The following is a 72089-nucleotide window of genomic DNA, read 5'->3' as shown; positions in this document are numbered from 1 at the left end:
ATGAGTACACCAAAGCAAAGGGTTTTGCTACAAAAAAACACTTATTGGATAAGTTCAGGTTGTAGCTCCCAGTAAAAAAGGGTTTTACCCTTAATTTCCCCAACCGACAGATACTGAACCCTGGTCCAACCTTTGGTTAAGTATCTGCTAAATTACTCAAATCTGAGAGACTTGAGTGCAAACTCTTCTTCGTCCACTGTTTGAGCTGCAGCCTCTCACAACATCACTTACAACTGTTATGAATCCATTTAATCTCAGAATTGGAACTCATGATAACCCTTTAGCTACGGAGTGAAAGATTCCATTCCTGGGCTCATTGATATATACTTACATGGTTGTTTAATTATTCAAATTGTACAAAAAAGAGATTCAATAATTAATCTTGGTGCTTTTCCGGAAGGTAAGAAACTAGCAGACTTGGGTTTCTCTAAGTGAAAGATCATTTATCCAACTGGACTTTCTCCATTTTCCATCTCAGCTTCAAACAAGTCAACTCCTCATTTAGTAAAACTGGGACAGTGAGGTCTCTTAAACTAAAGCAAAACAATGAGCCAGTGAAGTCTCAACCAGCCAGTAAACTACACTGGATAGTAAAAAACAACAACATGGGCTTATTGAACACATTTTATAAACACAATGTCATATGTCACCTTAACTCTTGTACAAAATGGTTGTTCAATGAGCCTTGAATAGCCACAACTAAATAACAAGCATAATCATTGTGAAAATGCCTCGTGATAAGAACATTACAGATAACATTGAAAATAACTACCGGGGGGTACCGTTCTATAGAGAGAAATTCAATGTTGAAACTATATGACCAATAGAAGAAATGTATTTCACAAACAAAAAGTGTTACACGCAGCCCATGAGTCATTTCATGTGACCACTAAACGGTTGATTAGAAAACAAAGACACTAGAAAATTATAACAACCTCTGGCCCATAGAAAACCACCTCAAACAAAAGTACTTTAGGGACATATAAAATACATTTTATTATCCATTTTGCTTAATTTCTACATTGTAGTTGCATTTCTAGACACTCATTATGAAAGAACGCAGCTACTGTTTTTATCCGGACACAGACGCAAGTAATGTTTGTTTTATCTTCTTTTTTCTGTCTCTCGTTGTGCGCCCGGATCTCAATATATAATTATTGTATGGTAAAAGAAAAAAGGGGAACCTAATATCTTTTTTTTCTCTCTCTCTTTGTTATACTCAACATAAAAATGATTGTTGCCTGGACCTGCTGAGGGCTTGGTAGGCCGGGCCAGACAGGGGCAGTGGGTCCGTCACGGGCCCCAGGCTGAGAGCACCGTTCAGGGCTGGGCCCCGGCGGCTGGGACCTGCGTGGGCAGAGCACCGGGGGAAGAGATCACAGGAGAGCCCGCCACGTTAGCCAGGGGCTGCGACGAGGACATGGAAGTGATGCCTGGAGAAGAGGAGGAAAACAGGGTCAGAGGAAGAGTCTGGGGTCTTCCCTAAGAAGAAAATATTCACATAAGAACTGATACTATTTTCTATAATTAACAGTCCTCCTTGGCCAGCTGTAGAATCATCTCTTCAGAACAGCAACATACTGTTATGACCCCTGCAGACACCTCATATCATCAGACCCTGTGTTTGTTACCTGTCATCATACTGGAGGAGCTGACTGGGGTAGAACCAGTCGACAGCCCTGATATAGAGCCCATCCTCGCCTGGTCTTTCACAATGGGGTCTGACAGACAATGACAGAGAAGCCCATGAATGATAAGCAAAACAAGCTAAGGCCACAGAGATGCAGCAGATATTTCAGACACAAATGCAGCTATGCATCACAACCGTGACCTCAGAGTTCAATACATTCCTGTGAACAATGGGAAGAAGTGTATATATAGTACGATGGAATGACTTGCAGCTCACAGAAGTAGGAGGAATCGATGACCTCCACTCTGACCATGCATGTTAAGTATGTATGCTATTTAAGAGGTGGAGCTCACAGAAGTAGGGGTGTTCCATGGCCTCCCGGGCGGTGAGGCGGGCGTGGTGGTCGTAACGCAGCAGCTTGTCCAAGAAGTCCAGTGCCTCAGTGCTGACCAGGTGCTGGTTCTCACTGTGGACAAACCTCTCCCACCGCTTACGGGAATGCCTGGGAAACAGACTAAACGGTCATGGACACAGCCTCTCCTCACGGTCAGACAGAATGCGCAGAATCTCTGAACTAGATTGACTATCGCAGCCGGAATGCGCAGAATCGCTGATCTACAAATCACACTGAATCCAAAATAACTAGTCATTGTGATTCTACGCCTTGTCTCATTGCTCAAACTGACAGACAGACGCAACACTAACAACTTCTGCGATTTGAGACCAACCTACCTGCCCAGGATGTCATTGAACCTTGGGTCTAGCTCGATGTTGTATTTGTCAATGTAGTCATACAGGTCTTCTGTGCCCAGGACTTTTGCGATTCGTACAAGCTGCAAAACAAACGGGACATGACATGCATTAAACAATGGAGGGCAGCCCCGGCTGTCTGAACATCAGTAGAACCACTACTACTAGTTGTCTATCAGAGGGGATAAATCAGCAGACATGCCATTGGACAATAAAGTAATGTTATAATCCAATCAAATTTTGTCATATGCGCCGAATACAACAGGTGTACCTGTGAAATACTTACAAGCCCTTAACAACAATGCAGAGTTAAGAAAATATTTAGTAAATAAACTAAAGTATCTATAAACAAATACAATTGATTGATGTATAGTTTGGTTGATTTGATAGGATGGCTGAGCTCTCACCTGGTCGTAGTTGTCGTGTCCGTGGAAGAAAGGCTCCTTCCTGAAGATCATACTGGCCAGCATGCAGCCCAAGCTCCACATGTCTAAACTGTAGTCGTACATCTATACAGGGACAGTCAACAGAGAATGGTATCAAAACATCAGACCACAGAATAAGTCAAGGAAAAGGCGACAGTAGAATTAAATTAGATGTAGGTTACTGAGGTGAATTTTTAATAAAAACCAAAAAATGATCCCTTTTACATTTTGAGTGGGGGGTTTTTCGGGACGGTGTTCTGGGCAGATGTGAAATGACATCTGCTCTGACTGCATGATTTATTTCCTGGATAAAATGTGGCATAAACCTACATTGTACAGAACAAATGCATCTAATTCAATCTTCTGAGGACGAAAGTAAACCAAGAACCATAGCTATACGACAGTCGATTGTTCCCCAGATCATGCAGTAGGAATACAGTATATCGTCTTTAGAAGAAAGCTGACAAAACAGAGCCGTGTTCAATGGGGCACGACGCCTGACTGACCTGGTAGTCGACCAGCAGCTCTGGACCCTTGAAGTATCGGGAAGCCACTCGTACGTTGTACTCCTGAGCAGGGTGGTAGAACTCTGCCAAACCCCAGTCTATAAGGCGAAGCTAGGAGACAGAAGATCAAATCCAGTTAGTTTGAAAACATTATTAGAATCCAACGGCCAGGACTAATATTCATATAGATGGATTAAATCAACACTCGGGACTTTGTCAAAATATTTGTGTTTGTGGAGTGCATGAATTATCATTTGTATATATACAGAATCAGATAGAAATCTCATAAATTAATTGATAATTTATGTTTAATAGTCACATTGGGGGACCGAACCTTAGTAAATAAATATGATTAATGGTTTATATCATATTAGAAAAATAAACCAAAGACTATCTCTGAAATTTGTCTTACCTCAGGAGGCAACATGAATTATCCTACCAAGTGAATGAAAAGGTCCCATTAGACCCCTCAGAGGGGTTGTGCTGAGTAGTTCTCTATTGGGGAAAGATTCATGTTGAGCTTTCTACTGTGGTGGTTAAACACTCACAAGCTAGTCAACAATTGGCTAAATTTCTTGTATGCCACAATTGGACCAATCACAGATGAGTGCTTTGTGAACCAACTAAACCCAACAGCAGCAAACTGTCAGGCAATACTCCGCCCATAAGTTGGTCTCTGTGACCACACGTACATTAGCCAATCAGAGTAGAGAAGGGAGGGAGGGGAAAAGGGAGAGATAGGCCAGTACCTTTCTGTGTTCGTGGTCGATCATGACGTTGTGTGGCTTGACGTCTCTGTGCATGATTCCCATACTGTGACAGTAGTCCAGAGCCTGAGGGTGTGAACAGAGGAGAAACAGCTGACAACTGGGTCACGTTCACTACGGCACACCGTGGGAAAATGTTTTGCAACGGAAAACAAAAAAAGCAAGCATTTCTCATTGGCCAAGTTCAAATAGTACCTCCCAGTTTGTGAGCATTTTGTGCGTACTGAACATAGCCACGGTGCTCACAGGTGGATAACAGGTCTCTCTAACGTATTCCAGCCAATTAAGTGGGGAGAAAGACCTTGCGAGTCATCTTTATGGCTGCATTAAGTCCTAGTGACCAAAACATAATGGAAAACACTTTGTCTAACACACCTATTGGGTATTATCATCAGTGGTGTAATGATTGATTTGCTTTCCCACCGGCAGCATGTGACCCTACACACACTTTACATCACTAAAATATACTTCTACATACAATAATCCTACTGAAAAGCAGATGTAACGTGAACATTATAGGCCAGTGATTCTCATCAACCCTGCTCCTGGAGATCTGCAGCTTTCTGTCCCATGATTGGCAGTAGGAATCAACAAGGCTGCTACCACTGTCTGAGACAGAGCTGTTGTAGAGCAGCAAACCTAAGTGAACCCTGTCCATAGTACTGCCATTTTTAGAGCCTTGTTTTTTTTCAGGTGTCTTCACAAGAAAGATGCTGAGGACAAACAAAAGTCAAGTATATTCCCATTGTCCTCAGAGATCAAGTCAATGGGTAAATGCTTAAAAATGCTATTGAAATAATTATAAAACCCGCAGGTTTTTAATCCATCCATACAGGCTACAGTGTAAACTGAATAATAATAAACTCATGAAGTCTCAGGCATAGTGGTTTTCCTGTAGCTAGTTGAAAAGCAGCTGGGGCTGGAGGTGGGTTGTGCTGAGCTGGGGCTGGAGGTGGGTTGTGCTGAGCTGGGGCTGGAGGTGGGTTGTGATGAGCTGGGGCTGGAGGTGGGTTGTGATGAGCTGGGGCTGGAGATGGGTTGTGCTGAGCTGGGGCTGGAGGTGGGTTGTGATGAGCTGGGGCTGGAGGTGGGTTGTGCTGAGCTGGGGCTGGAGGTGGGTTGTGCTGAGCTGGGGCTGGAGGTGGGTTGTGATGAGCTGGGGCTGGAGGTGGGTTGTGATGAGCTGGGGCTGGAGGTGGGTTGTGCTGAGCTGGGGCTGGAGGTGGGTTGTGCTGAGCTGGGGCTGGAGGTGGGTTGTGCTGAGCTGGGGCTGGAGGTGGGTTGTGCTGAGCTGGGGCTGGAGGTGGGTTGTGCTGAGCTGGGGTTGTGGCCAGCACAGAGAGAGGCGCGACGTGTCAGGCCTGTCCACTCAGATAAATCCTCGTCTTTAACACGTCTCCTCAATATGAGGCGCCTCTCTCTCACCTGTCCTGATCACCACGGTGAAGAGTGAGAGGCCCTCAGCAACAGCAGGAGTGGGGCGGGATTAGGCTTTAGCCAAAATTAAGCTTTTAAAATAGACACCAGAGTGACCGCTATAAAATAAAAATTCTTAGCTCCGTTTACATCGTTCTCTTGCATTCTGTAAATGGCTAAACATCGTCTGTCACATCACGATGACGTCACAATCGACAATTGCCGTCAATCATCTTCGGTATCCGATACTATCCTAATAAATCACACAACTCTATAGTGCTGCAACTTAAAGCTGAAGTCCTGAACAACATAACGCTATTTTAATCAGGGGGGATTGGAGAAGCTCGTCTAAATCACCCAGACGGTGTCCCTAATTGCACCATGTTCCATTATAGTTCACTCTATAGAAAACAGGGTGCCATTTGGGAGGCACAACCAGTTATAGGTTACAATAATGGTGTCTTACCTTCAAGATCTCATACATGTAGAACCGTATGTCGTAGTCGGATAGCGTTTGATACAATTGCTGCAAAAAGAGAAGAAAAACTGAAGACATTTCAGCAGAATGCTACCATGAGGGAAGTAATAGAGGCATGTGGTCAAAGCTTCGGCTTCCATTTTGACTGGATAAAAACTGTGATTCTTCTTACCTTGAAGTCTGTGTTGTTGACGTGTTCAAAGACCAGAGCTGGAGTCCGAGACTGCAATAAAAAAAATACAATAAAAAAAAAATACAATTTCTTTTGAAAAACAGACCAAATATGATCAGTATAAACTACCATTAAATAGCAGATTCATACCAGATTCAGCTGGATTTTCAGCGAGAGTGGTAGCCAAAATGTCATATGATATGTACCGAGCAGCATGATGGCATGTATTATTGGTAGGTTGATGAAACTGACCACTGGATCCTTGACGATGTCTAGAAGTGAGATGATGTTGGGGCCGCCTCGAAGGTTTTCTAGAATCTTGATTTCTCGCTTGATTTTCTTCTTTTTTACTGGCTGTTGAGCACGAGAGAAGAACAGACCGAGAGATTTTGGGCAAAGAGAATGTTTGACAGAGCTTCTGTCAATTAACAATTAAAATAGGCCGCCTATTGGGGAACCCTGCTATATGGCCCATACATAATCATCAGTCATTGGCCAAATAACAGGTAAAAGACTAGCTGCCAATTTCTTAGTGAAGCCCATCCACAGCTTCAATAACTTTGGGTCTGAGTTGCAGAGCCTGTGATCTAGAGGTAGTATGTATGCATGTCTCTACCCAGCAGAGACACGCTCCACCCCTGACTCCAGCCTTCCCACTGTTACTCCCACAAGCCCGTCTCCCCCTCTGTCTTTAACTTCTCTAGGGTAGGGGGCAGCATTGGGAATTTTGGATGAAAAGCGTGCCCATATTAAACTATGAATATGCATATACTTAGAATATACATATAATTAGTAGATTTGGATAGAAAACACTCTGAAGTTTCTAATGATTTGAAGTTTGAATGATGTCTGTGAGTATAACAGAACTCATATGCCAGGCAAAAACCTAAGAAAAAATCCAACCAGGAAGTGGGAAATCTGAGGTTTGTAGTTTTTGAAGATACAGTGGAATATTGGTCCTGTTGCACTTCCTAAGGCTTCCACTAGATGTCAATCATCTTTAGAAGCTTGTTTGAGGCTTCTACTGTAAAGGAGAGGCTTATAAGGGCTCTTTGAGTCAGTGATCTGGCAGAGTGCCACAGGCTCGTGACACTCGTTCACGTGAGAGGTAGCTCTCGTTCCACTGCTTTTCTGAAGACATAGGAATTCTCCGGTTGGAATATTATTGAAGATCTATGTTAAAAACATCCTAAACATTGATTCTATACATCGTTTGACATGTTTCTACGGACTGTAACGGAACTTTTCGTCTGAACTTTTGCCTGGACCTGCCTGCGCGTCGTGAGTTTAGATTGTGTACTGAACGTGCAAACCAAAAGGAGTTATTTGGACATAAATGGACTTTATGGAACAAATCCAAAATGTTTTGTGGAACTGAGATTCCTGGGAGTGTATTCTGATGAAGATCATCAAAGGTAAGTGAATATTTATAATGATATTTCTAACTAATGTTGTCTCCAACATTGAGGATATCAATTTGGCTTGATTTTTTTCATCTGAGCGCCATACTCAGATTATTGCATGGTTTGCTTTTTCCGAACAGTTTTTTTTAAATCTGACATAGCGGTTGCATTAAGGAGAAGTATATCTTTAATTCTGTGAATAACACTTGTTTCGCTTATCAATGTTTATTATGACTATTTCTGTGAATTGATGTGGCTCTCTGCAAAATCACCGGATGTTTTGGAACCACTGAACATAATGCGCCAATGTAAACTCAGATACATGTATTGTGTACCATGAAGTCCTATGAGTGTCATCTGATGCAGATCATCAAAGGTTAGTGATTCATTTTATCTATATTTCTGATTTTTGTGACTCCTCTCTTTGGCTGGAAAAATGGCTGTGTTTTTCTGTGACTTGGCTCTGACCTAACATAATCGTTTGGTTTGCTTTCGTCGTAAAGCCTTTTTGAAATCGGACACTGTGGCTGGATTTACAACAAGTGTATCTTTAAAATGGTGTAAAATACGTGTATGTTTGAGGAATTTTAATTATGGGATTTCTGTTGTTTCTAATTTGGCGCCCTGCAGTTTCACTGGCTGTTGACAGGTGGGAAGCTACCGTCCCACGTACCCTAGAGAGGTTAATAAAGGGTCAAAAAAACATTCACAACATATATTTGAAAGAAACACACTGAGTCTCAATAGGGTGAAGTCCTGCGCCAGTACCTTGAGTATTTTGACGACTACTTTCTCGTTGTTTGTGATGTTGATAGCTTCAAACACTTCGCTGTATTTGCCCCGGCCGAGCTTTCGCACCAGCTGGTAGTCATCTTGATTCCTGAGGGACAGACAGACAAATATAACAACGAGTAATATTCACAACAATGTTAACACAGATGAGCGCTGATTCCCCCAACTGATAGTTAACACTGATACCTGATGATAAAGCTGGCACATTCCACATTTTAGATTAGACCTGCAATGCACCAGGGCCATGTTCAGTAGGCAAACGTTGTGGAATGTTACAGATAGAAATGTCACGAATAAAACCCATATGACACCTTGTTCTACATTTCAGAGATTGTTTGTTCTACTTTATATATTTCTATCTGAACATTCCAATTTCACACAGTTCAGCCCCGCTCTGCTGAGTCTCTGTTGTAGTGATTCCTCACAAATGATGGTCAATTATGCTTTTATATACACATGACAAATATATGTCAACAACCCTTACTCCAAAGGACCATTCTATGCATTATATTTTGTGGAACCCCCCCCCCCCAAAAAAAAAAAAATCAAGGTATTTTATTTGGTTCTGCTGCTGTGTCCAACACCGAATAGGGTAAGGGTGTGGTGCTACCTCCACCGACCAATCAGATGGCTTGACGACTAGCTCAGCTCACCCCCACTCCACAACGTGTGACTCGTAGTCCCAGTACTCCCGGGGTCTCTGTGTGTTCACATCGGGGTAAACCCGGGATCGGCTGGTGACCGGGCCAGACATCTTCAGGTGGTAGCAAAGGATCTCTCCTCAGGACCTGCGGGTCGTGCGGGGGAGAAAAGAAAACCATAGAAATTCATTAAAACAGACAGTGAGAGAGAAGCACACACACACTTTAACATGGATGGACCAGTGTGGCGAAGCCGCCAAACACCCACGATGCACTTCACTGGCTGCATCGACATGGCTAAAGGCATAATGACTCCTATGACCTACTTTGAGTCCAGACTCCAGATAATATCAACTATAGGTTGAGCGATATGAAACCAGGGTGTGTTTCTCATCACAGCCTATCTTCGAGCCTCAGCCTCTCATTCCAAATGGTCACCATGTGGGCTGTTACTCTGGAAACATTTTTATTTTGCAGGAAATTTGACTGGGCCTACTCTGAGCCAATTGGATTTCAGCTCCTGAATCAATAAACCGGGAAAAACATGGCCTCCAGCCAATATATAGGTGAAATAAAAAACATACAAGTTTTGTTAACGCAACATTTAACCTAGCAACAGAATGAATGCATTGTGTTCCCCAGGCAACTAGACACAATAGCTGTTTACGAGGTGTTGACACTATGGTAACTGGGAGGCTACCAATGTCATTTTAAAAAGGTGGGAGGAGGGGAGTAGCACGGTCTTGAGCTTAGCTTCCCAGTCAAAACAATTTGTGAAGTTTATTTTCATTTTGGTCTATGGCAGATTTTTTCCTGCTGTTCATACACACAAAAAAAATTGAAGAAGTTGTTCGGCAGCCGAAGTCTACACCCCTTCGTCTGTGATTGTACTACTCCCAGGAGTGGGATCTATGGACAGAATTCTTCAATTAAGTGTTTGTTGCCATTCAATGAGAGACGACTAGAATTCATGCAATTTTTTTCACTTCAGAAATACTGCACCGAACATCTTAGATGTAAAATTGCACGACTAAGCTCTCATTGGCAAAATATATATATATATATTTTTTTTTACAGATTTCTTGATTAATTCTGCCCATTTTGAGGAAGTGTTACTGGGTATGTTGTTGCTACGGTGGCTCAAAAGGGATAAACTGAGCTTTTTTCAAAATTTGCAAGCTAAGGTCTTTAATAAGGAGTAGGCTATGCGAGCACATACATTTGTTTCGTCTAGCTGAGTTCTGCTAGAAGCAAACCGAACTGATGTATGCTGCAGGGTCTCCGTTAGGAAAGTGTGGTGCCGGACAACGTGACCATGAAGATTTTAATTTACCGGCCATTTGAGACATTTACTGGACCCATATGTATTGGGTGCAGAATCCACGAGGTCGTCCACCCACGGTATGCTCCAAAATCACATTTACATTATGGTAATGCATCTTAACAGAAATGAATGACGCATCCAATAAAAATGCAATTCATGGGAAAACACCATTCTAAAAACAGAACACCTGGGAAAATTCCATTCTAAAACATTGTACCTTATAGCAGTTCCATATGTGACAGATGAAAATCTCTGTTAGAAATTTAGAAAGAGGGGGAATCTAAAGATGAATGGGTTGCTAACATGACTAGGATTGTGACTTTGGCTTCGGGATAACAAAAGAAAGTTGATATGAAAACCAATAGAACAGGAGAGAAATGGCATAGCGGTGGGTCCAATAGGAATATTATATAGTTACTCCTGTCTAAAATATGTGAGGGGAGGGGTGTGTTGAAGATATAGACGAGACTCTCTCCAGAATGTCTGAGCTGTCTCCCGCCAATTCTTGAACATTCATCGTTTCATTGTGTGAATTATTTGCCCTTTGATTCTTAAAAAAATAATAATAATAATCCTAATTTCATGTCACCAATACTACATGTAACGTTAATCCCTGTCATTTGGTTACATTCATTTCTGTTAATTCATGTATTAGTCATTTACCGTTCTCCATCTCGGAGGGGAAACGGTTGTTTGCAGAGTTCACAACCACTTGTGAGAAAGAAGTCTTGGTTTATTTCATAGACACAATTTAGGAGATTTGTCTATTTCTTCCATTGCCTTTTGTGTGGAGTGCTTCATGTGAGCATGTGTCTGGTTTCTCTGTCCTGATGTCGAGGGAGTGCGCATAGAAGTACCTGGACTGCTGCGCGGTAATGTAGAATTTTGTATGTTTTTTTAAATCATGCATTGCGAATGATAATATATTAAAGATCATCAACTAGATTCAGCCGCAGCCTGATTTCTTCTTGAGCAGATTGGTCGGGGCGCTGGAACATAATTACTGCAAATTGACCACAAGAAACCCAAACAGATATATTTGACAAAAACATTATTTCAAACCTTGCTTACATTTGTCCATTATGCCTGGAAATACTTAGGGAAAGATTTTCCAAATAAAAATCACTAAACAACGTTTTTTTTTTTGCTCAGAAAACTGGGGGGGGTCAAATAAAACTACCCGCAGACCAAATTCGACATGGAAATATTTTTAAATGGCTCACTAACAATCTCCCGCTTGATAGTCACCAATCCTCGGTTTGAAAGAGCAATGGAAGCTATAGGCCTACTGCTGCATTTGCCTGCATATAGGCTATGAGTTCCATGCGGTCATTTCTTTAGCCACCAATGGATCACAGTGTATCAATGTGTCCATATGGCAGAAGCTGGTGATCTCGCATTAGTTGACTTTTCGATTTTTCATTTTAATTCAGCTTTTTATGATTAACCACGTGACAATGATTTTGAGAAACAACATCGGTATTGAAATGAAACTGTTCCACGGAAACGCGCATATGAAAATCACTGGCACACAGAACGTTAGAAATGGTCAGATAACGTGAAACGCAAGTGGTCGGATTTTGCCTATAGGCTACATTGAAGCAAGGCAAGGCCTCATAATATGAAATAAAACATTCAGGTTTCAAACAATTAAGCATGTTTTCAAAATGCATACGGCATTCAGCTCACATTGTAAAGTGTTGTGTGACGTGCTGACAGCCTGTTGCCTGCACCTGAATGGTGAATGGGAGGTGCGCTTCAATTACCAGTTGAGAAATAAAAATAGTAGCTCTTTTTAAGCGGGCACCAAGTTTCTAACCCTCAATTGCATTTAGAAATGTTGTGCAATGAAAGCACATGTATTACTCCAGCAGCAACCAGCTGAGGAGCTGCAGGAGAAATCCCACTCAAAATAGGCTCTGTATGCTGTGCGCGTGATAGTCGTGTTGGACAAATAAGATACATGATGACCAATGTTCCCTCAACGACAACAAAATAAATCACCACTGGGCAAATTTCAGGTCTGCTGAGCACAAACTTGAATGCTATGAAAATTCTGTGCAACTTCAGGAGAGCTTTAAGTTACAGTTTAAACAGTGGCCAAGTGGGCTACAGTAGCTATTTGATCATAATGTAGGCCTACCAGAGTGGCCTACCATCAAAAACAATGGAGAAAAACACATCCCATAACCAGGGATGCAAACTGGTGAGGGCCCAAATTGGTGACTTTTTTTGTTGCACTGAAACATGCCAAACAAAATCCCTGCTAGGGGGAAATTCAGATTTTAACAAATTAAACAACAGAGAACATGATCTACATGACCAGTCTCTGTGTGTAAAATAAGAAGTGGTTAATGTGAACCTAACTCACAGCTAAAAAATGTAAAGAAAGCAATCCAATGTTATTTGTTGCCTAGAATTAACTGCAAATGACACTCGAGTCTTGAGAAAAAACAATACACTAATATTGCAGTTAGTCATGACAGCCTTTATAATAGAATGCTTGTGACCACACACATCTAAATATCGCACTTGAGAAAACATCTTAAAAAGTAGAAATAGAATGAAACAAACAGGCATTGTATTTTTGCCCTATTATAGTGGCCACTATAGTAGACATCGATCAAGTGCACAAGGCTACAAGTGTGCAAAAATAACATTCACCGAGTAAAATATGTAATAATTCCCCCTCACTCACACACAAGTGTTACTGTCAAGTTCAACACAACAAAAGCCATATATTTGTGCTACACTGCACATTATTACATTGTGGACATCTGTTCTACAATGTGCCAGCAGAACATGAGACCCTTTGTTGGCATAATTGATCTCTTTCAGGCAGAGAGTACACCTGGCACACCCCTTTTTATCCACTGTATTGAAAGAGGGAAAGTGTGTGGTGTTCCTTTCACCTCTATAGTGGCATCCAGCTTAAGCCAGGCCCGGCTCCAGCTGCACTTGATCCCACGTGTTTAACAAGGAACACCTCATTTTCACCTAATTCTCTCATTCTGAAAATTAACACATAATGTAGAGTGAAAAAAGTTCACAGATCGTCGTTCTTTCGTTAGCTAGTTAACATTTCACACAGATCGCCAGGGTCCAGTAAGCAACTAACACGTTATAACTTGAGGAACAGCAAGGAGTCGTATACCAATTAATACTATAGCGAAGGTATAGTGTTAGGTTACTAACGTCGGCTCATCTGATGTTGTCTGACTTTATTAGCCAGCTAGTTTTCACACCATAAACTCAATTATTTGATCAGTTAAGTTGGCTAATGTTGCTCAACATTTCTCTGGCTAGCTAATAGAGAATAAGATCCAGATAGTAATTTACTTAACAATGTAGTAAGTTACACTAACAATACTTGTTCCACCATCCTTTCTCCCTCACCTCAAACTTTCCAAATTACAATTTTTCGGTTACAGCTCATGAAGTACGCTTCATCACCTTCTCACCCCCGTCTCCGTGGTCAGGCTTCTCACCTGCCTCTTGGTTATCGTTCAGGGGACGCGCTGCTGTAACTGGAATACTGCCTTTCCACTCCCTGCCGTCTTTCCAGAGCACACGCTGATGCTGTAACTAGCAAATTGGTTGTCTCTTCTCTATTCAGTTGCTTGCTGCATTCTGATGTTATATGAACGATTGGCTGAGCCTTGGATACAGACAGTATTGCTCCAAACGTGCATCACTTGTTCGCTCACAGCCAGTAGTGATCTAAAGTGACCTCACCGCCTACACTTTTCTCATCGGATCTACACAAATCACGCAGGTCACCTATTTTGGATACAAAATAGCAAATTTCGACGAAAGGTGACTAGTTTGCATCCCTGCATAACATTTTAACATGGAAATAGAAGTTCTATCATTCAGCCTACAGTAGCAGCCAATGTGTGGTGCCTACATTCCATGAGACCTTTGAAGAGAAAAAAAACATGCAGGGCTTGACATTACCCTGTTTACCCACTTGTCCTTCAGACAATGAGGTGACTGAAAATGTTGTGTTTGATACAAGAAACCAGTTTACAAAATAAAATGTATTATTTTTCCCATACCAACATTCTCAAAATACAACACTGCCCCTTTAATACCTCTTCTTGGCTCAGGGGTGGTATTTTTACGTCCGGATGAAAAGCGTGACCAAAGTAAACTGCCTGCTATTCATGCCCAGAAGATAGGATATGCATATAATTGGTAGATTTGGATAGAAAACACTCTAAAAAAAATTAAAATTATGTCTGTGAGTATAACAGAACTTATTTGGCAGGCGAAACCCCGAGGACAAACCATCCAGGAATTTTTGTTGTTGTTGTGATTGTTTTCAATTGGTTTTCTATGTGAAATTGAATTGAAGTTAAATATTTCTAATAAGTTTTTTTGAATTTCGCGCTCTGCAATTTCACCTGGTGTTGTCGAAACGTTCCGCCAGCGGAACCCCTAGCCACAACAGATTTAAGGCATAAAACAACTCTTTAACTGACTCACTTTTCAAAGATGTCTTGAAATGTATTTTGTGCTCTAGTATGAAGCAACTGCTCCCCCCATCGTTGACTAGAAATTAGTTATAACTGGGCCAATAACTCATTCAGTAATGAATAATATGAACAAATGTGCACAGGTGGCCTCACTTTGATCTCAAAACAAGCCCACCTACTCGCGGCCGCTTATACTGTAGCCTAAACACAGTTCCAAGTGAAAGGCACAGATCCATATACGGCGATTACTATTAGCATATACAGTTTAAGTCGGGAATTTTAATATGCTTAAGTTGAAGTCATTAAATCTTGTTTTTCAACCACTCCACAAATTTCTTGTTAAATCTGTGAGTAACACTTGTATCTTAAGGAGAATTAAGGAGAATTTATTTACATTACATTTAAGTCATTTGGCAGACGCTCTTATCCAGAGCGACTTACAAATTGGTGAATTCACCTTATGACATCCAGTGGAACAGCCACTTTATCCTATCCTAGGTATTCCTTAAAGAGGTGGGGTTTCAGGTGTCTAATACTTGTATGTTTGAGAAATTTGAATTATGAGATTTCTGTTGATTGAATTTGGCACCCTACAATTTCATTGGCTGTTGGCTAGGGGTTCCACTAGTCATAGACAGGTTGACAAACTATAGTTTTGGCAAGTCAGTTAGGACATCTACTTTGTGTATGACAAGGAATTTTTCCAACTATTGTTTACAGACAAATTATTTCACTTATAATTCACTGTATCACAATTCCAGTGGGTCAGAAGTTTACATACACTAAGTTGACTGTGCCTTTAAACAGCTTGGAAAATTACAGAAAATTATGTCATGGCTTTAGAAGCTTCTGATAGGCTAATTGACATCATTTGAGTCAATTGGAGGTGTACCTGTGGATTTGAGGTCGACCGATTATGATTTTTCAACGCCGATACCGATTATTGGAGGACAAAAAAAGCAGATACCGATTAATCTGACGATTAAAAAAAATGTATTTCTAATAATGACAATTACAACAATACTGAATAAACACTTATTTTAACTTAATATAATAATAAAATAAATTTAGCCTCAAATAAATAATGAAAAATGTTCAATTTGGTTTAAATAATGCAAAAACAAAGGGTTGGAGAAGTAAAAGTGCAATATATGCCATGTAAAAAAGATAATGTTTAAGTTCCTTGCTCAGAACATGAGAACATATGAAAGCTGGTGGTTCCTTTTAACATGAGTCTTCAATATTCCCAGGACAGAAGTTTTAGGTTGTAGTTATTATAGGAATTATAGGACTATTTCTCTCTATACCATTTGTATTTCATATACCTTTGACGATTGGATGTTCTTATAGGCACTTTAGTAATGCCAGTCTAACAGTATAGCTTCCGTCCCTCTCCTCGCTCCTACCTGGGCTCGAACAAGGAACACAACGACAACAGCCACCCTCGAAGCAGCGTTACCCATGCAGAGCAAGGGGAACAACTACTCCAAGTCTTAGAGCGAGTGACGTTTGAAACGCTATTAGCGTGCACCCCGCTAACTAGCTAGCCATTTCACATTGGTTAAACCAGCCTAATCTCGGGAGTTGATGGGCTTGAAGTCATAAACAGCGCTGTGCTTGCGAAGAGCTGCTGGCAAAACGCACAAAAGTGCTGTTGGAATGAGTGCTTACGAGTCTGCTGCTGCCTACCACCGCTCAGTCAGACTGCTCTATCAAATCATAGACTTAGTTATAACATAATAACACACAGAAATACGAGCCTTAGGTCATTAATATGGTCGAATCTGGAAACTATCATCTCGAAAACAAGACGTTTATTCTTTCAGTGAAATACGGAACCGTTCCGTATTTTATCTCACGGGTGGCATCCATAAGTCTAAATATTCCTGTAACATTGCACAACCTTCAATGTTGTCATAATTACGTAAAATTCTGGCGGCCCAAACTGTTGCATATACCCTGACTCTGCGTGCAATGAACGCAAGAGAAGTGGCACAATTTCACCTGGTTAATATTGCCTGCTAACCTGGATTTCTTTTAGCTAAATATGCAGGTTTAGAAATATATACTTCTGTGTATTGACCTTAAGAAAGGCATTGATGTTTATGGTTAGGTACACATTGGAGCAACGATACACACCGCATCGATTATATGCAACGCAGGACACGCTAGATAAACTAGTAATATCACCAACCATGTGTAGTTAACTAGTGATTATGATTGATTGATTGTTTTTTACAAGATAAGTTTAATGTAGTAGGCTTCTACTGTATTCGCGTAACAGGCAGGCTCCTCGTGGAGTGCAATGTAATCGGTGGTTAGAGCGTTGGACTAGTTAACTGTAAGGTTGCAAGATTGAATCCCCGAGCTGACAAGGCAAAAATATGTCGTTCTGCCCCTGAACGAGGCAGTTAACCCACCGTTTCTAGGCCGTCATTGAAAATAAGAATGTGTTCTTAACTGACTTGCCTAGTTAAATAAAGATTAAATAAAGGTGTAAAAAAAAAGAAGGCCAAATCGGTGTCCAAAAATACCGATTTCCGATAGTTATGAAAACTTGAAATCAGCCCTAATTAAATCGGACATTCTGATTAATCGGTCGACCTCTAATAAAAACTGAAGTCATATTCAAAAGACAACATTTAAAGTAATTAGACACCGGAATATCCGCTATAAAAAATTAAATAGGCTTTAGCTATACGGCCTAGAACATCCGACATTGAGAGAAAAAATAAAAATAAATGACTGGACATTTTGTGCCACTTTAGTGAAAATCTTAGCTCCGCTTACATTCTTCTCTTGCATTCTGTAAATTGTTTCTATAATATTTTTTTTTGCGGGCTATAGCAAAGGAATAGGCCACTTGGCATGGCCTCGCTGTGGGCTGCCCAGTCATCGCTTTACTGCATGGTGCCAGTCATGTTGAAATTGGCTAAACATCGTTTGTCACATCACGATGATGTAACCATCAAGAATGGCCATCAATAATCTTCGATATCCGAAACTATCCTAGTAAACATCGCCCAACCCTAACGGGCATTCAACCTGTCGTTACTGCAACAAAGGGAAACACTAACACAACCCCATATTGCCGCACAATATGACAATGGCACACAATCTCACAATGGCTTCAAATCCAAAACTTGAAACAAGTAGACACATTCCACTCAAACCAAAACACCAAAGCCGCCTCAAAATAGAAAAATTTAACAGAGACTTGTGCATTGTAACTGCTCGGCCTCCGACCGCAAGGCACTATGGAGGTAGTGTGTGCAGCCCAGTACATCACTGGGGCCAAGCTTCCTGCCATCCAAGACCTCCATACCAGGAGGTGTCAGGGAAAGGCCCTAAAAATGGTCAAAAACTACAGCCAACCTAGTCTGCTACCGCATGGCAAACGGTAACGGAGCACCAAATCTAGGTCCAAGAGACTTCTAAACAGCTTCTACCCCCAAGCCATAAGACAATTGAACATCTCATCTACCCTAACCAGAAACCATGGATAAATGGCAGCATTCGTGAAAAACTGAAAGTGCGATCCACCGCATTTAACCATGGAAAGAGGTCTGGCGATATGGCTGAACATAAACAGTGTAGTTATTCCCGCTGCAAGGCAATCAAACAAGCAAAATGCCAGTACAGGGACAAACTGGAGTCGCAATTCAATGGCTCAGACACGAGACGTATGTGGCAGGGTCTAAAGGAAATCATGGACTACAAAAAAAGCCACGTCACGCTTCCAGACAAACTAAACAACTTCTTTGCCCGCTTTGAAGATAATACAGTGCCACCGTCGCAGCTCGCTAACAAAGTCTGACCACCCCCCCTCCTTCTCAGTGGCTGACGTGAGTAAAACATTTAAACATGTTAACCATCACAACGCTGCTGGCCCAGACAGCATCCCAAGCCTCAGAGCATGTGGAAGACTGCCTCAACAGGTCCACAGACGATGCAATCGCCATCACACTGCCCTATCTCATTTGGACAAAAAGAATAGCTTAGTAAGAATGCTGTTCATTGACTACAGCTCAGCATTCAACACCATAGTACCCTCCAAGCTCATCATTAACCTGGAGGCCCCTGGGTCTAAACCTCTCCCCAACTGGGTCCTGGACTTTTTGACGGGCCGCCCCCAGGAGGTGAAGGTAGGAAAAAACATCTCCACTTAGCTGACACTCAACACTAGGGCCCACAAGGGTGTGTGCTCAGCCCTCTCCTAGACTCTCTGTTCACCCATGTCTGCGTGGCCATGCACACCTCCAACTCAAATCACCAAATTTGCAGACGACAACAGTAGTAGGCTTGATCACCAACAACGACGAGACAGCCTACAGGGAGGAGGTGAGGGCACTCGGAGCGTTGCGTCAGGAAAACTAACCTCTCACTCAATGTCAATGAAACAAATGAGATGATCGTGGACTTCAGGAAACAGCAGAGGGCGCACCTCCCTATCCACATCGAAGGGTCAGCAGTGGAGAAGGTGGACAGTTAAGTTCCTGGGCGTACACATCACAGACAAACTGAAACTGTCCACCCACACAGACAGTGTGGTGAAGGCGCAACAGCCCTTCTTCAACCTCAGGGGGCTGAAGAAATTTGGCTTGTCACCCAAAACCATGACAAACTTTTACAGATGCACAATCGAGAGCATCCTGTCGGGCTGTATCACCGCCTGGTACGGCAACTGCACCACCCATAACCACAAGGCTCTCCAGAGGGTGGTGCGGTCTGTGCAACACATCACCGGAGGCAAACTACCTGCCCTCCAGGACACCTACAGCACTCGATGTCACAGGAAGGCCAAAAAGATAATCAAGGACAAGAACCACCCGAGCCACTGCCTGTTCACACCGCTATCATCCAGAAGGCGAGGTCAGTACAGGTGCATCAAAGCTGGGACCGAGAGTTTGACAAACAGCTTCTATCTCAAGGCCATCACACTGCTAAATAGCAATCACTAACTCAGAGGCTTTGAGACACATTGAGACACAATCACTGGACCCTTTAATAAATGGATCACTAGCCACTTTAAACAATGGCACTTTAATAGTGTTTACATTCTTTCATTACTCATATCACATGTATATACTGTATTTTATACCATCTTCTGCACCTTGCCAATGCAGCTCGGCCATCGCTCATCCATATATTTATGTACATATTCTCATTGACCCCTTTAGATTTGTGTGTATTAGGTAGTTGTTGGGGAATTGTTAGATTACTTGTTCAATTTGTGTGTATTGGGTAGTTGTTGGGAATGGTTCGATTATTTCTTAGATATTACTGCACTGTTGGAACTAGAAGCACAAGCATTTCACTACACTTGCATTAGCATCTGCTAACCATGTGTATGTGGCCAATAAAATTTAATTTGATCAAATGGCTACCCAGACTATTTGCATCGCCCCCTCCCTCTTCTACACTGCTACTGTCTAAGCATAGTCACTTTAGTAACTCTACCTACATGTACATATTACCTCAATTACCTCGACTAACCGGTGCCCCTGCACATTGACTTTATACCGGTACCCCCTGTATATTGCCTTACTATTGTTATTTTACTGCTGCTCTTTAATTATGTTACTTTTATTTCTTTGTTGTATTTTCTTGCATTGTTGGTTAAGGGCTTATAAGTAAAGTATTTCACTGTAAGGTCTACTACACCTGTTGTATTCAGCATTTCACTGTAAGGTCTACTACACCCTTTGTATTTGGCGCATGTGACATAAAATTTGATTTGTACGAGGTGAACCAGAAACAACAGCTACTGTGTTTTGCAGCATAAGCCCCCCTTCCAACAATCACCCATGTCTCCACACTACCTTCAAGTCAGCAGTAACACTAAGTACCATGGTTAAACTAACTTCAGGTCACATGTCTCTATCAAAATGAGAGTCAGTCACAAGACACGTGCCAGCCCCTCAATGGCAGATCTTTGTTGACCTCGTAGATTAAAAAGGGAAAATATAAAGCTAGGGAGTCAAATCTAAAATACCCTAGAAATTCTAAGGAAAAACCAATGCAAAGGGATCTGGATCTCAGTATTTTAGACTGTACTACTGTATGAGACCTAGGCAAGATCAAAACATAGGCTACATTCAATTTTCTTTCAAAGTTTGAAACCGACTGTCTCAATTAAATATCAAATTATTGAATAGGCATAGTCCGAGATAGCATGGCAAAAAAACTGGGTTTCATCAATAGAAAGACAGAGGGGCATTAGCCTAATGATCATGGCAGACATGATCCATGAGAGTACACCTAGCCTACATAGCAGCTGACAAATATTGCCATTTTACATTTACATTTAAGTCATTTAGCAGACGCTCTTATCCAGAGCGACTTACAAATTGGTGAATTCACCTTCTGACATCCAGTGGAACAGCCACTTTACAATAGTCCAGGTAACATGGTTTCACCTTGAATGGTAGTTAGAGGAGCTACTCAGGGCGAGAAAGGTATATTGGCAGGAGAGGTTTGGTATCAAAATCAAATGCCAGTTGAAGGTTGAACAGTAAGGGCCGTCTGGATTCATAGAAGCTGGTTTTGGTGGGGGCAATACAGAAAATGTAGGCTAATCCTAGCTACCATTACAGCTACCATTGCAAAACAAGAAGTGAAGCCCAAAAAATGTGATTGAGTCTGGGACATAGCCCAATTCATTAGCATGAGTAATAACTAACATATTAGCTACATTCGTGGACCATGGTTCCATTTCCTTAATTTTAATCAGAAGTTACTCTGTCTGTATGAACACAGAAAGAGAGCAATTGAAAAAGATGGGGCGTTTAAGAGCGTTGGTCAAGTAACGAAAATGTGCTGGTTCGAATCCCAGAACCGACTAGGTGAAAACTCTGTCGATGTGCCCTTGAGCAAGGCACTTAACCCGAATTGCTCCTGTAATTCGCTCTGTGTAAGAGAGTCTTCTAAACGACAAAAAATACATGTTAAAATGTGATATCTAACTTTAGCTAGTTACCGTGCTGTAATTCCCCTGTAATACAATTAGCTATAAGATGTAGCCAGAGCTTGCGCCAAGCTTGTGGTCATTCAATAAATTAATGAGTTATTACTCATATGATTTAATGGCTTCTAGAAGCAAACATTTGTATTATTGTAATTGAACAGTAGTAAGTAGTAAGACAAGAGACTTTGCATAAATTAGCTAGCTACAGTAGCTATCGAACAAAATGTCCTCTTTACTTTAGCTTCAGACTGACTCAACATTTATCAGAATGTCAGCTGTGAATATGTAAACCCAACTAGCTAGCTAGATATGGTCATTCACCTGTACAAGGCACTAAATGATTACAACAATACACAATAAAGTTAATCAATAGATCCCTAAATATATATTTATATTCAATATTCTTTGGTACTAGTAGCTAGCTACCTACTTGATAGCAGCATCAACTAGTTAGCCGGTTAGCTAGACATTCACCAATGCTTTGTTAGTTCCTGGTAGTAGCGATAGCTTAAAAATGGTAACATCTTTAAAAGGCACATTTAAGGCCATCATTGCCCATCACAGTGGTATTCTTGTTGCCGTTATCAAAAAGCACCTTTCATTGATTGATAACCGCACGGTCACAAGGCCGCACAGGCCTGAGGTTTTCCTGGCTCAAGTCTGGGTCTGGGATTAGTCGATGAGCCTAGCACAGCAAGCGAACTGGTGCTTCCCTACAGTAAAATGTCAAAATTTAGTGATTTTAAAGCTAATGTATGTTATATTCTAGCTACGTGAGTAGGATATTCCATAGTCATTTCTATCCTGATGCCTTAGTTTACGCCTTGCCACAACGATAAGAAATAGCTTGCTAACTGGCTAAAGTTAGCCGCTCACTAGCAAGCCGTGGCCGGGGAAAAACTCACTTCACAGTAAGTTAGCTAGCAAGCTATCACATCCATTCCACGAGACGATAATGACTCTAACCATTCATGTGTATTCTATTTGAAATGGGACAATTACACGCTGGTAAAATCGATTAAAATATACAGTATATTACCTCTCAGAGCTTCGGGATGACAATATGGCGACACTGGACTCCAGCAACCAATTTTCGATAAATGAGGGCAGTTACTCAAGACCTCCACTCCTCGGGGTGGCGCATGTCAGCACTCATTTGATGGGTACTACATAGACAAGAAGGCTCGTAGCAGCGAAGCAGATCAGAGCCAGGGGCAATGCAACAACATGAAAAGATGTTAGTAAACCCCACACTGAAATTTAACTATATTACCACAAGACTGTGTTAGCTCGCCAAGCTAAAGCATTCACTCACAGAGCTAATGCAAATCTTCAGATATCAGGCAAGGACATACTGTATTACATCATTCAAGCATGGTTCACTGAACCACCTGCAACTTCACCCTCTGACCCCCTCTTCTTCGCTTAGAACAATCCAAGTCAAGGTACCAACCAGCGGGGAATCGAACCTGCATCCTCTGCACCACAAGACCAAACCAAACACCACCATTACATATAGTTGTTTATAAGATTAAATCCTGAAATTAAGTTTTTGCCTATGTAGGCCTACATTCAACTGTTAGACGTGTTCAGTCTGTGCATTGGTCAGGACAATGGAGGACTCTATCTGATGAGACAGTTGACAGACTGTAGTAGTCTGGAACGTGGTTGCATTGCACAATGTTCTTGTTACACTGACCTTGATATATATAAAAAGTTTAATCCAGTGCTGTTGTACAACACAATTTCCCCCAAAACAACGTGATCTCTGTCTGTACCATAAAGGCAACATGAGTACTTTTAAGATAATCTAAAGGCCTATTGATATAAAATCTTGACTTGTCTGCATATATCATACGTTATAGGTGCTCCCTTCATAAACGGTGTTGAACGTGTCACTCAGCACAACCCAAAAGATAGGTAGGCCTACGTATCTATACTGTCCATTACAGTTGGTGAGTCCATAAATGATACAGTCCATAGATATTCCTCTGCACAATAAAGACGATACATCATGATTCAGGTGTATTCTAGGCCTATGTGGGACACTATACATTAAAAAGACATTCAATACCCTCCCCACTTGAATAAATCCTGTCTGTTATGTGCTAGTCATAGGGTCTGATTCTTCATGGTGATGGAGAGCTCTAGAAATGGCAGCTGATAGGCAATTTACAATGTGGGCACCAAACGATCATATTCAATAGTATCTGAGAGGACACTGGAGACCTGAGAGTGTTTGCTCTTATGTCATCACATCGTATTCAAAACAGATTATTACAGTGAAAGTCGAGATGTATCAGGTCGAGATGTATCAAGTCGAGATGAATCACTATGTCTTGTCTTGAAAAATAAAACTGTGATTTTTTAATTAGTATCAAAAATAACTCAAGGATCTGTATGTTGTTTAATAAACAGTAAATAAAAAATAGTTATGTTAATGAGTTCGTTATAATGTGTTAACAGTCTCATGGACTTTCCCCAAGAAGGTTCACTGCCCCCGTTGTTGATATACATATTTTTTGCTGTACGAGGTTCCCTACTGTACAGTGAAGTGAGGACACAGTCTTTCAGTCCTTGGGTTGGAACCCTAGTAGTCCAGTGCACCCAATGGGCTTCCTCCCTATGCACATGTAAATCAGACAATACCAGCTTTCAAAGGCTTTTCAGGCCAATGTTTGCCTTGAAACGATCTCTCCAAACGGCCTGATCAGCCGCTCCATAATGAAAGAGAGAGAGAAACGTCTAATTATCTTTTAACATTTAAAGAGAGAAATCCTTTTAGTGAGAGCAGACAGAGGACCCCTTTGATTTCTGGGCCGGAGAAGGCTTAAATAACAAAGCAAGAGGACGTGTGAGATGTAACTGTACTACAGGGGGACTACGTTCTCCTGTAAGTCGCTCTGGATAAGAGCGTCTGCTAAATGACTTAAATGTAAATGTAAATGTTTATCAGCACTCTAACCTCTGTTCTGCTCTGGAGAGGAGCCTTCCTTTTTGCGTCGGCTCCCGATAGAAAGCCAGGAAAGGTAAAACCCAGATGGTAAGACTTCGTGTCTTGTCTAAGGAAGGCCAATTCATTTCCATTAGCATTTGTTCCTTCTGATAAAAAGCAAAATAACCCGGCAGATCGGATGACGACGGTGGACGAGATGAGAATGGGAGGGGGGAATCACAAGGGCATTAGTCTTAGCGGCATGAGCTTGTGAAATCGACGCTGTCTGGTAGTGGGGTGTTCTTTTCCTCTTTTCCAGGTTATTTTGGATGCACATGAGACTTTATCGTAGTCTGGGGCTCAAAGTTGCCTTTATTCTCCAGAGAGTAATGCCCGTGTTGCCGTTGTCTGGGTTCACAATGAGTTCACATAGCTACTATTACACTATACTTGACTTATTCACTGAAATTGCTATCTGTATTGTGCTGGAGAAGGTTTTCAGTCATTAAAAGCTGGTTTTGTTGAAAAAGTGCTATCTCATTTTCACACATCAGACATGCAATTGGATTTGTTACTAAGTTATAATTCTTAACTGTACTTTACGATTGTATCTGCTGCTGAAAATGGAACCTGTTATTTTATTTTGTGTGTAATATATTTTGTTTGTGACTCTCTTTATAATTCTTATAAAAAAAAGAAGAAGAAAAACAGACTTCCAATTGGATTTGACATCTGTGAATCAAAAGCCTGCATATACTATCCTTAGGTCAGTAAGGGCCTGGGGCCCTTTTCCATAACTCTCGTGACTATATAAGCTACCCTGAGGCTACAAAGTTTGCATTGCAAGGCGAGATCCTACTTCCACGTTCCCTGCACTTAAAAACTAGTATAAGTTATGTAGAGAGTTTGAAGAGGAATACCAAATGATGAATAAAATCTGCCTGTGCCAAGCTGAGCCTGTTGTTAAGTTTGATAGAATCATGGTTCAGCCTATCAAGCCCATCTACGGATACTAGCTCCTTAGGATTATGTTAGAATGAAACAGACCCTTGTAACCTTATTTCACCAAATGTTTGGACCAAAATCAGACCATTTATCCTGACCTTCCCCTAGTCTGGGTTTGCCTTACTTGTTAAATTGGGTTAACATTTCAGTCCAGGATCCCTGTTTGGGACCAGGGAATTCCCCTACCAAGATGCTGCTGTCCACTAGCCTCAAGTGCAGGAAAGTACACACATTTCTCAGGAGAAGTAGTGAGTGTAATCCTGGCCAGGTGGTCTGATATGGACAGAGACTGTTCAAAGCTTCCCCTCATCAGGGAACCAAATGGTACTCTATTCCTTATTTAGTTCACTACTTTATTGGCTCTGGTCAAAAGTAGCGCACTAAACAGGGAATAGATTACTATTTGGGATGCAGATCTAGCAATCATTCCACTATGCTTTCCACTATGACCTCACTACTTGGCACAGGTTCCCAACACCCCCTCAGAGAGTAACTGTAGCGTACAGGCTGAACTTTAAAGGGACTGTAGTGTAATGTCTCCTTCAGATAAAAAAACACACATAGAAAAGAGAGGGGAAAAGGAAGTTCGAGATACTCCCATGTAACAATAGGGTTTCTGTGATATTTATGTGTGCCTTTTGGGGGAATGAGAGATTCCTTTGAGAGAATGTATGTAGGTAGGAGACATACAAATTCTTACATTAAACCACGCAATGAAATCCAATAGGTATGTCACCGTTTTCTCCTCTTTCACAGGTTGTCCACAATAAGCAGGCCACTCCTCCTTCCATCCCCAATGGGTGTTGGGACAGGTATAAAACACCACCACCCCCTTCTGCATCAGGACCAGTTGAAGTGCAATATTGACACCTTTACAGTACAATTCAGGATCCAGACTCTAACCTCAAGGCATGTTGACCAGGTAAGTCAATTATCATTACTATGAGCATGTTTGAGGGTTATTAAATGTATGATGCAGAATGTGCCATGTCTTAATGGATGCTACGTGATTTTAATGAGGTTTACATCTTTAATTTGAATGTTATTTGACGCATTTAACCTCTTTTTGATGCCACTATGCTTTTGCAATGAAACATAAAATAAAAAATGTAGGTGGGGGTGGCGCCAAGAGTGTGAAAAGTTGTCATCAAGGCAAAGGGCGGCTATTTGAAGAATCTTAAATATAAAATAGATTTAGATTTGTTTAACATTTTTTTGGGTTACAACATGAACATACAACATATGTGTTATTTCATAGTTCTGATGTCTTCACTATTATTCTACAATGTAGAAAATAGTAAAAATCAAGACAAATCCTTGAATGAGTAGGTGTTGTAAAACCTTTGACCGGTAGTGTAGGGTTTTCAATAGAACGTTGATTTAAAGTGCACCATTAACATGCTACATTGATTAAGGAACTGGGTACGCTCTCAGGTCAATGTGAAAAGGTTGTGGACAATTTCAGAAGTCCTTCGGCTGGCACTTCAACTGAAATATTCATCAAACAGACAGTTGATTAGAAGGATTTGGTGTCTGATTGGAAATTGGAATTCAGAATAACAGATGATCTTAAAATAATAGGCATGCAGTACCAAATTGAAAGAGTCTGAAATAGAGAAGCTGTCAAGGCCAGTGATCAGCACTTAGCACCCTAATCTGCTCCAGGGCCACTGTACTAATATGGCTGACCCTGTTAAACAACACATTTCACTGCACCTATCGGGTGTATGTAATAATACAAAATATAAATAAATACTATCTTGTCTGCAATTTGCAGAGCAAAATTGGTTTTAAATTCCTCTTTTGAAATTCTGTTCACAGGAATTTTCTCATCCTCTGCTCTCTGGCAGCTGTGCTAGTACAAGCTGACCTCGATACTAATAGCAGTAAGTATTGGCATAATGACTGAATACAGTAACACAGCTGCTGAATCAAACAGTATGTACAGTAACATTAGCAGAAAGTAATTCATTGTTAATAATTAGTCATTTACAGTATCTTGTGTGTCTCGTGTGATACTTTCAGATCATGCTGCCCAAGCCATGTCCACAGGTAATCACAGACGTCTGAGCTACGTTCTTCTTTTGCTGAACTTCTATGCTGACCTTTGTGCAACTTTAAAATCATTCCAATTAATAGCCCATGTAAAGAAAGACCCATTGCTGTCTTATTCTGAACCATACTGCCTTTTCTAAAAACAGATAAGGACTCAACCTCTGATGAAGCACCAACTGGTAAGAGCATCATCACCTCGTTGGCTGACTATATACAACCAATGCTCAGTAAGCCTAGTCTTATCTATAATCCGTGGTCAATATACCCATTCATAACGGTAAATCTCTGCTTCTTCCACAGAGATCATGAACGCCATCTCCTCGGACCAGTCTAACCGTGAGCACAGTAGAGAGGGGAGGGGTGTGTTGTCCGACCTATGGGAGAGGGGAAGCTCTGGCCTGGTTCTAACTCTGGCAGGGAGTGTGCAAGTGCACACATTGGGAAGAGAGTGCACGATTGGAATGCAACCTATCGTCCTCAGTAAATATGGGTGGGTCTTGTAGTCTTGACTAGCCCAGGTCAGATGGTTGTTTGTCAGCTGAGTCACGTACCAGGTAAGCATTTCACTGTTGTATTCGGCTCATGTGACAAATAATATTTGATTTGATTTGAGTCACAGACCCCACCCCTTGTGACACGAGACTGGGTACACTTGCTTGTAAACTCAGGCAGGTTGAGACTGGTTACTCGAAAGTCAAATAAATCAATTTTCTCAGGAGAGTGGAAGTACAACAGTGGTGTAACTATGGCCACTGTGTGTAAGGGATAAACAGGTAAACCATGCACTCGGAAAGTTACGTTTTTGATTATTTGTTGTTGTTAGAATGAGCTGAATTAACATGTTTTATCTACAAATCTATGCCAAAGAAGTGATGTTAAATGACTGGTTCGAGAACATGCTGCCTGTCACCTTTGTGATAGCCTGCTCTTGGGATAACGTGAGGTTTTGTTTTGTGCATGGATGTTCCGGAGTGTTCCTGAGAAGACCAGAGAGATATCACTGCCTCTCGGTGTAGATTGGAGTCAAAATCACAGACACAAATATAAGTGACCTATGGGAAGGGCTATTCAAACCGACTAGCCAAAATCAAAAACTCCTCCTTAACCCCTAACCAACCCCTTAACCCTGTCCCTTACCCTAAACCAATTGTAACAAATTCTGAAATTGCATATCAGTTTTCATGTCAGAAAAGTCTGTGTATCCCTTTCAATGACTCAACCAAAACAGAGAAATGCTGGAACGTTTTGTCCTACACCTCCATCTAGTGGTAATTATTATATCTTGCAACATTTCCTCAGTATAGGGAAGCTTGCTGGCAGACAGTAACATTTGTTTCATAAATGTTGAAGCAAGGCAATATGGTGATGTTGTTTCTTAATTTTGCTTATGCCATTTTTGTGCAATTTGTTAATAGATAAGCCACAGTATTACAATGGAGTGACTGCTGGTAGGGACTTTTAATTCTCTGGTGTAGTATAATAGCAGATTAGCAAATACCACAACATTAAACACAATGAAATGTGATGTCTTTGAAATGAACTAAACATTATTTAGACAAAAAATGTATGCCTCGCTCTGTAACACGTCAACATGTCTCATCTTAGATGTAAGCAGCACAAGTGTAGAAGTTGGACAAGATGGTGAGTTTACGTCGTTCTGTATTCACAATAAAACTACTGAATGAATATTGGTAAACAAAAATGAAGAATGAAGGAATAAACCTAATTGTGTGGATATCTAAAGTATTAGTTTATAATTTGTTTCCCGACAGCTTCTACACCTAACGGGGACCTAACTGGACCTGGTAGGTGTCTTCTTGATATGTGTAGGTATATAACACCTATATCGGATTCATTTAGTAAACTATGAGAAGAAACAAAGAAAATATGAATGTATGAAAATATGAATATTGACGTGATTGCTTCTTTTCCAATAGGTGGCACGACAAACAGTGTTGAGGACCGTGAAGGTAAAATACTGCAATCACAAACACACACATGCACACACCCTGTCAATACAAAGCACAAATATCTCAGTTGTATCATTCTAGATATTAAAAGTGGATTTCAAAAAAACCGGTGCATGACAAACCAGTCAAATGTGTGTAAAGTTCCACAATTAAGTTTCACATGACCTATTTTTCAGAGGATGAGAGCTCCGATGAAGGTGTGAGAATCGTTCCTCCACCTCCTCCTCCTGCTGCTCCACAACAGAAGTCACGGAAGTTAGTTGGGCCAGCAGGTGGTAACCGAAGAAAGGCAGAAGCACCAAAACAGAAGAGGAGATCACGGCCCTCTCATCGTCAACCCTGAAACGCCACAAGCACACACAAAGGCAAACATTTAATTTTAGTGATTATGTAGAAGAAGAAAAAACATGTTGTATCTTATTACTGTGTATGCCATAACATGGATGTGTACAGAACCGTTCACACATGATGAAGCTGTTTTCTGTATCTTGGGCTGTAAAACAAAGTCAGCATGACATGGCATATTGTTTACTTTAACACCTGTGGAACAACTCAGTGGTAGGTTCAACACAAACTTATGGGGCCTTTCTCTGTGAATAAAATGTACCATTGCATTTACCATTTAATGTGATTACATGACAACAGGCCCAAACACCAGTCTGAGACCAGTTCACGCATCCATTAAAATCCAGGACGAGGCATGCTTTTTGCAGCATCATGACTTGACACTGACCTTGAGAGCCAATGAAACTGCTCTAAATTCACCAACCTGTTTCAAAATAGAAAGGACCTCCCTCACATGGAAATAAACAAAGCAACAAAAAAAACGTCCTCTCACTGTCAGCTGCGTTTACTTTCAGCAAACCTAACATGTGTAAATATGTGTATGAACATAACAAGATTCAATAACTGAGACATAAACTGAAGAAGTTCCATAGACATGTGACTAACAGAAATGGAATAATGTGTCCCTGAACAAAGGGGGGGTCAAAATCAAAAGTAACAGTCAGTATCTGGTGTGGCCACCAGCTGCATTAAGTACTGCAGTGCATCTCCTCCTCATGGACTGCACCAGATTTGCCAGTTCTTGTTGTGAGATGTTACCCCACTCTTCCACCAAGGCACCTGCAAGTTCCCAGACATTTCTGGGGGGAAGGGCCCTAGCCCTCACACTCTGATCCAACAGGTCCCAGACCTGCTCAATGGGATTGAGATCTTGGCTCTTCGCTGGCCATGGCAGAACACTGACATTCCTGTCTTGCAGGAAATCACACACAGAACGAGCAGTATGGCTGGTGGCATTGTCATGTTGGAGGGTCATGTCAGGGTGAGCCTGCAGGAAGGGTATCACATGAGGGAGGAGGATGTCTTCCCTATAACACACAGTGTGGAGATTGCCTGCAATGACAACAATCTCAGTCCGATGATGCTGTGACACACTACCCCAGACCATGACGGACGCTCCACCTCCAAATCGATCCCGCTCCAGAGTACAGGCCTTGGTGTAACGCTCATTCCTTCGACGATAAACGCGATCCCGACCATCACCCCTGGTGAGACAAAACCTTGACTCGTCAGTGAAGAGCACTTTTTGTCAGTCCTGTCTGGTCCAGCGACGGTGGGTTTGTGCCCATGGGTGACGTTGTTGACGGTGATGTCTGGTCAGGACCTGACTTACAACAGGACTACAAGCCCTCAGTCCAGCCTCTCTCAACCTATTGTGGACAGTCTGAGCACTGATGGAGGGATTGTGCATTCCTGGTGTAACTCGGGCAGTTGTTGCCATCCTGTACCTGTCCCTCAGGTGTGATGTTCGGATGTGTTGATCCTGTGCAGGTGTTATTACATGTGGTCTGCCACTGTGAGGACGATCAGCTGTCCGCCCTGTCTCCCTGTAGCGCTGTCTTAGGCGTCTCACAGTACAGACATTGAAATGTATTTCCCTTGCCACATCTGCAGTCCTCATTTCTCCTTGCAAGGACCCTGGACATCTTTATTTTTGTGTTTTTCAGTGTCAGTAGAAAGGCCTCTTTAGTGTCCTAAGTTTTCATATCTGTGACCTTAATTGCCTTCCATCTGTAAGCTGTTTGTGTCTTAACGACCGTTCCACAGGTGCATGTTCATTCATTGTTTATGGTTCATTGAACAAGCTTGGGAAACAGTGTTTAAACCCTTTACAATGAAAATCTGTGAAGTTATTTGGATTTTTACAAATTATGTTTCAAAGGCAGGGTCCTGAAAAAGGCATGTTTCTTTTTTTGCTGAGTTTACCTCCATTTCTAAGGGAGCGCACACACTGCACTGAATGTCCATGTGCCTTTCATCTGCTGTTTGTTTACTGCTCGTTCACCGCGCGTTTGACTGCCAACATTTCTACATGTAGAATCGGTTAGCAAATTATGCCTGGTGGTCAGAGGTGCTAAGTACTCTCAGCGGTCAAACGCTACTGGTCTGTCTACACTAGACTCTTGTATTTTGATTATTAGCCAGTTGGTGGAAATATGGAGTTACGAACTAAGACAAATAACTGTCCTTAGCTAAGGTGAAAAGACTAGATTTAATTTATCAACTTTATTTTTCATCATCAATTACAGAAAATTGTTAAAGAAATCGCAGAATCTCTCTCAGAGTTGAGGACAATACAGTACATTTGACTGATGCTGCCTACCGGAAGGCTGTTAAACTGTACTCAGTCTTGGCATAGATTTAGTGGATAACCTAAAAATAACCCTGCTCTCCAACACAAAGCCAGTGTTTCAATCCAAAGTGTTTCTTAGTTTTTTCTAATCCACACTTTTATACACACAGTATTTGACACATTATGTATTAAACATGTTTGATGAAAATACATATCAAAACATGTTTAAGTGTAAACCTCTGTCACTTACATGGGGTGGCAGGGTAGCCTAGTGGTTAGAGTGTTGGACTAGTAACCAGACGGTTGCAAGTTCAAATCCCCGAGCTGACAAGGTACAAATCTGTCATTCTGTCAACATTTCTACATGTAGAATCAGTTTGCACTCGGTTAGCAAATTACAGCTGGTGGTCAGAGGTGCTAAGTACTCTCGGTGGTCAACCCACTGTTCCTAGGCCATCATTGAAAATAAGAATTTGTTATTAACTGACTTGCCTAGTTAAATAAAGGTAAAATAAAAAAATAGCTGAGTCCCAAATCTCTAAATAAACTTCTTTGAGCAAAGTGATATTTCTACTTGACTGATTTCCATTCTTGAACCATGTCTGATTGTTAAAAATGAATCAAATTGAGATTGTATTCATACATAACAAACAGGATTAAAAAATGGTGCTTTATTTACAGTAAATGGCATTGATTAGCTGGCATTTCAGAATGCTATTCTTATTCTGGTTGACATGTAAAATCTTGATAGAACACCCCCATGTTCGACTTTAAATCATTTCTAACTGTTTCAAGGCAGTGTATCTTGAAATGGAAATTAGACATGCAAATATGAGGATGAAAGTAGACCCAAGTACAATGCTAATATTATTTAATTAATTGTATTACCATTTTCCATCTTATTATATACTGTAAGTGGTCTTTTTGGTACAGTTCATACAATTAAGTGCAACCATATTTTGTGTTTACAATGGGGGTGTTGCACACTGCTCTCTGTTTCTGACCTGAAGCTTCCTGTGTTCTGAATACCAATCCTGGAGTCACTGCTTTGTTTCTGACCTGAAGCTTCCTGTGTTCTGAATACCAATCCTGGAGTCACTGCTCTGTTTCTGACCTGAAGCTTCCTGTGTTCTGAATACCAATCCTGGAGTCACTGCTCTGTTTCTGACCTGAAGCTTCCTGTGTTCTGAATACCAATCCTGGAGTCACTGCTCTGTTTCTGACCTGAAGCTTCCTGTGTTCTGAATACCAATCCTGGAGTCACTGCTCTGTTTCTGACCTGAAGCTTCCTGTGTTCTGAATACCAATCCTGGAGTCACTGCTCTGTTTCTGACCTGAAGCTTCCTGTGTTCTGAATACCAATCCTGGAGTCACTGCTCTGTTTCTGACCTGAAGCTTCCTGTGTTCTGAATACCAATCCTGGAGTCACTGCTCTGTTTCTGACCTGAAGCTTCCTGTGTTCTGAATACCAATCCTGGAGTCACTGCTCTGTTTCTGACCTGAAGCTTCCTGTGTTCTGAATACCAATCCTGGAGTCACTGCTCTGTTTCTGACCTGAAGCTTCCTGTGTTCTGAATACCAATCCTGGAGTCACTGCTCTGTTTCTGACCTGAAGCTTCCTGTGTTCTGAATACCAATCCTGGAGTCTGCCAATATGAGTCTTATGCTTTTCTCCAGCGTAGAATTACTCTGGCATGCACTGTTTTACCATTTCCAAACTACATAGTGTATATATTTGACATTAGTGACCCCATTACCTGTGTGACTGCACAGAAAGTGGGTGACCCTACTCCAGGTTGCTTCTAGTGTAATGGGATCTTTCAGCAACGTGAAATATAGTCCGACTTTTAATCCCCACACTGAGTCATCAGAGTTATGAACCACCAATACAACAACAGAATTACCTGTTCTATTCCCTCCATAAAGGTCAAGCCATTCTCAGTCACACACTGAAGCTGATACTCACCCGCTACTGGACACCCCTGACTGTTTCCCTGTGACATCTGCAGTCCGATACGTTCAACTTCTGGTGCCGGCATGAGCCCTTTTCGGATGGATAAGCCCCTGGATCCGGCCCCTCCTCAGAGAGGGGCAACCAGGGTCTACTTTCTCTCTCAGCCGAATCCCACACCACCATGCAAGAAGGTTTAAGAGGACAAGCCTCCAAGCCTATCTTATGAGGCATTAAGACTACCTCCACTCCCCATCCTTCACTCCATCCTCGCAGATCTTATATTTTCTTTGAGGGGTTTGACTTCTAAAGTGACACACAAACACACACCGGCAGGACAAAACAACACTCAGCCCGGTTCCTCCAGATTCTGTCGACCTTTTATGGGTCACTGGTCTCCGGTGTCACCTTCCTTTGCTGGGTTTCCCCCCGCTTCGCTGCGACCACAAAACGGCCTGTGTTGCAGGTATATCTCAGTGAGGAGAAGGCTCTATGTTTATCTCTCTGTACCACCTCAGTGTGTTTCTTGGTTGTATTAGAATGTTTCATGAAAGGTTGTAAAGATTTGCAATATTTGAAAGAGGTTAACGACAAACCTATCCTGCCTTATACAGTGCATTTGGAAAATATTCAGACCCCTTGATTTTTTCCACATTTTGTTATGTTACATCCTTATTCTAAAATAGATTAAATAAAAAATGTTTGTCATCAATCTAAACATAATACCCCATAATGGCACAGCGAAAACAGTATTTTTGAAATTCTTGCAAATGTATTAAAAATTTAAAACAGAAGTAACTCATTTACCTAAGTATTCAGACCCTTTACCTATGAGACTCGAAATTGAGCTCAGGTGCATCCTGTTTCCATTGATCGTCCTTGAGATGTTTCTACAACTTCATTGGAGTCCACCTGTGGTAAATTCAATTGATTGGACATGATTTGGAAAGGCACACACCTGTCTATATAAGGTCCCACGTTTGACAGTGAATGTCAGACCAAAAACCAAGCCATGAGGTCGAAGGAATTGTCCGCAGAGTGAGACAGGATTGTGTTGAAGCACAGGTCTAGGGAAGGGTACCAAAACATTTCTGCAGCATTGAAGGTCCCCAAGAACACAGTGGCCTCCATCATTCTTAAATGGAAGAAGTTTGGAACCACCAAGAGTCTTCCTAGAGCTGGCCACCCTGCCAAACGAAGCAATCGGGGGAGAAGGGCCTTGGTCAGGGAGGTAACCAAGAACCCGATGGTCACTCTGACAGAGCTCCAGAGTACCTCTGTGGAGATGGGAGAACCTTCCAGAAGGACAACCATCTCCGCAGCACTCCACCAATCAGGCCTTTATGGTAGAGTGGCCAGAAAAAAAGGCACATGATAGTCCACTTGGAGTTTGCCAAAAGGCACCTGAAGGACTCAGACCATGAGAAACAAGATTCTCTGGTCTGATGAAACCAAGATTAAACTCTTTCACCTGAATGCCAAGCGTCACTTCTGGAGGAAATCTGGCACCATCTTTGTTTTTCAGCGGCAGGGACTGGGAGACTAGTCAGGATCAAGAGAAAGATGAAATGAGCAAAGTAGAGAGAGATCCTTGATGAAAACCTGCTCCAGGGTGTTCAGGACCTCAGACTGGGGCGAAGATTCACCTTCCAACAGGACAAAGCACACAGCCAAGAAAATGCAGGAGTGGCTTCTCGACAAGTCTCTGAATGGCCTTCAGTGGCCCAGCCGGAGCCCGGACTTGAACCCGATCGAACATCTCTGGAGAGACCTGAAAATAGCTGTGCAGCGACGTTCCCAATCCAACCTAACAGAGCTTGATCGGATCTGCAGAGAAGATTAGGAGATACTCCTCAAATACAGGTGGGCCAAACTTGTACCCAAGAAGACTTGAGGCTGTAATTTCAACAAAGTATTTATTTCGCAAAAAAACAAACACCCCAAAAATATTTTGCTTTATCATTATGGGGTATTGTGTGTAGATTGATGAGGAAAAACAACATTTTAATCCATTTTAGAACAAGGCTGTAACGTAACAAAATGTGGAAAAAGTCACGGGGTCTGAATACTTTCAGAATGCACTGTACACTCCCTTAGAGATGAGTAGAGTTGTGCAAAGGAGCTCTGTAACGACGTTCTTCTGTTGAAGGAGGAGCGGAACAAAATGCAGCGTGGTGGTTACTCATGTTTGTTAATGAAAATACGACTAGACATGAAATAACTGAGTGTACAAAACAACAGACGGAACGTGAAAAACTATACAGCCTATCTGGTGAACATAAACACAGAGACAGGAGCAATCACCCACAAAACACTCAAAGAATATGGCTGCCTAAATATGGTTCCCAATCAGAGAAAATGATAATCACCTGACTCTGATTGAGAACCGCCTCAGGCAGCCATAGACTATGCTAGACACCCCACAAAACCCCAAGACAAAAACACACCACAATAACCCATGTCACACGCTGGCCTGACCAAATAAATGAAGATAAACATAATATATTTCGACCAGGGCGTGATAGCTCCCTCTACTTTCAATGCATTTTTCTGCAAAAGGTGGGTAAACTGTTGGGCAAAACAAAAAGTGGGTAAACTGTGTTTACTTGCATTTACCCTCCACTACACCCCTGCCTGTGTTCCCTTTGTGCCCATTGACAAACTCCTCACGTCGGCTGTTTAGATTGGCGGTCCTTCATAGAATCCCTTCCTCTGTACATACAGTATATGTGACAAAGGAAATCTGAGAAGAGCTCCCAAATCAATATAGGAAACAATTCAACTTTCTGTCTTTGCTATGACTTGGATTAATATGTTGCATCCTAAAACAGCTTTAAAGGTGAACTGACTAGCTAAAGTTACAGCAGCATCAATTAAACTCAGCACAGACTCTGAACACAACAACTTTAAAGCGGTTTAAAGCTCCATCTCTCCTTTATCTGATGTGCTGTCATTCAAAAACCTTCCTAACATGCACTAGGTGGCAGAAAGACAAAGATGCTCTGTTGCTCTAGTCTTTCACTAAACTCACATGAAAAAAGGATCAAATGAAAAAGTATATGTTAAACATGAACATGCTCCTTGAAGTATCACATGTCAAACTGACACAGGATCATAGAAATATCTCCTGCATGTTTGTATTTTGTCCAAGGTTTTTGTAGGGACCCAATTCTGAACTGAATTCATTAAAGGATGAAGCTACTATAAAGTTCAGCACAGTTCATCAGGTGGGGGCATCACTGCTGCCCCCTGCTGCTCCTGGGAAGTATTGCTGACAAGTAAAATAAAGTGATTCCATGGATTCTTTCCACTGAATTTAGTAAGACGGCATTTGTTGTCCTAACTTTTCACATGACAAACCACAGTGAATACAAATTAAACAAGGATGAATAACTAATACCATAATCACACATAATAAATCAAATGAAGAACTACTGTTTTAATATTTGTATTAGGCCTTCTTAGAGACCAGGCCAAACACAAACTTCAGAAAAGTTTATTGCTCACTGAGGGCTGTAAAATATAAAAAGGCAAACCAGTTTCTCTCTGCGTGACTTCACCATCATTAAACACAGACACTGAGGTAGTTACGATTAGTGCCTGGGAGGGGGGCATTAGTCAGAACTAACTGGTAACTTATTTTCTCTCAGGCTGGAGGCATACCTCAACCACCCAACACGGTTGCTATGGACACCAAACAACAAGAATAGGGGTAAGGTGTAGTATAGTAGTGGGATTTTGACCATGTCCCAGTCAGTTTGTGCCTATAGAGAAAGAGGTGGGACTCTTGTTAACCAATACCATTTATTATGTTAACTCTTCTGCGGGATCTGGGGTTTCCAAGTCCTGAGTAATCTCTTACTCTCATTAAGAGCAGTTTGCATGCATACCACTGGCTTCCAACTGTGAAGAAAACAGTTGAGGAAACCGAGCAATGAAAAGAGTTTGGCTGGCTAGCTTGTGCTTTCACTGAATGTTCTCCATCTTCTAACAGAGGTGTCTGTCTTCGAGATTTACCTTTCTCTTTTTTAGTGGATCCCTCATTTAACCTCACTTTGTTGTTGTCTATTTTCTGGGTTTTCTGTCCAGGCCTGTGACTGTAGCTTTATAGGGCATGGCTACTGAAGGGTATGGCGTGCAAGCAGTCAGCTAAAGGAACAAGCCTTTCCTTATGACGCTGCACATTCACAGGCAAGGACTCTGTTTCCAAAGAGGGATTAGCTATACAGGACTGGTTTTCAAAAGAGGGATTTCTACAGCTCACGTATATATGCACATTTATCATTTGTTCCTGGTCTCAGCCATGATCACAGAGAGAACCATGACAATACATAATGAATTCCATAAAAACAGCCACCCTCCATAGGCCACAGTGTTATTTTTAAATGTGATTAAATATTTGGTATGGCCCTTCCAAATGGGCACAAACAATGTTCTTTCCACGTCTTTTCAACAAATAAAAAAATGTATGTTTTTCATTCTTAGGACATTGAAACAACATGGAAAATGAATTGGATTTGCCAAAAAAAATCATAATTATCGTAAAGGATGTTTTTGCATTTTTGTTTTTTATTCACCCAACTTTGAACCGAAATCCAATGACAGGGTTCACACGTTGGTCGATTTCACTTTGAATTTACTTTAGTTGACAACTCAATCAAATTGACGTCTGTCAATACATTATTAATACAAAGTAAATATATTGAATTCAATGCAAAAAGGTATGCTTCAACAGTATTGATGCTTAAGTAAATACACTGCATTCATTGCAAAGAGCTATACTTCAAGAGTGCTGACTCATACGTCAATACTTTGCATTCAATGCAAAATAGGTGGTGATAAAGCTGCAATAAGTAAATTTGTTTCCTTTTTGATGACATTACAACAATATATTTGAAAATGTAACAAAATAGATACAATCTGGCATGTTCCTCTCTATTTCAAGTCAACACTTGCCGAACCAGGAAGTCCCTTGACATAGTAAATTATTGTCTGACAGAGATGTGGCAAACACAGCCGCTAACATTACAATGGCTTGCAAAAGTATTCACCCCCCTTAGCATTTTTCCTATTTTGTTGCCTAACCAGCAAGTCCCTGGAATTAAAATGGATTATTGGGGGGTTTGTATCATTTGATTTACACAACATGCCTACCACTTTGAAGATGCAAAATATTTTTCATTGTGAAACAAACAAGAAATAAGACAAAAAAAAACAGAAAACATCAGCGTGCATAACTATACACCCCCCAAAGTCAATACTTTGTAGAGCCACCTTTTGCAACAATTACAGCTGCAAGTCTCTTGGGGTATGTCTCTATAAGCTTGGCACATCTAGCCACTGGGATTTCTGCCCATTCTTCAAGGCAAAACTGCTCCAGCTCCTTCAAGTTGGATGGGTTCCGCTGGTGTACATTAATCTTTAATTCATACCACAGATTCTCAATTGGATTGAGGTCTGGGCTTTGACTAGGCCATTCAAAGACATTTAAATGTTTCCCCTTAAACCACTCAAGTGTTGCTATATCAGTATGCTTAGGGTCATTGTCCTGCTGGAAGGTGAACCTCCGTCCCAGTCTCAAATCTCTTGAAGACTGAAACAGGTTTCCCTCAAGAATTTCCCTGTATTTAGCGCCATCCATCACTCCTTCAATTCTGACCAGTTTTCCAGTCCCTGACGATGAAAAACATACTTACAGCATGATGCTGCCACCAAGCTTCACTGTGGGATGGTTTTCTCAGGGTGATGAGAGGTGTTGGGTTTGCGCCAGACATAAAGTTTTACTTGATGGCCAAAAAGCTCAATTTTAGTCTCATCTAACCAGAGTACCTTCTTCCATATGTTTGGGTAGTCTCCCACAAGCTTTCTGGCGAATACCAAACGTGTTTGTTTATTTTTTTCTTTAAGCAATGGCTTTTTCTGGCCACTCTTCTGTGAAGCCCAACTCTGAGGAGTGTACTGCTTAAAGTGGTCCTATGGACAGATACTCCAATCTCCGCTGTGGAGCTTTGCAGCTCCTTCAGGGTTATCATTGGTCTCTTTGTTGCCTTTGATTAAGGGGGCTGAGAACGCACCCTTGTGGGGTCCCAGTGTTGAGAATCAGCGGGGTGATGTAGTTTCCTACCCTCACCACCTGGGGGCGGCCCGTCAGGAAGTCCAGGACCCAGTTGCACAGAGCTGGGTCGAGACCCAGGGTCTCGAGATTAATGACGAGTTTGGAGGGTACAATGGTGTTGAATGCTGAGCTGTAGTCGATGAACAGCATTCTTACATATGTATTCCTCTTGTCCAGATGGGTTAGGGCAGTGTGCAGTGTGATTGCGTCGTCTGTCGACCTACTGGGGTGGTAAGCAAATTGGAGTGTGTCTAGGGTGTCAGGTAGGGTGGGGGTGTTATAATGTTCATTGACTAGTCTCTAAAAGCACTTCATGATGACAAAAGTGAGTGCTACGGGGTGATAGTCATTTAGCTCAGTTACCTTAGCTTTCTTGGGAACAAGAACAATGGTGGCCCTCTTGAAGCATGTGGGAACAGCAGACTGGGATAAGGATTAATTGAATATGTCCGTAAACACACCAGCCAGCTAGTCTGCGCATGCTCTGAGGACGCGGCTGGGGATGCCGTCTGGGCCTGGCAGCCTTGCGAAGGTTAACAAGTTTAAATGTTTTACTCACGTTAGCTGCAGTGAAGGAGAGCCCGCAGGTTTTGGTAGCGGGGCATGTCAGTGGCACTGTATTGTCCTCAAAGTGAGCAAAGAAGTTGTTTAGTTTGTCTGGGAGCAAGACATTGTGGTCCGTGACGGGGCTGGTTTTCTTTTTGTAGTCCGTGATTGACTGTAGACCCTGCCACATACCTCTCATGTCTTAGCCATAGAATTGTGACTCTACTTTGTCTCTATACTGACGCTTAGCTTGTTTGATTGCCTTGCGGAGGGAATAGCTACACTGTTTGTTTTCGGTCATGTTTCCGGTAACCTTGCCCTGATTAAAAGCAGTGGTTTGCACTTTCAGTTTTGCCCAAATGCTGCCATCAATCCACGGTTTCTGGTTGGGGAAGGTTTTAATAGACGCTGTGGGTACAACATCACCAATGCACTTGCTAATAAACTCGCTCACCGAATCAGCGTATTCATCAATGTCATTGTCTGACGCTATCTGGAACATATCCCAGTCCACGTGATAGAAGCAATCTTGAAGCGTGGAATCTGATTGGTCGGACCAGCGTTGAACAGACCTGAGCACGGGCGCTTCCTGTTTCAGTTTCTGGGAGCAACAAATTGGAGTCGTGGTCAGATTTTCCGAAAGGAGGGCAGGGGAGGGCTTTGTATGCGTTGCGGAAGTTAGAATAACAATGATCCAGGGTTTTACCAACCCGGGTCGCTCATTCGATATGGTGATACAATTTAGGGAGCCTTGTTTTCAGATTGGCCTTGTTAAAATCCCCAGCTACAATAAATGCACCTTCAGGATATATGGTTTCCAGTTTAGATCGAGTCAAATGAAGTTCTTTCAGGGCCGTTGATGTGTCTGCTTAGGGGGGATATACACGACTGTGATTATGATCGAAGAGAATTCTCTTGGCAGATAATGCGGTCCGCATTTGATTGTAAGGAATTCTAGGTCAGGTGAACAAATGGACTTGAGATCCTGTATGTTGTTATGATCACACCATGTCTCGTTTATCATAAGGCATACACTCCCATAACTATAGGACTGACAAGAGCAGGGTCAAAGATCAAGCACTGATCTCTATCTCTCTAGCCAAGTTGAAAACCTTGGATCTTGAATCTGCATTAACACATTTGTCAGTATGTTTAAACTGGAATGTTGTTGAAATCGTGTAAGGTCATACCTCACACTTGATAGTCCACACCCATGTTGGGAAGTTATCTGTTATTTCAAATTGTATTGTTGAGGACCTTTCAAAAGCCAACTAGTGAACCACTGAGTATGGATAAATATGTCATCTGACACCATTGATATTGAAACCCACTTTAATCCATTCTACCACAAGATCTTCATTGCTCTGTTTTGTCTAATCACAAGAGTCCAACAGACTCTATGTCGTCATTATACAACAGCATCCCTCCTCAGCAGATCAGCTTGTTCTATCAAAACTGAACATTAAACAAAGACGTTTCATTGGGTCTGCTACCTCCCTTATTTACAGTGAAGCTTTTTTTCAGAGAGATTTCAATAGATTGAATTGTAATACGATGCAATTCGTTTGAAATGCCAAGCAAGCAACCTGGTAAGCAAAAACCTGAGTTCACTCCCATGTTCATTCACTGAAATGTTGTGTGACTGAAAATAACAAGGAATGAGGACTATTGAGGTGTTCTGAGAAATCTCCCGGGGGTTTCCAGGCATCGAGAATCAGGAAGAAGCAAAGGAGAAAGAGAAAGATATCAAATGTTTATTTGTTACACAGGCTAACTAATTGACTGTGTCGAAAAGCTTAGTCCTACCACCCATTATAGGGTGGAAAAGCCCCTTCTGAAAGATAGCATCTGTACCAAGCTTATTAATGGTACTGGGTCATTTAAATGAGCCTCTACAACCTGACTATAGCTCTATTGATTTGTCTGCAACTTAGGCCCACTAGTATAGGATGGAAAGACCCTTCTAAATCAGATATGGAGGACTCATTGTGGGCCGTTGCCAACACAATGCTAAACTGAAGACCCAAATTAAGCTAACGCAGTGGGTTAATATCAGTGGAAGCTAGATAATAATCTATTATTCTGTTAAACCAGTAATCTATTATCTTTATCTCAGTGATCACCTATTCACCCATTTACCATACAAACAGTTAGCATTAGCATAAGATTAGCATCTGAAACAGTCAATCCCCAATCCTCAAAAGAGTTTAATCTGACCAGACAAGACCCATTATAATCCTGCCAGTGTGGTCTCTTGCATGTGAAAACGTCTTATTCGACTGTTTTCATCAGGTTAGTAGAAGAGTTTTTTAGTTGTAACAAAGAAACGTTCTGACAAGAATGCAAGAACAGTTTCGGTTGGTTCGTTCTCTTCAAATGCGGCTTATAAAAGTTGCCTCAGAGTGTGAGTGTAAGTCTCTGATGCAACTTGTTTGGTGTGAAATGATAAGGTTGATAATGTAACAACTCTTTGTCCATGGGGATAATACTAAAGCTCTCCGTGTTTATCTTTACATCAATGTCTTAAAACGTAGCATGCTGAATAATAATCATCACTAATGAAGTGAGAGTTGAATGGGGGGAATAAAGTTCCAGACTCTCACAGAGGAGCATAACGGCTGTTAGAAGTCTTCGTTAAAACCGTACAAAGCTTTAAACATGTTACAAAGCTCGTAAACATGGAAACATCAAGGCACACTATATGCCCTGATGTCTGTGTCATGTTCTCTGTTTCAACCATTATAAACCTCATGAACAGATGCTCTCTACTGCTTTAGGAAAACGAAGAAAGACTGAAGGTTTCTCAACAAAATCAAAGTCTTTTTTGTTGTTGTTGAAGCAACCCGTTCAACACAAACACTGAGTATACAAACATTGAGAACACATGCTCTTTCCATGACATAGCCTGACCAGGTAAATCCAGGTGAAAGCTATGATCCCTTATTGATGTCACTTGTTAAATCCACTTCAATCTGTGTAGATGAAGGGGAGGAGACAAGTTAAAGAAGGATTTTTAATTCTTGAAACAATTGAGACATGGATTGTGTATGTGTGCCATTTAGAGGGCGAATGGGCAAGACCAAACATGTAAGTGCATTTGAATGGGGTATTGTAGTAGGTGCCAGGCGCACCGGCTTGTATCAAGAACTTCACGCTCAATAGTTTTCCATGTGTATCAAGAATGGTCCACTACCCAATGGACATCCAGCCAACTTGACACAACTGTGGGATGCATTGGAGTCAACAAGGGCCAGTAACCCTGTGGAACACTTTCGACACCTTGTAGAGTCCATGCCACAACGAATTGAGGCTGTTCTGAGGGCAAAAGGAGGTGCAACTCAATATTAGGAAGGTGTTCCTCATGTTTGGTATGCTCCATGTATATTAAATTAAAGCGATGAGATGAATCCTGTGTCATTGTTTGTTCCATAAACGTCATAAATAGCCTGTTCCTCTACTGCTATGAACTCTCAGATCAGAGGGGGACGGGGTTAGTGTGTAAGCTATGAGTGTGTGTGAGGGGCTGAGGGTTTTTAAAGGGAGGTATGGGGGTAGATTCAGATCAGAGGGGGACGGGGTTAGTGTGTAAGCTATGAGTGTGTGTGAGGGAGATATGGGGGTAGATTCAGATCAGAGGGGACTTTAGAACATGAGCTGTTTGAAAACACAAAGGTGTGAGAGCCTCAAGCTCAACCCTGTTTTAAACTAGTTTAATGCTAGCTGTTCCTCTGCAGTGCCTCTGTCAATTCAATTCAAAGGGCTTTATTGGCACGGGAATGTAAACATAAACATATGCCAATGCCAAAGTAAGTGAAATTGACAATAAACAAAAAGGGAAATAAACAATCAGAAATTAACAGTAACGTTACTCACAAAAGTTTTAAAAGAATATAAATGTTTCAAATGTCATATTACCACTATGTACAGTGTTATAACGATGTGCAAATAGTTTGAAAGATAAAATAAATAAACATAAATATGGGTTGTATTTACATTGGTGTTTGTTCTGCACTTGTTGCTCTTTTCTTGTGGCAACAGGTCACAAATACTGCTGCCGTGATGGCACACTGGTATTTCACCCAGTAGATGTGAGAGTTTATCAAGATTTTTTTAATTTGTATTATTCTTCTTTGTGGGTCTGTGTAATCTGGGTGAAATATGTGTGTCACGGCTGGCTGAAGGACGGGACCAAGGTGCAGCATGGTAAGCGTACATTTCCTCTTTATTAAAAATGACGCCAACAAAACAAAGAACAAAACCAAACCATGAAGCTTTGGGCTATGTGCCCTGAACGAAGACAAAGTTAACTTCCCACAAAACAGGTGGGGGAGATGGGTACCTAAGTATGGTTCTCAATCAGAGACAACGATAGACAGCTGCCTCTGATTGAGAACTACACCCAGCCAAACACATAGAAATAGAAAATCATATAACATAGAACATAGACTGCCCACCCAAATCACACCCTGACCAAACCAAAATAGAGACATAAAATGCTCTCTACGTTCAGGGTGTAACAATGTTTCTCTAATATGGTCATACATTTGCCAGGGGGTTAGAAAGTGCAGCTTGGTTTCCATCTTATTTTGTGGGCAGTGTGCACATGGCCTGTCTTCTCTTGAGAGCCAGGTCTGCCTACGGCGACCTCTCTCAATAGCAAGGCCACACTCACTGAGTCTGTAAATAGTCAAAGCTTTTCCTAATTTTGGGTCAGTCACAGTGGTCAGGTATTCTGCTACTGTGTACTTTCTGTTTAGGGCCAACTAGCATTCCAGTGTGTTCTCTGTCTGTCAGTGTGTATCTGTGGCTCACAGGCTCTGCCCCCTAGGAGCAGAGGGGGTCGTGAAAGTATAAAACCTCTTGGGCTCCCTCCAGCCAGACTGTAGACCTACTAGAAACTATAGCGACACCTGAGTGTCGCCCCACTGGCTAAACTATCCCGTCACAATGCTGTCACGGTAAGTGAGCACTAACACAAGGGTGGCTAGCATTGGGTATTTGGTTTTGACTTACGTGTGTGTACTGGAACTTTTAAAATGACACAATCTATTTGGCATATTTGGACAGCTGTATTCTTGGGGGAAGTGTATTTGTTAGTCTACCTGTAGAAGGAAACTTGAGACGTTTAGACCTGCTGAGGGTATTTCAATGACAGAGAGAGGCGAACCGTTTAATTCATTGTTTTTGTGGGATCGCAATAGCTTGGCAATGTGTGTGTCATTTTTGTTGTTGTTCCAGATTTCCTTTTTTCTTGTTCCATCCTAATCTTCAATAACAATAACTTTACAACTGATATCAATGTTGATACTGGTACAAGATAAAGTGAATGGGTTTCTAAATAGTCTTTTAAAAGATTTTGAGAATTTACCTTTAAAGTCAAAATAGTTCCCAATAATCCTTTATTTGACTTTTCCTGATATTAAAAGATGAAAAGTATATCATGTACCAACATATCATTGATTCATTTTTTATGAACTTTTCATTGATAATTCATTATCCATAATATATGTTGAACATAAGAACATCCATGAGATACTTGGCATTGCTGCAAGTTACACATATTCTTATTATAATGTAATGAGCAGGAAAAACACAGTTCCTCCTACCTGCTTCCATTCAAATACTCTTTTTCCTTTTCCACTGCCACTATGACCTTAAGATGGCTTCTGGGAGAAGTCATTACATCTGTTTGACCAAAGTATTGTTTTAAAAGTGTAGTGACCAGTTCTATCTCTGTGTTCTTCATTCTAACAGAACGTTGATTGTTCCTTTGATCTTTGCTTTGGCTGGTCTTGCTCTCTCAGCCCCCATTACTGGTAAGAAAACACAAAATTAAACCTGTTAAATCTTATAAATGTTGGGGAATTTAGACTATTTCCATCAGTAACGACAGCTTAATAATAATGTACATTTTTTATAATAGGTGAACAAGATGTCTAGAGACGACGGTTTCCATTTTAGTTTAATTTCAGTTTCAACGCAATGACAAAACATGCTTCACCTTTCCAGTTATCCAGTCTGTAAACTACTATAAGCTACTCTAAACTACACTGCAAACATCAAGTGAGCAAACATATCAACCAAAATGACCATTACATTATGTTTAAGGAGGCCTTTGCAATGTATACCATGACCTCCATCCATCCCATTGAATCACAATGGGAGTCCTCTGCTTCTCCACAACGGTAGTGTAATCAGAACCCAGGTCACTCTGTGGAGACACAAAAGAGGTCTGTTCTCTTGTGCCTGATGTGGGATAGAGAGAGAAGTAGGGTGGGCCTCACATATGGTCTATTCAAATGGAGATAAATCCCCAAACCACTAATCATGCTCCCCTATGCATCTTTCATTTGCAGATGGAACAGAGGGAGATAATGATGGTAACGTGCAATTTGTGTTTTATCATGACGTTCATAATTACCACAACAGTTAGAAAATTACAGGCTAATAAGCTTTGTTAATTATAAGTAGTGTATACACATGAATGTATTTGTATTTAGTCAGAAGTAGTGTTTATGATGGAACAATGACACCATTCATTGTGCTGTGTTTCAGAGAGAGCTGCTGCTTTGCTAGAGCACCTTAATGTTAAGCACACTGACAAGCCCTCCAGTCAAAGCCTACACACATATGGATCGCTTCCGATATGTGCTTTGTCTTCTGATTTCATTTACATTCATTTACAAAACACTGGACTGAAACCAGTGTTGCATGATTGGATACATTAAGATATTGAGTTTTATAGTTCGGTATTGGCTTAGCTGGGTGATCATTGACAACTGACAAAATGGGTGCTATGATACTTTTCTGGTCTCAGGTGCCAAAGATGGCGAAGGCCCCACTGGCAGCCCGGTAGTTGCAGCAGCAGCTGGAGACTCTGTAGGTTTGTATTGACTCCAATGTATCTCCTACCCAATACCTAGTTAAACACACCAGGTATGTACCATTTCATACCGACGGAAACTAAACAGAAAACCTCTGTTGTTCACAGGGACCACAGATGCGACTGACTCTAGTAAAGAGCTGGCTGGAGGTATGAGTGGCTGGGTTTGGGGACTGGGGGAATCTGTCTTTCTATCAAGGAAGAAGTGTATGACGTAGAATCAACTCAACTCTCAAGGAAACCAACTCTGTAGATTAGAACAATAATTAGGATGGTGATTCCCCCTGAAAGGAAAAACCTTAACTGCACAGTACCAGTGAAGGACGTTCAACATGAGAGAATTAAAAACGGAGCTGTTGATCGTGACGCTAATTTGTTTTTAGGTAGCAGACAACATGGGCCTGCTTTGAGACTATCATGGAGACACTTAACTATCCTCTATAGAGGAACTGTAATATTGGACACACACATAAACCTGTATATATACACTATAACAACAGTACCCATGAAACATATCTAGACAAATGCTTTCTAGACCAGACATGAGTAAATTGTCATAGTTTCACCTGTCCCCAGAGAGCGGCAGAGACCGCCCTAGAGAGAACAGAGACCGCCCTAGAGAGAACAGAGACCGCCCTAGAGAGAACAGAGACCGCCCTAGAGAGAGGCAGAGACCGCCCTAGAGAGAACAGAGACCGCCCTAGAGAGAACAGAGACCGCCCTAGAGAGAACAGAGACCGCCCTAGAGAGAACAGAGACCGCCCTAGAGAGAACAGAGACCGCCCTAGAGAGAACAGAGACCGCCCTAGAGAGAACAGAGACCGCCCTAGAGAGAACAGAGACCGCCCTATAGACTATTATGACACTCAGGTGTTTTCAAAATCAAATCAAATCAAATCAAATTTATTTGTCACATACACATGGTTAGCAGATGTTAATGCGAGTGTAGCGAAATGCTTGTGCTTCTAGTTCCGACAATGCAGTAATAACCAACAAGTAATCTAACTAACAATTCCTAAACTACTGTCTTATACACAGTGTAAGGGGATAAAGAATATGTACATAAGGATATATGAATGAGTGATGGTACAGAGCAGCATAGGCAAGATACAGTAGATGGTATCAAGTACAGTATATACATATGAGATTAGTATGTAAACAAAGTGGCATAGTTAAAGTGGCTAGTGATACATGTATTACATAAGGATGCAGTCGATGATATAGAGTACAGTATATACGTATGCATATGAGATGAATAATGTAGGGTAAGTAACATTATATAAGGCAGCATTGTTTAAAGTGGCTAGTGATATATTTACATCATTTCCCATCAATTCCCATTATTAAAGTGGCTGGAGTTGAGTCAGTGTCAGTGTGTTGGCAGCAGCCACTCAATGTTAGTGGTGGCTGTTTAACAGTCTGATGGCCTTGAGATAGAAGCTGTTTTTCAGTCTCTCGGTCCCAGCTTTGATGCACCTGTACTGACCTCGCCTTCTGGATGATAGTGGGGTGAACAGGCAGTGGCTCGGGTGGTTGATGTCCTTGATGATCTTTATGGCCTTCCTGTAACATCGGGTGGTGTAGGTGTCCTGGAGGGCAGGTAGTTTGCCCCGGTGATGCGTTGTGCAGACCTCACTACCCTCTGGAGAGCCTTAAGGTTGAGGGCGGAGCAGTTGCCGTACCAGGCGGTGATACAGCCCGCCAGGATGCTCTCGATTGTGCATCTGTAGAAGTTTGTGAGTGCTTTTGGTGACAAGCCGAATTTCTTCAGCCTCCTGAGGTTGAAGAGGCGCTGCTGCGCCTTCTTCACGATGCTGTCTGTGTGAGTGGACCAATTCAGTTTGTCTGTGATGTGTATGCCGAGGAACTTAAAACTTGCTACTCTCTCCACTACTGTTCCATCGATGTGGATAGGTGGGTGTTCCCTCTGCTGTTTCCTGAAGTCCACAATCATCTCCTTAGTTTTGTTGACGTTGAGTGTGAGGTTATTTTCCTGACACCACACTCAGAGGGCCCTCACCTCCTCCCTGTAGGCCGTCTCGTCGTTGTTGGTAATCAAGCCTACCACTGTTGTGTCGTCCGCAAACTTGATGATTGAGTTGGAGGCGTGCGTGGCCACGCAGTCGTGGGTGAACAGGGAGTACAGGAGAGGGCTCAGAACGCACCCTTGTGGGGCCCCAGTGTTGAGGATCAGCGGGGAGGAGATGTTGTTACCTACCCTCACCACCTGGGGGCGGCCCGTCAGGAAGTCCAGTACCCAGTTGCACAGGGCGGGGTCGAGACCCAGGGTCTCGAGCTTGATGACGAGCTTGGAGGGTACTATGGTGTTGTTTTCTGTTAATAATTATGATTCCCTTTTAAGTGAGGTGTGTTTTCTGTTACCCTTTGCAGAAGCTTGATTTGTTTTCTGTGTGCGTTGTCTCCTTAGTAGTTATCGAGTCTTAGTGTTTGTTGTTTTCCCAGTTTTACATGGTACCGACTGTTGAATGTTTCCCAGTAAAGTATTTACATGTCTTCTAAACCAAGGGTTCCTCGATTGGTTCTCTTCTCTGCTCCTGGGTCCTACCTCATCATGCCCCATAAATGTGTCAGTCTGATTATTTGCTGTGGGGCCATGCTGAAGGTTTAGACAGATGACAGAATAAACCAAAGGCTTCTCAAATCCAAGCCAAAGTTATATCCATTCTCCAAACCTTTTCATGCCATAAAACATTTTACTTACTGCCTTCTTCAAACACACATTCTATAACATCCACTATAAACACTATTTGAAAGACAGTAAGCCCAATCAAAACCATTTACCAATTAAAAAATATAGTAATATTGATCTTGTCCGGACCAATTTTATTACTGAAGAGTCCATGGCTAAAACAAGTTCAATGGCCAGACGACAAACTCCAACTCACCCAATGTTTTCTTCTTCATTTATCAGATGTGAGTAGCAGTGATACATCCACAGACACAAGCAGTGAGTCACCAATTCATTTGAATGGAAATGAAGCACACTGACTACTGGGGATTTCCTGATAATTACAGTAATGGTGACTTCAATGACAGCATCAAAGTCACCCGTCCTTGTCTTCCAGATGGAGATACCAGCGTGGAAACCACAGGCAGTCCTGATGCCCCAGGTGAGGCCGAGGAGTAAAATACACAAAGGTCAAATGTCAAAGATAAGGGTTATGGCCAAAGGTCGAAATCATTCAATGAGAATGAGCCGGTTGACGTTTATTGTCATGAGTCTTGTCCTGAAGGAACTGAGAAATTCCCCCTTAGCTTGGCAAGCTGCAAAGTCAAAATTGGCTATATTGTAAAAATGAATGGTCTTAATTTCAGGTTAGGGTTATGCATCAGAGTTTTCGTTGTGGTTAAGGTTAGGGTTAGAGTTCAAATCAGATTTTATGACTTTGTTGCTGTGCCAGCTAGTGACTATTCTGCAGAGCTGCCTCCAGAACAAGATTCATCACGAAAAATGCTAACCAGCTGGTCAAAATCTGTGAAAGTCCCTGTTGATGATGAGGATTTGTTATTTCAATTCATGCAGTAAAATATTTTTTGCCCAGGCGAGTGCGGCATGCTGTCACGTGCTGTGCCTTGAAGGGCACATAAAATATATACATTACCGTTCAAAAGTTTGGGGTCACTTAGAAATGTTCTTGTTTTTAGAAGAAAAGCAAAAATGTTGTCCATTAAAATAACATCGAACAAGGACATTTCTAAGTGACCCCAAACTTTTGAACGGTAGTGTATATACTGTATACTTCATCTGCATGTCCACTTTAAAATCACTCCGAATTGGACAAAGCTGTGAGAGATAAACTTTAGCCTCATATCTACTGTCAACAAAAACAATGGCCAAAATGTTGTATAGTTGTTTTATAAATAACAAGGTAAGAAATTACACAGTATTTTCAAGCCTTCCAATAACACTAATGTTATTATGTTAAGATGCAGCTGAAGCAGCAGGCAGCCAAGATACAACTGATGCAACTGGTGAGTGAAGCGATAATGTCATTATGTTAAGATGCAGTTGGTGAGTGAAGCGATAATGTCATTATGTTAAGATGCAGCTGGTGAGGGAAGCATGTATGTTAGTGCATAATGTCATTATGATAATGTCATTATGTTAAGATGCAGCTGAAGCAGCAGGCAGATAATGTCATTATGTTAAGATGCACAGTGACTGATTATGCAGCTGGTGAGTGAAGCGATAATGTCATTATGTTAAGATGCAGCTGGTGAGTGTCATTATGTTAAGATGCAATGTCATTATGTTAAGATGCAGTTGGTGAGTGATGCAGCGATAATGTCATTATGTTAAGATGCAGTTGCAGCTGGTGAGTGAAGAGATAATGTCATTATGTTAAGATGCAGCTGGTGACTGCGATAATGTCATTATGTTAAGAGTGCAGCTGGTGAGTGATAATGTCATTATGTTAAGATGCAGCTGGTGAGTGAAGCTAATGTCATTATGTTAAGATGCAGCTGGAGGGAAGCGATAATGTCATTATGTTAAGATGCAGCTGGTGAGGGATAATGTCATTATGTTAAGATGCAGCTGATAATGTCATTATGTTAAGATGCAGCTGGTGAGGGAAGCGATAATGTCATTATGTTAAGATGCAGCTGCAGCAGCAGGCAGCCAAGATACAACTGATGCAGCTGGTGAGTGAAGCGATAATGTCATTATGTTAAGATGCAGCTGGTGAGTGAAGCAATAATGTCATTATGTTAAGATGCAGCTGGTGAGTGAAGCGATAATGTCATTATGTTAAGATGCAGCTGGTGAGTGAAGCGATAATGTCATTATGTTAAGATGCAGCTGGTGAGGGAAGCAATAATGTCATTATGTTAAGATGCAGCTGAAGCAGCAGGCAGCCAAGATACAACTGATGCAGCTGGTGAGTGAAGCGATAATGTCATTATGTTAAGATGCAGCTGGTGATAATGTCATTATGTTAAGATGCAGCTGGTGAGTGAAGCAATAATGTCATTATGTTAAGATGCAGCTGGTGAGTGGTGAGGCAGCTGGTGAGAAGCGATAATGTCATTATGTTAAGGATGCAGCTGATGCAGCTGGTGAGTAATGTCATTATGTTAAGATGCAGCTGGTGAGTGAAAATGTCATTATGTTAAGATGCAGCTGGTGAGGGATAATGTCGTTAAGATAATGTCATTATGTTAAGATGCAGATGCAGTCATTATGTTAAGTGCAGCTGAAGCGATAATGTCATTATGTTAAGATGCAGCTGGTGAGTGAAGCGATAATGTCATTATGTTTGCATGGTGATGCAGTCATTATGTTAAGATGCAGCTGGTGAGTGAAGTAATGTCATTATGTTAAGATGCAGCTGATGCAGCTGGTGTCATTATGTTAAGATGCAGCTGGTGAGGGAAGCGATAATGTCATTATGTTAAGATGCAGCTGTCATTATGTTAAGATGCAGCTGGTGAGGGAAGCGATAATGTCATTATGTTAAGATGCAGCTGGTGAGGGAAGCGATAATGTCATTATGTTAAGATGCAGCTGGTGAGTGAAGCGATAATGTCATTATGTTAAGATGCAGCTGGTGAGGGAAGCGATACGTTTTGAGAGATGTTCTTGCCACCCAAGGCCACAGCTTCCTCGTTCTTTTGTGTACAACAGCTACTTTTACCCCCAGAAAGTCTAAGCACAGCTGGGTACAACAGCTACTTTAGTCAAAACAAAGATACAAAGTGAAACACAAATTCTTCTAGAGTTATTATACATTGTACAAAATGGTAGTTAGAGGTGACGCTTGGATCCCCAATTCCCCCTTCCCTGATACATGTGTAAATATTGTACTATAAATTGTGCCTTTCAGTATTATACTTAGTGTCTTCAGAAAGTTGTCATACTCATTCCAAATGTTGTTGTGTTACAGCCTGAATTCAAAATTGATTTGTTTATTTTTTTTCTCACCCAGCTACACATAATGACAAAAGTGAAAACATGTTTTTAGAAAATGTTGTAAATTTATTGAAAGTGTAATACAGAAATATCTAACTTACATAAGTACTCATACCCTGAGTCAATACTTTGTAGAAGCTCACCGATTACACCTGTGAGTCTTTTTGGATAAGTCTTTAACCTCTACAGGACGGTTGAGCTAATGTAGACTAATGTGATTAGCATGAGGTTGTAAGTAACAAACAAAAAATCCCAGGACATAGACATGATGACAGTGAGAAGGTGTCAGCAGAGGTTTTGGGTAAGAACTTTTCTCTCTGAATTCCTTGTTCAATAACCAAGCTCTGATTTCACTGATCATCAGAACATAGTATCATTATAACTGTAACAAACATCATCAGTGTAATAAACATTGCTATAAACATCAACAGGCAGACTTAAAATATATAATAAATCTATGTTGCTTTAAATTATGATTTCAGAATCAGCAGATGTGGATAAGTCTCCAGAAGATGACTCCACAGAGTCTCCAGAAAGTGATTCCACAGAGTCTCCTGACAGTGACTCCACAGAGTCTCCTGACAGTGACTCCACAGGTAAGTGTTAAAAACAGACTGATTCAAAACCAAAATCTGTAAGTTAAAGTACATGGCAGCTGGTGAAGATAAAGACAGATGAAAAACATGCCAAAAATACAAGGACAGTATGATGTGGAAAAGTGCACAGTACCCAACATTAACGTTGGAGATACACATCTAAGAGTATTTTTCTTTGTCCATCAGATCAGTGTTTCCCAACTCCAGTCCTCAAGTACCCCCAACAGTACACGTTGATTCAACTCATTGAGGTCTTGATGATTAGTTGACACGTTGAATAAGGTGTGCTTGTCTGGGGCTACACCAAAATGGTGTGCTTTGGGGTTCTAGAGGACTGGAGTTGGGAAACTGCATTAGATGGCAATATAGAAGAAAAACAGTCAGATGATGCCTCTGAGGATAAGGGACTAAAGACTTGGATTAGGTATCTACAAAAATAAATACTTGGATTCTGACATTAACTAATCATAACATGAGGCAGGTGAACTCCTTGCTGAGAAAGACAAAACATAGTTATCTTCACAGTATTTTCAATAGGAAGCACTGGCAGTAAAAACAAGTTCCTTTGTTTTGGTCGTGAAGAACTAGAACGGTCGCAGTGCAGTAGGTCATCCTCTGTCATTCCACAGACAAGGACGACAGGGACGATGCTGTAAATACCGCCGTTAGTACTGTACGCCCCCCCCACCCCTCAAAGCATTGATAAATAGACAATACATGACCCTGTCTAATGAAAACAGGTACTCATAATAAAGGTAGGTACTCATAATAAAACACATAATGAACTTTGTGTTTTTCAAGATGAAGTGTTGACAGGTGTGCAAGCTGACTCTGGTAAGTATGAAGAACAACGTCAATGTTTTCATCATAATGTTGTACTAGACAGGTTCATTGGCAATACAACGACATCAAATAACAGGTTGCGAAAGTTTGATTACATACATCATGTGTGATTGTAGACGTGACCAGTGATGACACGGAGCAGGCCATGGAGACAGACAAAGATGACGACAAGAGTGACTCAGGTGTGCTAAATTGAAATTTCTGAACTGGATATTCATTGTCTGGGAAACTGTCATTTGAGCCATTCTACCCATCAGTTGGTCATAAACCTGTTATTTTCGTCACCTCAAGAGGATGCAGATGGGAAGGATACTGCAGGTGAAGAAGAAATGGTAGATAATGACTCTGCAGGTGAGTCTGCTCATTGAAGGTTGTGCATCTCTCACCCACAAAGGGTCATTATACGGAAGGTCTCACTACTGGTGTCCCCCATGACCTCTCTTGTTCTCAATTGGTTCAGAACTACATATTCTATGTCATATACCGTAATAATTCATTACCAGAATGTCTAAACACTGTCACTTTTCTGCAGATGCTGCCACAGACAAAGACGATAGTGATGAGGATAAGGACATTGAACTAGATGGTAAGGCTCCTGCAGAAGAGAAGGACAGCGCAGAAGACACAGAGACAGAGGAAGCGATGGACAGCGACAGCAAACAAGACGAACCAGACTCAGACACTAAGGATGACAAGCCAGACAAAGACGACAAGAAAGACAGCAGCGAAGAAGAGGCCCAGGTTCCGGAGGAAGAACCAGAGCACCAGGAAATAGAAGAAAAGGACAGCGAGAGCCAACAGGACACCTCAGAAGAAAACGACAAGCCAGACAAAGAAGTTGAGAAAGACAGCGACAGCTCAGACGAAAACGACAAGCCAGACAAAGAAGATGAGAAAGACAGCGACAGCTCAGACGACCACAAAGACAGCAGCGAAGAAGAGGCCCAGGTTCCGGAGGAGGAACCAGAGCACCAGGAAATAGAAGAAAAGGACAGCGAGAGCCAACAGGACACCTCAGAAGAAAACGACAAGCCAGACAAAGAAGATGAGAAAGACAGCGACAGCTCAGACGAAAACGACAAGCCAGACAAAGAAGATGAGAAAGACAGCGACAGCTCAGACGACCACAAAGACAGCAGCGAAGAAGAGGCCCAGGTTCCGGAGGAGGAACCAGAGCACCAGGAAATAGAAGAAAAGGACAGCGAGAGCCAACAGGACACCTCAGAAGAAAACGACAAGCCAGACAAAGAAGATGAGAAAGACAGCGACAGCTCAGACGAAAACGACAAGCCAGACAAAGAAGATGAGAAAGACAGCGACAGCTCAGACAACCACAAAGACAGCAGCGAAGAAGAGGCCCAGGTTCCGGAGGAGGAACCAGAGCACCAGGAAATAGAAGAAAAGGACAGCGAGAGCCAACAGGACACCTCAAAAGAAAACGACAAGCCAGACAAAGAAGATGAGAAAGACAGCGACAGCTCAGACGAAAACGACAAGCCAGACAAAGAAGATGAGAAAGACAGCGACAGCTCAGACGACCGCAAAGACAGCAGCGAAGAAGAGGCCCAGGTTCCGGAGGAGGAACCAGAGCACCAGGAAATAGAAGAAAAGGACAGCGAGAGCCAACAGGACACCTCAGAAGAAAACGACAAGCCAGACAAAGAAGATGAGAAAGACAGCGACAGCTCAGACGAAAACGACAAGCCAGACAAAGAAGATGAGAAAGACAGCGACAGCTCAGACGACCACAAAGACAGCAGCGAAGAAGAGGCCCAGGTTCCGGAGGAGGAACCAGAGCACCAGGAAATAGAAGAAAAGGACAGCGAGAGCCAACAGGACACCTCAGAAGAAAACAACAAGCCAGACAAAGAAGATGAGAAAGACAGCGACAGCTCAGACGACAGCAAAGACAGCAGCGAAGCGGATGTCCAGGTCTCGGAGGAGGAACCAAAGCAGCAGGAAATGGACATGAAGGAAAGAGGTGACGTGGGGGAAGAGCAGGCCAGCCCTGAAGACAACATCAAGGAGGGAAGCCCTGTAGGGAGCCAAGACTTTGAGCCTCTACAGGATTCGGAGGAGGAGGCGGAGATGGAGTCAAAGGAGGAGGGGAAGCTGGAGGAGGCGGAGAAGGAAGAGGAGGAGCTGGATGCGGAGATGAACCTAGACACAACAGAGTCCGACAGTAAGGATGACAGTAAGAATGAGATTAAGGATGAGAGTGAGGATAAGACTGAGGCTGACGCAGACTCCAACAGCGAGGAGGACATTGGGACCAGGGATGCCCCTAAACCACAAGAGGATGACAGTGAAGAGGACACTGATGATAGCATGATGAAGGAGCCAAAAGGTGTGTTTACCACTACTAAACCATAGAAATGTAGCTAATAATTAGGCCATAATGAAATGTACATATGTGATTCCCTATAAAATGGGCTCCCTAGTGGCCCAGCGGTCTAAGGCACTGCATCTCAGTGCTAGAGATGTCACTACAGACCCTGGTTAGATTCCAGACTGTATCACAACCGGCCGCGATTGGGAGTCCCATAGGACGGCACACAATTGGCTCAGCGTCGTCTGGGTTTGGCCGGGGTAGGCCATCATTGTAAATAACAATTTGTTCTAAACTGACTTGCCTAGTTAAATAAAGGTTAAATAAAAAATATAAAAGCACTAAGTACTATATTGTGAGTGGTAATGGTACCATATTGTGATAACTGAAACACCTCTTTCTGATACAGATTCTGATGATGCTGACAAAGATGATATGGACAAGGATGCCTCTGGTATGTCAATCTATCTTGCATGTCACTTGATCCCCTTGCTTGTTAATCAGCTGATCCATGCAGCACTGAATCAAAGAGCCTGGAGTAATTTGTATCAAACGTTCCATCATTTCATACTATTTCTCAATGTTATGCACATTTTCTTTTCATAGACTCAGAGGATGACAAATCTGAATCTGATGCAGAGCCAGGCACAGATTCACACAAAGGTTTGTTTCCTCTTATCCTGAATCATATCACCTGTGCTTTCAAATGGCTTGGTCTTTAGCTGCTGTAACGTTCTAATGAATAATTGTGGGTCAACATCATGTATATTTTAATCTGGTCTTTAGATGAGGATGAGACCGACGAGGATTCCCATGATGTGTCAGAGTCCATGACGAAAGGTTAGTCAAAGCCATACGAACAAACGTTCACATTTGAATAACTGAAATAGTAAAATATAGTCTGTTACGTGTTTTTTCCCCTCAGATGACGATATGGATGATGATGACATGGATGGGGCAGAAATAATGGCTCCAGATTCAGAAGGTAAAGAACAAAACTGATTTACATCTTTGGGTAGTTACCAATGAAAGGCCCCATCATTCTAAGGCTTCCTCGACCAGGGGAGGAAACAGTGCATGTGTGTGCACCAACCAACTCAGTCAATGTGCCATGAAGTAAACATATCTTTTGTCCCTGTGACTTCTCTGATCAGATGTCTGTTTGTTTGAACAGAGATAATGAAGTCTGATGAGATGTCTGTTTGTATGAACGGAGATTACATCTCACAACATTATGCAGACACAAACACACATGCACACATGCACACATGCACACACGCACACACACACACACACACACACACACACACACACACACACACACACACACACACACACACACACACACACACACACACCACACCACACCACACACACACCACACCACACCACACCACACACCACACCACACCACACCACACACACACACACCACACACACACACACACACACACACCACACCACACCACACCACACCACTCTTAGCACTGTGCAGGGAGTTATCTGACTCATTTATCCAAACACATGACGTACAATGACAAGTATGAGGAAGAGAACAACACAAGGATGAAAGAACGTTAAAAAAATGCATATAAACCTGCATACTGGGAGCACATAACAGAGCTTTACTGGGAACAGTGTGGATTGGAATAAACATCCTTTTCTCCCTCAGCTGTTCCAGCTGACATTCTGGACCAACCAGACCAACAGGATTACATGACACAGGGTGCCTCTCACGGTAATGTCAGCAGAACACTGTGACATACCAAGCCTTATCTGCACATTAACATATCATATATGCAATTTAGCAGACGCTTATTTTCCTCAAATAATCTGTACCCACACACATTGACTCAGTACCGGTACCTCCAGTATTTCTTTATTTAACTAGGCAAGTCAGTTAAGAACAAATTCTTATTTACAATGACGGCCTACCGGGGAACAGTGGGTTTACTGCCTTGTTCAGGGGCAGAACGGCAGATTTGTACCTTGTCAGCTCTGCGATTCAATCTAGCAGCGTTTCGGTTACTGGCCCAACGCTCTAACCACTAGGCCACCGTGCCACCCCGTATATAGCCTCGTTATTGTTATTTTATTAGTGTTCTATTGCTTTTTACTTTAGTTTATTTAGTAAATATTTTTCTTAACTCTTATTTTTCTTCAAACTCCATTGTTAGTTAAGGGCTTGTAAGTCAGCATTTCACAGAAAGGTCTACACCTGTTGTATTCGGCGCATATACAATTTGATTTGACTTACAGTCCTGTGTGCTAACATTTGACTTGTGTACATCTCACATCTGTTTCAGACGTATTTAACCCGTCTGTTACTCTCTGACATAGAGAGAGATGAGGGGATCCATTATACTGTATGATGCTTTCAGATTGTATTCACTTCTATGTACTGTATATCTCATTTTGTTTACAGGCGCTGATGCACCGGCAGCCCAGTCTTAGCCCTGTGGGTTGAGGCCACATGATGCTGTGAATGGAATCAGACAGTTTGATAGGTAGCTAAAGCAATATCCATTGATTTGTACTTACTATAAGAGGTACATTGAATAAAAATAAAAAAATGTTTTCTTCATTCCATCTCTTTTCATTGCAGTCCCATCATGGTGAATCCCACTTAAAACCAACAAGTCCTCCTGTAGTCATGACAACAAACAGTGTAAAAGAAACTTACGTTCCTTACGTTCATTAACCCTCTCTTGCCACTCAAAATGGTGAAGGTGTCTACGGGGATACAATTCAATTATTCTACTGTTTTGGTGTACATTTCATTTTTACCCACTTTTTGACTGCATTGTTGTTTTTTTGGCATCTCAAGGGTAGTTTAATATTTGATCATGGAGAATATATATTTTTTCAACTTTGTTTTTTTGTTAAAGACAGTTTATTTAAGTTGTGACATCATCATTATACAAGTTACACCCCTGTCTTATCAACTAGCGTGTTGATAAAATGGTCAACATGTTCCCTTACAATGCCCTTGAAATAAACAGAAGCCTGTTTTTTTAAGATAGCATTCAGTCATTGTAGGTTTGCTAGGTTTCTGCAGGTTGTGGGTTACTACAGTTTTCCTCTTGCTTTCATGTGATGCATTGCTGTCTCAGTCCTTGACAGAAAAGCTCAATTGGCACTTTTTCCTTAACCGATAACGGCTGCTACATTTGAAAAATAACTCCTACTGGCTCAGTTCAACATTAATTTTAAAGTTATTAGTAACATAAGGTTCTTTATAAAAAAAAATGAAGTGTACATACAATGTCTTTGATTAAGTATAATTTACATTGGTTGGACAAATGGTAAAATAACAATTGCATAGACATAATGAGAATTTCATTTCATAACTGTATGCACACAGGGGAAAATCTAATAAATATTGAGTTGTCAGATAATTTTGGGGGGGCGAGTTTGTTGGGATAAAAAGCAGCATGTGTGTGTTTTTGTGAATGTGTAAAGGATGTGCTGATGAAACAAGAAGCATGTAAGAAGCCGACTCACCAACTACCAGGACATTACAATAATATCAACTATAAATAATATGATAATACAATGAACGAACAAAATATGTCATAATAATAATCAATGGCGTTGCATTGTGATACATTGATAATTGAAATACAGACACATGTCAAGTTCAATACTAGCATACAAAGTCCTACATCCAGGGTCTGGGATAATATACCACATTAGTAACCGACACAGCAGATAACCTTTTCAGACATTGTAACACTACAACAAGACTGAATAACAACACTGTAATAAAAGAGATTATGCCAATGATGACATGAAGAAGAGGTGTTGAGTGCACTGGCCTGGTAGCAAACACTGTATAGCTACAGGTAAGTCAGGGCCTGGTGCCACACATTTCTCCTAAATGGTATCTTGAGATACCATATTCCATCAATTGTTTTTCATGTCTTCCAGTATATGCTGTTCAAAACTCCTATTTCTGACAAACCTTTCATTGTGGATGGATGAGTATTTCCAGGTAATGATATTCCTTTGGCCTTCTTTTCTTTCAATCCAACAGTGTCACTGTGGCTTTTGTCTTATAAGAAAGCATCATGGCATTGCTTATTTCCTCGTTCCTTGGCCCTGTTGACAAAGTGAGCCGCTTTGTGGTGGTTTCTGAAAGTGGCGCAATTGTCCCAGCGTCCCGGTAAGAGGACGGAAATGACCAGTAAGAGACAGATGTACAGAACACACGTTTATTGCAACACTCAAGACACACACACACACACACACACACACACAGCAAACAGGATGTGGACTAGGTGGAAGTGAAAGTGTTGTACTGTAAGAGATTTACGGTCAAAGATGCCCTAAATACCAGTCAGGGAATCCAGAAGAAGCATTGTACATGTGGATGTGAGTTGAGGTAGAGGACAGGAATTTCTTGAGGTTATTTCAACCTGTCCTTGAGACAACCAGGTCAGCTGACTCTGTTCTCTGGCAACCTGGTCCCTAACACATACTGTAGTTGTGAAGTGGCCTTTCAGCAGCAGGACAGTAGACTCAAGGCGTCTGCATGCTTCCCAACCAAAGCAATTCGTAGGAGTTTGTGCATATATTATGACGACGTTGATTTACATTTTTATTATCCCTTTTTCTCCCCAATTCATAGTTACAGTCTCTTCCCATCACTGCAACTCCCGTGGGGAGTCGGGAGAGCTGAAGGTCGAGAGCCATGTGTCCTCTGAAACACAACGCTGCCAAGCTGCACGGCTTCTTGACACACTACTCACTTAACCCAACCGCACCAACGTGTTGGAGGAAACACCGTACAACTGGTGAGCATGTCAGCATGCATGTGCCCGGCCTGCCACAGGTGTCGCTAGAGCACGATGGGACAAGGATATCCAAACCGTTCCCTAACCCGGATGACGCTGGGCCACTTGTGCGCCGCCTCATGGGTCTCCCGGTTGCGGCCGACTGCGACACAGCCCGGGATCGAACTTGGATCTGTAGTGACACTACAAGCACTGCGATGCAGTACCTTAGACCACTGCGCCACTCAGGAGGCCCCTATTTTGTGATGTTTTGTCAGTGTTGGGACTTCGGTGAGGCTTTTTCGGATGTTTGGGCCCCTGAAACCTGGGGGTCTTCTCACATTACAAACCAACCAAACCTGGTGGTCCAGACAGGACCCAGCCTGCATGGAGACGGAGGAAGAGGAGGAGAAAGAGGAGGTGTCACACACTGATCTGTTTCACCTGTCTTTGTGATTGTCTCCACCCCTCTCCAGGTGTGACCCATCTTCCCCATTACCCCCTGTGTATTTATACCTGTGTTCTCTGTTTGTCTGTTTCCAGTTCATCTTGTTTGTCAAGCTAACCAGCATTTTTGTGTCAGCGCCCGCTTTCCCCAAATCTCTCTTTTCTCGTCCTCCTGGTTTTTTACCCTTGCCTGTCCTGACCCTGTACCCACCCACCTGACCACTCTGCCTGACCCTGTACCCACCCACCTGACCACTCTGCCTGACATTGTACTCACCCACCTGACCACTCTGCCTGACCCTGTACTCACCCACCTGACCACTCTGCCTGACCCCGTACCCACCCACCTGACCACTCTGCCTGACCCCGTACCCACCCACCTGACCACTCTGCCTGACCCCGTACCCACCCACCTGACCACTCTGCCTGACCCCGTACCCACCCACCTGACCACTCTGCCTGACCCCGACCACTCTGCCTGACCCACCCACCCACCTGACCACTCTGCCTGACCCCGTACCCACCCACCTGACCACTCTGACCCCGACCCACCCACCTGACCACTCTGCCTGACCCACCCACCCACCTGACCACTCTGCCTGACCCCGTACCCACCCACCTGACCACTCTGCCTGACCCTGAGCCCACCCACCGGACCACTCTGCCCTGTACCCACCCACCTGACCACTCTGCCTGACCCTGAGCCCACCCACCTGACCACTCTGCCTGACCCTGAGCCCACCCACCTGACCACTCTGCCTGACCCTGAGCCCACCCACCTGACCACTCTGCCTGACCCTGAGCCCACCCACCTGACCACTCTGCCTGACCCTGAGCCCACCCACCTGACCACTCTGCCTGACCCTGAGCCCACCCACAGGACCACTCTGCCTGACCCTGAGCCCACCCACCTGACCACTCTGCCTGACCCTGAGCCCACCCACCTGACCACTCTGCCTGACCCTGAGCCCACCCACCTGACCACTCTGCCTGACCCTGAGCCCACCCACCTGACCACTCTGCCTGACCCTGAGCCCACCCACCTGACCACTCTGCCTGACCCTGAGCCCACCCACCTGACCACTCTGCCTGACCCTGAGCCTGCCTGCCGTCCTGGACTTTTCCCCACCCCCGGATTACCAACCTCTACCTGACCTGACCCTGAGCCTGCCTGCCGTCCTGTACCTTTACCCCTGTTGCTTTAATAAACATTGTTACTCCGACTCGGTCTGCATCTGGGTCTTACCTTGATACCTGATAGGAAGAGATGGAAGAGGAGGTGAGGGGAAGTGAACCAAAGACAAAAGCCTCCAAACAGCTCAGAACAAAGGGTCTGTGCCCTGCCAGAAGACGAAGTAGAAGGCTACCTATTTTCCTCTGTGTGAATGGCTGGTCACCTCTAACCTGAGTGGTGGTCTGGTTGATGAAACAGAGAGTGGTGGTACTGGAGCGTACAATGGGGACTACACCTGTAAAGACAGACTACATCTCCACTGGTTAACCTTTGAGGGTGATGCTGGATCAATCCACCAGCCCGTCAGGCCTCTAATCTCGGCCGTTACCCAAGCTTGGCTCCAAGGCCACTTTCAGCCCACAACAGGAATCCATTGTCCCAGCCCAAGGTGCCTAGCGATCACATGATGTGGGGAGGTGGGACATGGATCTAGCTAAGAGGAATCTTGGCAAAAGGCTGACAGGGTCCATAACATGCTGACCACACCACCTACGTCGCGTGTGTGAACATGGCAAAATAAATGTACACATAGATGTTATTCAATCATTGCATCCACACTCCTTGTGCACGTCAATGAGCGTCTGCATAGCCAGGCACTAAAATAGAACTTGTTTCTGTTTGTGATGCATGATGCACTGCAAGATCCGCCTCTCCCATCTACTCATTAGGTTTTAGGAGCATATACCCACGTGGGTGATTGAAAGACAAACTGAGGTCCACACTCCAATCCAGTTGGGGGTGGTAATGCACCTTAAAGTTGGTTGCTAACCGCCATATAAAGTCAAAAGAAGAAGAAGAAGCGTGAAGGAGAAGAGATTACTAGAAACTAACTCGGTTAACCCTTTTATCTGTGAATTAATTGTTGGATTAGATGACCTTGTGCATTTCAGGTAAAATAACTACAAATTATCTAGCAACAGCAAGCTAGCTAGCTAAATTGCCATAAATGGTTAATGCTTTTCAACCTGTCCACAAATTAATATAGTTGGTTCAGTGTTTGTTTTGATATTTCAACCTGTATTTTTTTTTAACTTCACCTTTATTTTACTAGGCAAGTCAGTTAAGAACAAATTCTTATTTTCAATGATGGCCTAGGAACAGTGGGTTAACTGCCTGTTCAGGGGCAGAACGACAGATTTGTACCTTGTCAACTTGGGGATTTGAACTTGCAACCTTTTGATTACTAGTCCAATGCTCTAACCACTAGGGTACCCTGCCGCCCCGGTAGGTATGTTCTGATGGTGTCTGGTGCGGGTGGACAAAATCAACATGCACGCGATGGCACACACCCGGTACAGTCAGCATGTAACACTATAATACGGCAGCCTTTCTATATGTTCTCCCCATCAACCCTGTTATTTTGATATCCAAAGGGAGGAAGGGTCGCATGTCCTGCAGACACACTTCCTCCCAGTACCAGTCAGTCCCAAACGTTCTAAAGAGAATTAGGCCATGGTTAGGCCATGGTGCTGGTTCTGTTCAGTTGACTACTGAACAACTAGAACATAAGAACTGGCTACTAGAACTACACGTGTACTACATTGAAAATGTCCCAAATTGACTTGAATTAGAAAAAGTAAAGTCACGGTTGTTGCTAAATCAACAATTCAAGTAACGGGGCGATTGATTTAGAAACGTGTATAAAAAAGATATGAATCATCATTTACAGATGAAGTTTCTCTGTGCCACTGAAGTCTATAGAGTTAAAGTTATTGGGTTGATCAAGGGAACATTTGGTCTTATATTTCAGTGGACAACAACAGCGGTCTGTTTAAATGGCAGAGGTAATTTCTCTTGTTATGAGAGATATATTTATCCAGTTTATCAGGAAGAATTGATTAAACCAATCAGTCTCTGAGCCTCGAGATATTAATGACAGTGTAAAACAGTCTGTCGGATGGCGTTGACGTGGGCTGGGACTGATGTGAATCAGCAAGCTCAGCAGGAATGCAATCACCCAATACTGGAGAAGAGGGATGAATTAACAGTGAATTAACAACTCTGGACACCATTGGGTTTAATGTACTATTCTAGTTGGCAGACAGAGGAGGGACTAAACAGCAGTGTGCCCCACATAAGAACAGCCCTTAGCCGTGGTATATTGGCCATATACCACACCCCCTGTGCCTCAGGCTCCCGAGTGGCACAGCAGTCAAAGGCACTGCATCTCTGTGCAAGAGGCGACACTGCAGTCCTTGGTTCAAATCCAGGCAGAATCACTTCTAGTCGTGACTGGGAGTCCCATAGGGCGGTGCACAATTGGCCCAGTGTCGTCCGGGTTTGGCTGGGGTAGATCGCCATTGTAAATAAGAATTTGTTCTTGACGAGTTAAATAAAGGTAAAATAAAAATTGCTTCATTATAAGCTGGGTGGTTTGAGCCCTGAATGCTGATTGGCTGAAAGCCCTGGTATATCAGACCATATAACAAGGTCATGACCACAACATTTATTTTACAGTTCTATTTAATTTGGTAACCATTTTATAATAGCAAAAGGCACATCAGGGGGTTGTGTTATATGGCCAATATACCATGGCTAAGGCCTGTTCTTAATAATCCCGTCCTCAGACACACCACTGCTGTGCTTTTCACCTCTCCTATCTGTCAGCGAACAGGAAATGAGAACAGAATGCAGAAGGCTGCACTTTTTCATTTCATAAGGAGGGTGGCTGTGGCCTCCACTGTCAGAAGAGTGGCTGTGGCCTCCACTGTCAGAAGGGTGGCTGTGGCCTCTACTGTCAGAAGAGTGGCTGTGGCCTCTACTGTCAGAAGGGTGGCTGTGGCCTCCACTGGCAGAAGGGTGGCTGTGGCCTCTACTGTCAGAAGAGTGGCTGTGGCCTCCACTGTCAGAAGAGTGGCTGTGGCCTCCACTGTCAGAAGGGTGGCTGTGGCCTCTACTGTCAGAAGGGTGGCTGTGGCCTCCACTGTCAGAAGGGTGGCTGTGGCCTCCACTGGCAGAAGGGTGGCTGTGGCCTCTACTGTCAGAAGAGTGGCTGTGGCCTCCACTGTCAGACGGGTGGCTGTGGCCTCCACTGTCAGAAGGGTGGCAGCGCCCTCTACTGTCAGAAGGGTGGCAGTGCCCTCCACTGTTAGAAGAGTGGCTGTGGCCTCCACTGTCAGAAGGGTGACTGTGGTCTCCACTGTCAGAAGGGTGACTGTGGCCTCCACTGTCAGAAGGGTGGCTGTGGCCTCCACTGTCAGAAGGGTGGCAGCGCCCTCCACTGTCAGATGGGTGGCAGCGCCCTCCACTGTCAGAAGGGTGGCAGCGCCCTCCACTATCAGAAGGGTGGCAGCGCCCTCTACTGTCAGATGGGTGGCAGCGCCCTCCACTACCAGAAGGGTGGCAGCGCCCTCTACTGTCAGAAGTGTGGCAGCGCCCACCACTATCAGAAGGGTGGCACCGCCCTCCACTATCAGAAGGGTGGCACCGCCCTCCACTATCAGAAGGGTGGCAGCGCCCTCCACTGTCAGAAGGGTGGCAGCGCCCTCTACTGTCAGATGGGTGGCTGTGCCATCCAATGGCGGAAGGGTGACTGTGGCCTCCACTATCAGAAGGGTGGCTGTGGCCTCCACTATCAGAAGGGTGGCTGTGGCCTCCACTGGCAGAAGGGTGGCTGTGGCCTCCACTGTCAGAAGGGTGGCTGTGGCCTCCACTATCAGAAGGGTGGCTGTGGCCTCCACTGGCAGAAGGGTGGCTGTGGCCTCCACTGTCAGAAGGGTGGCTGTGGCCTCCACTGTCAGAAGGGTGGCTGTGGCCTCCACTGTCAGAAGGGTGGCTGTGGCCTCCACTGTCAGAAGGTGGCTGTGGCCTCCACTGGCAGAAGGGTGGCTGTGGCCTCCACTGGCAGAAGAGTGGCTGTGGCCTCCACTGTCAGAAGGGTGGCAGCGCCCTCCACTGTCAGAAGGGTGGCAGCGCCCTCCACTGTCAGAAGGGTGGCAGACTGTCAGAAGTGGCTGTGGCCTCCACTGAAGGGTGGCAGTGGCCTCCACTGTCAGGGTGGCTGTGCGCCACTCAGAAGGGTGGCACTCCACTGTCAGAAGGGTGGCAGCGCCCTCCACTGTCAGAAGGGTGGCAGCGCCCTCCACTGTCAGAAGGGTGGCTGTGGCCTCCACTGTCAGAAGGGTGGCTGTGGCCTCCACTGTCAGAAGGGTGGCTGTGGCCTCCACTGGCCACTGTCAGAAGGGTGGCAGCGCCCTCCACTGTCAGAAGGGTGGCAGCGCCCTCCACTGTCACTGAGAGGGTGGCAGGCCTCCACTATCAGAAGGGTGGCCCTCCACTGGCAGAAGAGTGGCTGGGGCCTCCACTGGCAGAAGAAGTGGCTGTCAGAAGGGTGGCCCTCCACTGTCAGAAGGGTGGCAGCGCCTCCACTGTCAGAAGGGTGGCAGCGCCCTCCAATGGCAGAAGGGTGACTGTGGCCTCCACTATCAGAAGGGTGGCTGTGGCCTGTCAGAAGGGTGGCTGTGGCCTCCACTGTTAGAAGGGTGGCTGTGGCCTCCACTGTCAGAAAGGTGGCTGTGCCCTCCACTGGCAGAAGGGTGGCAGCGCCCTCCACTGGCAGAAGGGTGGCTGTGACCTCCATTGTCAGAAGGGTGGCTGTGCCCTCCACTGTCAGAAGGGTGGCTGTGCCCTCCACTGTCAGAAGGGTGGCTGTGATACCTATGATACATATGATACCTATGATACCTATGATACATATGATACCTATGATACATATGATACCTATGATACCTATGATACATATGATACCTATGATACCTATGATACATATGATACCTATGATACATATGATACCTATGATACCTATGATACATATGATACCTATGATACCTATGATACATATGATACATATGATACCTATGATACATATGATACCTATGATACATATGATACCTATGATACCTATGATACCTATGATACATATGATACCTATGATACCTATTATACATATGATACATATGATACCTATGATACCTATGATACATATGATACCTATGATACATATGATACCTATGATACATATGATACCTATGATACCTATGATACCTATGATACATATGATACCTATGATACCTATGATACCTATGATACATATGATACCTATGATACCTATTATACATATGATACCTATGATACCTATGATACCTATGATATCTATGATACCTATGATACATATGATACCTATGATACCTATGATACATATGATACATATGATACCTATGATACCTATAATACATATGATACATATGATACATATGATACCTATGATACCTATGATACATATGATACCTATGATACATATGATACCTATGATACCTATGATACCTATGATACATATGATACATATGATACCTATGATACCTATGATACATATGATACCTATGATACATATGATACCTATGATACCTATGATACATATGATACCTATGATACATATGATACCTATGATACCTATGATACATATGATACCTATCATACCTATGATACATATGATACCTATGATACATATGATACCTATGATACCTATGATACCTATGATACATATGATACCTATGCTACCTATGATACATATGATACCTATCATACCTATGATACATATGATACCTATGATACATATGATACCTATGATACCTATGATACATATGATACCTATGATACATATGATACCTATGATACCTATGATACATATGATACCTATCATACCTATGATACATATGATACCTATGATACATATGATACCTATGATACATATGATACCTATGATACATATGATACCTATGATACCTATGATACATACGATACCTATGATACCTATGATACATATGATACCTATGATACATATGATACATATGATACCTATGATACATATGATACCTATGATACCTATGATACATATGATACCTATGATACCTATGATACATATGATACATATGATACATATGATACCTATGATACATATGATACATATGATACCTATGATACATATGATACCTATGATACATATGATACCTATGATACCTATGATACATATGATACCTATCATACCTATGATACATATGATACCTATGATACCTATGATACATATGATACCTATGATACCTATGATACATATGATACATATGATACCTATGATACCTATGATACATATGATACATATGATACCTATGATACATATGATACCTATGATACATATGATACCTATGATACCTATACATATGATACCTATGATACCTATGATACCTATGATACCTATGATACCTATTATACATATGATACATATGATACCTATGATACATATGATACATATGATACCTATGATACATATGATACCTATGATACCTATGATACATATGATACCTATCATACATATGATACATATGATACCTATGTGTCAACAGTTTTCATTGTGTAGAGACCAGTGTCTGGCCCCGTATAGAACAGAAACATTAACTCATGATCTGGAATGCTCTTTCGGTTTAATCACCCCAAAAAACATTGTAAATCTCCTGTCAGTGTTATCTCCCAGAGGCCCATCCTCAGTAGAACACACACACAATAGTTAAGAATACTCTATTCTGTTGTTTAAAACAACCATTTGATGCAATAAAAGTATTAGAACATAATCTTGCAATTTTTCCACCATACTGCTCTATATTTCTGCTCCTGTGTTTCCCACATTGACCTTTACAAAACATGTTGCCACAGTGAGTAAACAATGAATAGCTGCAAATGTTGCGTATAATGAATCCTGTAATTGGTCATATTGGTAATGAAAGATTGCATATTGGTCCAGGCTTATTGTTTTGTTTTGTTCAAAGCATGAGATTAGGCCTTGAATATGATTATTGTTCTGTAATGCTGATGTAATTGATCAATGTATGATTTGCCTCTCTGGGTTGGTATCCATCCACACAATGAACAATTTACTAGTAATGCATTGACATTTCATATGATTGAGGTAGTTGGTTTTCAAGCGCTTGAGAAATAATTGATAAAACCTAAATCCATGTTTTCTGTTGGTATTGTTGTTGAAGATGACATCATATCTGATAAAATAGATGACACTGATTCTCAGTTCTAGTCTTGGCTTTATTGGCTTGGTTTGGCCCTCTTTCTGGATTCTTCCTCTTAATGTCATATAATTGATATGATTGCACTGGAATACTGCGCCCTAGTGACATCTAATATGTATGCACTGAGGACATAAATATGACATGGATGTACTGTAGGTTTATGGCAAATTTATCAATCCACAATGAAACTTCACACATCTGAAAAACTGTATTTCAATTTAAATCATACACTTCAGATTGGAGAAGGAATATAATTGATCCTTGATATTAAACGGTTGATATACACTTATACATCCCTCCATCTTTTGATATACATATTTATCTGCAGAGATATTTAATTACTTATGTGGTTGTCTTTTAGGCAACAACAATTTCAACTGCTCCCGTGGAAGGTATGGAAGAAGCTAATTGAATTAAAGTTGTATTAGTATTCATTGTGATATTTGAACAGATAATCAACTTAATACCTTCTTTCTTTAGAGAAAAAGACAGAGAAGATAGAAATTGAGGTAGAGGAGGGTGAAGTGGAACTCTCAGAAGGGGTATGAGATGGGAAGGGAGGGAGGGAGAAGGAGGGGAAGGCAGAGAGTCAGGTCAGGATACCATAGGACCAGCCAGTGCTGGTGAGACGAGGATAATGCTGTGCTAAATGTGACATTTTAATGCTATTAACAAACTAAAACTAACAACAACAAAAAATATAAAAGTGAATATCTGAATATGATAAAGTTACAAAACAGGACATAAGAGTACATTTAAAGTAAATTATCACATATTGTTGGATAATAAAAAAAAATGTCATTAATCACATTCCTCTCCAATAGAGTATTATACCAGAACGTTTTTAGTTTGTTTGTTTTTTTAAATTGATAAAGACTTAATCATATAAGTCCCTATGTGGTGAAGGGCTAGCTATGAGTTGTGTTCCCTCATATACTTTATGTATTGATTTGTTGTTAATAATTAAAAATATATATAAATATATATATATTTTTAAAAAGGGCTAACTATGAGCA

General features: G+C 42.3%; 3 protein-coding genes across 3 annotated transcripts; 2 read left to right on the top strand and 1 right to left on the bottom strand.

Annotated features, from left to right (window-relative positions):
* Positions 1-608: 608 nt before the first annotated feature.
* On the bottom strand, positions 609-22892 carry LOC135551770 (casein kinase II subunit alpha-like). The gene is made up of 13 exons (XM_064982990.1): positions 22789-22892; positions 8993-9127; positions 8316-8427; positions 6397-6498; positions 6145-6195; positions 5961-6020; positions 4061-4144; positions 3312-3422; positions 2788-2889; positions 2363-2463; positions 1984-2132; positions 1632-1721; positions 609-1433 (listed from the first exon to the last, which is right to left on the bottom strand). The coding sequence occupies exons 2-13, from the start codon at positions 9091-9093 to the stop codon at positions 1321-1323; spliced, it is 1176 nt and encodes a 391-aa protein (XP_064839062.1). The 5' UTR covers positions 9094-9127; positions 22789-22892; the 3' UTR covers positions 609-1320.
* Positions 22893-26455: 3563 nt separating this feature from the next.
* Positions 26456-30525, top strand: si:ch211-133n4.6 (uncharacterized protein LOC797776 homolog). The gene is made up of 9 exons (XM_064982572.1): positions 26456-26611; positions 27511-27575; positions 27715-27741; positions 27891-27923; positions 28045-28080; positions 29350-29385; positions 29517-29549; positions 29682-29714; positions 29891-30525. Exons 1-9 carry the CDS (start codon positions 26601-26603, stop codon positions 30055-30057), a joined length of 441 nt encoding a protein of 146 aa, XP_064838644.1. The 5' UTR covers positions 26456-26600; the 3' UTR covers positions 30058-30525.
* A 15295-nt stretch (positions 30526-45820) lies between these two features.
* Positions 45821-60945, top strand: LOC135551769 (otolith matrix protein OMM-64-like). Its single transcript, XM_064982989.1, has 22 exons — positions 45821-45922; positions 46719-46780; positions 47321-47344; positions 47520-47612; positions 47782-47847; positions 47956-47997; positions 50780-50815; positions 50934-50978; positions 51796-51840; positions 52704-52748; positions 54262-54375; positions 55177-55209; positions 55335-55400; positions 55510-55569; positions 55751-57565; positions 57957-58001; positions 58154-58210; positions 58334-58387; positions 58473-58532; positions 59220-59285; positions 59973-60054; positions 60153-60945. Exons 1-21 carry the CDS (start codon positions 45912-45914, stop codon positions 59999-60001), a joined length of 2868 nt encoding a protein of 955 aa, XP_064839061.1. The 5' UTR covers positions 45821-45911; the 3' UTR covers positions 60002-60054; positions 60153-60945.
* Positions 60946-72089: the final 11144 nt, after the last annotated feature.

Source organism: Oncorhynchus masou, chromosome 13 (genome assembly GCF_036934945.1).
Source record: "Oncorhynchus masou masou isolate Uvic2021 chromosome 13, UVic_Omas_1.1, whole genome shotgun sequence".
NCBI lineage: Eukaryota > Metazoa > Chordata > Actinopteri > Salmoniformes > Salmonidae > Oncorhynchus > Oncorhynchus masou.
The sequence above is the reverse complement of the archived record's forward strand: the minus strand, read 5'-3'. Positions and strand labels throughout refer to the sequence as shown.

Excerpts from the sequence above, each read along its gene's own strand:
- LOC135551770 (XM_064982990.1), bottom strand. The coding sequence starts at position 9,093 with ATGTCTGGCCCGGTCACCAGCCGATCCCGGGTTTACCCCGATGTGAAC. Across the intron at positions 6,499-8,315 it reads TAGTCGTCAAAATACTCAAG|CCAGTAAAAAAGAAGAAAAT; the intron begins GTACTGGCGCAG and ends CGTGCTCAACAG. Across the intron at positions 1,722-1,983 it reads CATGGAACACCCCTACTTCT|ACCCCATTGTGAAAGACCAG; the intron begins GTGAGCTCCACC and ends ATTGTCTGTCAG.
- LOC135551769 (XM_064982989.1), top strand. Across the intron at positions 50,816-50,933 it reads TACATCCACAGACACAAGCA|ATGGAGATACCAGCGTGGAA; the intron begins GTGAGTCACCAA and ends CTTGTCTTCCAG. Across the intron at positions 59,286-59,972 it reads GACACAGGGTGCCTCTCACG|GCGCTGATGCACCGGCAGCC; the intron begins GTAATGTCAGCA and ends TTTTGTTTACAG.
- si:ch211-133n4.6 (XM_064982572.1), top strand. Across the intron at positions 27,576-27,714 it reads TGACCTCGATACTAATAGCA|ATCATGCTGCCCAAGCCATG; the intron begins GTAAGTATTGGC and ends TGATACTTTCAG. Across the intron at positions 27,742-27,890 it reads TGCCCAAGCCATGTCCACAG|ATAAGGACTCAACCTCTGAT; the intron begins GTAATCACAGAC and ends TTCTAAAAACAG.